At 32.2% G+C, this 60,948-nt stretch overlaps 8 protein-coding genes across 17 annotated transcripts; 6 read left to right on the plus strand and 2 right to left on the minus strand.

The window, feature by feature from the left end:
* The first annotated feature begins 3,270 nt into the window (after positions 1-3,270).
* Positions 3,271-3,759, plus strand: LOC123896603 (F-box/LRR-repeat protein 2-like). The gene has a single exon (XM_045946974.1). It carries the CDS (start codon positions 3,271-3,273, stop codon positions 3,757-3,759), a length of 489 nt encoding a protein of 162 aa, XP_045802930.1.
* An 8,251-nt stretch (positions 3,760-12,010) lies between these two features.
* On the plus strand, positions 12,011-15,104 carry LOC123897981 (ARM REPEAT PROTEIN INTERACTING WITH ABF2-like). 9 transcript variants are annotated; one of them, XR_006805164.1, is made up of 7 exons: positions 12,386-12,570; positions 12,765-12,945; positions 13,017-13,089; positions 13,467-13,523; positions 13,720-13,814; positions 14,038-14,113; positions 14,620-14,685. XR_006805164.1 is itself a non-coding variant. In XM_045948820.1 (5 exons), the coding sequence occupies exons 2-5, from the start codon at positions 13,038-13,040 to the stop codon at positions 14,647-14,649; spliced, it is 258 nt and encodes an 85-aa protein (XP_045804776.1). In that variant the 5' UTR covers positions 12,011-12,570; positions 13,017-13,037; the 3' UTR covers positions 14,650-15,104. The 9 variants fall into 9 exon arrangements, 3 of the variants coding, with proteins under 3 accessions (XP_045804776.1, XP_045804778.1, XP_045804777.1); XR_006805166.1 differs by lacking the exon at positions 12,765-12,945 and having other exon boundaries at positions 12,013-12,570; positions 13,017-13,094; positions 14,620-15,104; XR_006805165.1 differs by lacking the exon at positions 12,765-12,945 and having other exon boundaries at positions 12,017-12,570; positions 14,620-15,104.
* Positions 15,105-25,428: 10,324 nt separating this feature from the next.
* LOC123895393 (transcription factor GTE4-like) lies at positions 25,429-30,660 on the plus strand. 2 transcript variants are annotated; one of them, XM_045945671.1, is made up of 6 exons: positions 25,429-25,694; positions 25,840-27,662; positions 27,750-27,798; positions 27,889-28,002; positions 28,114-28,186; positions 30,324-30,660. In XM_045945671.1, exons 2-5 carry the CDS (start codon positions 25,914-25,916, stop codon positions 28,164-28,166), a joined length of 1,965 nt encoding a protein of 654 aa, XP_045801627.1. In that variant the 5' UTR covers positions 25,429-25,694; positions 25,840-25,913; the 3' UTR covers positions 28,167-28,186; positions 30,324-30,660. The 2 variants fall into 2 exon arrangements, with proteins under 2 accessions (XP_045801627.1, XP_045801628.1); XM_045945672.1 differs by having other exon boundaries at positions 25,514-25,694; positions 25,853-27,662.
* Positions 30,661-32,133: 1,473 nt separating this feature from the next.
* LOC123899626 (uncharacterized protein HI_0077) lies at positions 32,134-35,861 on the plus strand. The gene is made up of 7 exons (XM_045950798.1): positions 32,134-32,550; positions 33,453-33,694; positions 33,792-33,888; positions 34,469-34,652; positions 34,747-34,828; positions 34,972-35,038; positions 35,324-35,861. Exons 1-7 carry the CDS (start codon positions 32,149-32,151, stop codon positions 35,393-35,395), a joined length of 1,146 nt encoding a protein of 381 aa, XP_045806754.1. The 5' UTR covers positions 32,134-32,148; the 3' UTR covers positions 35,396-35,861.
* Positions 35,862-36,513: 652 nt separating this feature from the next.
* On the plus strand, positions 36,514-37,352 carry LOC123898084 (signaling peptide TAXIMIN 1-like). Its single transcript, XM_045948946.1, has 2 exons — positions 36,514-36,761; positions 36,938-37,352. The coding sequence occupies exons 1-2, from the start codon at positions 36,652-36,654 to the stop codon at positions 37,059-37,061; spliced, it is 234 nt and encodes a 77-aa protein (XP_045804902.1). The 5' UTR covers positions 36,514-36,651; the 3' UTR covers positions 37,062-37,352.
* Positions 37,353-44,475: 7,123 nt separating this feature from the next.
* LOC123898979 (adenylate-forming reductase 06235) lies at positions 44,476-46,111 on the plus strand. The gene is given in 2 exon segments (XM_045950033.1): positions 44,476-44,970; positions 44,973-46,111. Coding segments are annotated over 2 exon segments (1,617 nt in total). The 5' UTR covers positions 44,476-44,492.
* A 1,006-nt stretch (positions 46,112-47,117) lies between these two features.
* Positions 47,118-49,786, minus strand: LOC123896605 (seed biotin-containing protein SBP65). Its single transcript, XM_045946975.1, has 3 exons — positions 48,485-49,786; positions 48,020-48,451; positions 47,118-47,762 (listed from the first exon to the last, which is right to left on the minus strand). The coding sequence occupies exons 1-3, from the start codon at positions 49,784-49,786 to the stop codon at positions 47,118-47,120; spliced, it is 2,379 nt and encodes a 792-aa protein (XP_045802931.1).
* Positions 49,787-54,073: 4,287 nt separating this feature from the next.
* Positions 54,074-59,390, minus strand: LOC123897627 (protein trichome birefringence-like 39). Its single transcript, XM_045948342.1, has 5 exons — positions 58,966-59,390; positions 58,478-58,649; positions 55,613-55,788; positions 55,336-55,494; positions 54,074-54,749 (listed from the first exon to the last, which is right to left on the minus strand). The coding sequence occupies exons 1-5, from the start codon at positions 59,268-59,270 to the stop codon at positions 54,461-54,463; spliced, it is 1,101 nt and encodes a 366-aa protein (XP_045804298.1). The 5' UTR covers positions 59,271-59,390; the 3' UTR covers positions 54,074-54,460.
* Between the last annotated feature and the right edge of the window lie 1,558 nt (positions 59,391-60,948).

Consider the following 60,948-nt stretch of genomic DNA (forward strand, 5'->3'; position numbering starts at 1 on the left):
CTTATCTTTATTGCTCTTTGATTAAGGTTTAGTCAACCGCTGGTAAGTTCCCCCCTTGTTTTTATAGTATCTCTACCCTTAAGTTTAACGTTTAACATGTTATGTTTTTATAGTATCTCTACCATCGAGTTCAACGTTTAACAAGTTGTCACGTGTTCACTTACCTTGATTGATTAATCCTAATCATGCAGAATTTAACTATGTGTTATTCTTAATCACAAACCTACTTCAGATACTGAATTTAATGGTTTCGTATTAGTTGATTATATTATCTCTTTGATTTGGAGTCTTAGATGTGTCACGAGATCTACTTCGACTTTAATTACTATCAAAATATGTGTACATTCATATATGAAAGTGTATAAATAAACAGAAACAATAACAGATAATAACTGAATAACAATTGTAAATAGTCTTGTTCGAACCAAATTACATGATCTCAAACATTCCTAAGGGAGTTTATCTACTTGACCTAACCCAAAGGGTAATATTTTAACTTTGTCTAAATAAAAAAGATGATATTAAATTGATGGTATTATACATTATTTATCGTATCAACAATTTTGATACCCTCTATACTACATAGTACAAATTATTTGCCTATAAAACTCTATTTAATACCTTTTTTTTTGTCCATTGAAGATCCAAAGGCAAAAAAAACCCCACCAGTCCCGGTCTCCAATTTTATGTTGCGCCTATACTGTACAGTACTTCTACTTGTTTACCAACAAAAACAAAATCTCAAAATTTTCAAACATTTTCCCATACCCGCCCCAACGTTTCCCAGTTTCCCACCTTAATTAAACACAAAATCTTTCTCACGCGGAAAACCTTTAAACCCGCCAACTTTTTCATTCTTTTATTTCCTTCCATCCAAATTTTCAATATTTTCCATTTCTTCAAAACTCTCTCTCAATTCAATTTTATTCACTCCCTCCTTCTTTTTCATTCTTCCCTCTCAACACACATTTCACATCAACAAACAACAATGTTTAAATACCCAATTTCACAACACCCTCTTCCATCTCAAATTCATCGATCTCTTCTTTCTTTCTTTCTCTCAACCAAAACCTTCGTCAATGAAGATCTCAACCATGTCCATTCAGACCAACAAAGAAAATATTCCTCCAGTTAACAAGAATTCAATTCCTCTCATAGCCTCTTCTTTCAAGAAGAATAGTAGTAAGCGAAAAATCAAGAGAATCCCTCTTGCTGATATCACCAATTTGTTTCAGAATTCTTCACCATTTACGATGACACCAGAAGGAAATGGTGTTTCTTCTGTTCTTCCTTCTGCGTCCATTTTACTCCGTTTGAATTCTCGGAGGAGGACATTGGTGGTGGTGGCTCAGGCTACTGTTTCTAAAACATTGAGGATGGGATTTAGATAGTTTTGTAGATAGAATTCATTTTAGATTTTGTTCTGTTACAGTTATACAATTTATATAGCAAATTGAAATAGTTAGAATGAAATTTCAAGATATTGTGATTTATTGTTTCATTGATGGTGGTGCTCTTTTGAATCTTGAATCTTGATGCTGGGTTTCTATTAATTTTGTTGAGTACTTCCAATTATTGATTCTAAGTGATGGTAAAATCACAATAAATTATTATATTTTTTAAAAATATAACAAAATATATGTGTATTCAGTCGGAAACGGATTATCTCCCGTGTGGTTTTCACATGAGGGATTAAAGTGTTCATCTCAGTCGTTCAATGCTTTTTAATAGCATAGTCATTTTGCAACAAAAAAAATTATGTAGCTGAAATTTAATTGGAAGGCACTGTTCGCTGGAGACAACCTGCTCCTGTGTTCGATCACATGTTAGTTTTGTCAAAATCACAAGCAATGAATGAGATTGTCCACCGGAGATTGATGTTAGTTTTGTTGTACACTCGCTTTGTAGAATGCAAACATAGCTCGCGTTCTAGAACGCGAGAGGGATAATGGATAACTGAGCAATTTTAGAGGATGCAAAAAGTAATTCTCACGGTTTTAAACTTGTTGACTACATGTGGTGTGAGTGGGCAGGAATTGAGAAACCAAAGTGATGGGCCAATGGAGTTTTTTGTAATGATAAATGATGGCCCAATAAAAAAAGAGTAAAATTTGAATGAATATTTATTTATCCCGCGTATATCTTTTAATTTTGTTGACTAAATCTTTCTCCTTCCTTAATAATAGGATACAATGGTAGAAAATCAAAATCAAAGATAAATAAATAACTTAATAACAATCTTCCTTCCGCCATCCATCCATCATCAGAAATCAATTACCGGCGGTGGGAATGAAAAGGCAGAGAACCGAATTGGTGTATTTACCAGATGATTGTTGGGAACGTGTGTTCAGATTTGTGAACGAAGACGGAGACGAAGAAGACAACAACTGTAGGCACTACTTGAACTCAATCTCCCTCGTCTCAAAACAGTTTCTCTCTATAAGCAACTGTTGTAAAACGGTTTACTGACTTTTAAAAAAACAGAAAAACGAATTTTCAAAATTGGCAACGAAACAAATTATTGGCTGAGTCGCGTACTAGGTCGCTTTCTTTAAGACGTTTCGCGGAACTACTCGAAAAAGTGCACTGTAGTATATCAACCGCGAAGTCCCCAGGATAAAACAGCCGTTTTCAATGAAAATACCGATAAACTACTGCACTGTAGTATCGGCCAGAATAACACCAAGTATGGTCGAAAATTCCGAACCAACGTGGCAAAAAATCAGGGATTTAAAGGACACGTATTTTGACCGTTAAACTTTAAATTTCAAAAATTTCTTTTTCTTAGTATTAAAAATTAATATATCACCCAAGCCCGGCTCGGCCGGACGGCGGCGCGCGTGTGATATTCGACATTGTGTGTGGTCTCCCTTTCTTACAAAAGTGAGTACCCCAAGGGCACACCCTTGGATTGCCACCTTGTGGTATATAAACACTACCAAGTGGTGTGATTTTTCTAATGTGGGACTCAAAGAGCCTTTTTTCAATTCACACTACACATGGTTCTTGCACTTGTGTTTATTTCAATACCAAGTTCCCTCCAAATTCCTTCATCATGTTCCAACAGCAACCGTCACAAATTGTGTCTCACAGATTCCGCCTTTTTTGCACTCGTTAGGAACTGTCCTTCCCTTACTGAGATCGCAATGGAATCCACGTGTATTGAGGAAAACACCGCCGCACAAAACAACTCTATGGATTCCGTTGTTTACCCTCAATTCAAGTCTCAGTTAGGCTTACAATTATTCGTTGAAAGATGATAAAATCATAATGTTTGCTTCACTTTTCCCCAATTTGCAACTTCTTGATTTGACCCGTTGCTCTGGCATTACTGAACATGGTATCGGCCAAGTTTTAAGGACATGTCGGAAGATTAGACATTTAAACCTATACAACTGTCCAAAACTCACGTCTCTTGGAATCAACTTTGAACTTCCCAACCTTGAGGTCTTGGACTTGACAAATACAAGACTCAGCGATGAAGCACTCTGTGTAATCACAATGAGCTGCCCCGCCCTTTTGCATCTCTCGCTGTTACTTTGTAAGGAGATCACCGACAAGGGAGTCATGGATGTCGTCAACAACTGCACAAAACTCAGAGAGATCAATTTGCAGGGTTGTCTTAAAGTGCATGCCAACGTTGTTGCATCAATGGTGTTATTATGCCCATCCTTGAGAAAGATAGTTGCTCTGCCCGATTTTCCTTTGAACTACAGAACTAGGAAATTCTTCTCGCCTTATGGATGCCTTCTTGAATGAAGATTGAACATTTAACCTTGAAATGTAAGATTTTTTTTTCCTAAAATTAATTGGCCACTGTATTCTGCAGATATTTGTGGATATGGTCATCGTCATTGGTTAGAATTGGAAGTATAACAATTTAGCAGTCAAACTTGATTTCTATTTGTCTGATAGTCTCTTGAATCTATTTACTAACTCCTGTTTCTTTTCTGCTTTTAATTTTGTCCAATTACAAGATAAAATTAAATGATGAGATCTATTAGCAACTTAAAGTAGTATTGATTGGAATTAGTTTAAGGGAGCCCCCATTTATGGTCCCCAAATTAAAGGTCTCATATAAACTCCGGTACCTACTAAACTCCGGCATCAATATTACATTTAACTCGCCCATTGGTAGGCTTCTTCCATATGCAGTCATTTCCCACATGTTGCTCCATCGCATCAACGCTCACCATATGAACAACTCGCCAATCATTTAGCATAGCAATATCACGAGAAACTACAAAATTCTGCGCATCTGCAACGTTGTTCCATATACAATTGTTCCTTTGCTTCCAAATGCTCCAAATGACACAAGACAAGCACTGCATCCTCGACGAAGAGCTGCTATAATACTGCAAAAATCAAATTTGAAGTATCATTTTTATTATGCAGGCTTGCTGTAACAATATGACAGAAACTACGCATACTCTGGATATTCTTACCGCTGGGCAGTCAAAGAAAATAAGACGGCTATCTTCTTCATGATCATTGCATGATGCGCACAAATCTTTACAATTAACCCTTCTACTAGGAAGGTTAACTCGAGTTGAAATACACCGACGACAAATCCGCCATAACATATTTTTAACTCACAGAGGGTCTTTAACTTCAAAATCAAATGCCAAGCACCGTACCATTCATCTTTAAATGAGATGTGTCCAACAAATTCTGAGTGCACAGTCAATAGATGCTTTTAACCTATGTTGCATGGATACTCCATTTTGGACAGAGTATCGGTATTGGGTACGTACCGGGTACCGGTACGCGTATGGTACTCCCCCGGTACGCACCGACGCCGTACCTAGTTTATAACAAAATAAAAATAAAAATTACATTACCACTAAATAGACTAGATATCTTTTTTCTTATTAACCTTTGTTTTTTCACATATATAGCTGTCTTAAATACACGAAAATGGATCCATTAGTTGACTTTTTATAGATTAATTTAAAATCATAATGCTGCTCAGATTGCAATGTAAGTCTCACATTTCTAATGAAGGAAAAAAGATCAAGAAAATTATATTTGTTGAAGTCTCACATAGCTTAGAGAAGTGAAGCAAGGGGAAGTTCAATGTTATATATAGAGACCTCAAGTTCCTTATTTAAATGCACCAAGCAGTAGCATTTATAAACACTTTAAGTTTATATTTGTGTCTTTTTCTTTTCTCCTATGCTTTTGTTTAAGAGTATTGGAGATGTAGTTCAAATATTTACTTTGGAGAGTGTGAGTGTACTAGGGTCATGAGGTGGTTGAGAGTGAAGTCTATATGAGTTGTAACAATTTTCGCATAGTGTTTATTATCTGGTTGTCGTTTTTGACAACGGCCGTAATTTTTTCTCCGATTTGGAGTTTCCACGTTATATTCTTGTGTTGTGATTACATTCTTTTATTTTCTTTATGCCTGATTTTCCCAACGGCAAAGATAATTTATTCATAAAAACGATTTGGATGCTTGTGGCGATGTCATGTGTGGACACTTAATATTTTCCACTTTAAGATAATGATTTGTACAGATGCATTGACTTCATGATGAATCTTTCTCAAAATATTGTAAGCTAATTAGTTATAAGTGCGTCAGATACATAAAGATTAATTCCATAGCCAAAAGATTTAATTGTTGATAGGTGTTGTGGATAAAGTTGTAGTAAGCTTAACATCAGATTGCATTTTACTTGATGCTTACGGCAATAATAAATAGTTAACCAAGATTATATTTTTCTTTTGATAGTTGAATGGATTTCATTAAAAAACTAAGTATACACTCAGTATTTTCTCTTGCTATAATATCCTATATAAGAATATCATGCTTTTGGCATTATAAATATAAAAAGATACTTTATCAATTTTTTTTTTATAAAAGCTCAATCACACTACACTATATGTACTATCTTGCATTGTCACATTTGTGTCCATGAGGCATGAGCTATGCATTGGCCAATTTGGGATCTTCTTAATTAATATTGCGTTACCACTTATCAAGCACTATTCACACACCTTTTTTATTATCTCAGCATACTCCAAAGTTTAATTACTTTTTGAACAATTGCGGTTGACATAGATGGTTGAACATTCTACTCGCATTTCTGTTGAATTTAACTAATTCATGTCTTGAATTTTGCAACCGGCAAATTATACGTAAATTTTGTTGTAAATCATCAACAAGGTTAGTGATTCTCTCTAACTTTTCATGTGGTGTGTCTCTCATAATTTATTTTGGAATAATGGACTATCAATTTGTTTTTTAAAATTAAAGTGGATATGGGCTTGCTATACATTAAATATTTCCCTCCAACGTACTCCACAATTAAGGGTCTGTTTGGTAAAAATAAGCTATAAGCTAGCTGATAGCTGATAGCTGAAAAGCTAGCTTATAGCTGATAGCTGAAAAGCTAGCTTATTGAAATTAAAGTGTTTGGTAAAATTAGCTTTTAAAGTGGTTATTAAATATAAAATTACATAATTGATAGTGGGTAGTTTATTTTTTAAAGTGGGTAGTTATTAAATTAAAGGATAAAAATGGAATAAAGTGTAAAAAACTATAAGCTATAAGCTCAAATGCTACTTGAAATAGCATCTGAAAAAAAGCTATAAGCTAGTACAAAAAGCTTGTTACCAAACACCTCTAATTTTTTGAAACAAGCTTATAAGCTCATATAATAAGCTAGAAGCTAGCTTATTTGTGTTACCAAACACACCCTAATCATTTTCGCATCGCCACATCTGTATACATTAATTTATATTGATGTGAACTCAGCCGCATTATATTCAAATTGCATATAATTTATTTTTAAGTGATACATTACTTTAATGTGTATTATTTAAATTAATCAATTAGACATGAAATTGAGGATCCAACATGAAATTTTAATTTGCAAAGTGACATTACTTTGTATAAGTTCCTGTAAAAGAAATTTGAAGAACGCAAACAGTGACAACACCATCCCACAAAAATAAAAATTTGAATGGCCTTTGGGACTCCTCTAAGGAAAAAGTTGAATAGTAATATAGCTTTCAAGACTTTGAAAGGACTCCCAATCAAAGTGGACAGCTCAAACCTAAATTTATATCCAAGTTACATATTATCTAGCACTTTTTTTTTATTTAAAGTAATTGATTATGAAAATGCAAATCATTCTGGAGCATCCGAGTTAGGACGTTAGCACAACATTTTTGCCTAACTTAAGTCAAACAAACTAGACTTCCCGCTGTGCATAAAGGAAATTTTTCCTTTGAATAAAGACGGTGACACAACATTCTTGTCGAACGACACCACGCACATCCAAAATATATTTTATACAATATTAATAATTGAATATATATAATTTTTATGTGTCTAAATAACACAACTCATAAAAAACTTAATATAGAGCTAGAGTACTAAATGACAAATTTGAATCTATTTGACTTCACTAAGCATCTACTTCCTCCGTCCCAAAATATAAGAAAAAATTGGTTAAAGAAAGTTGATGTATTTGGTTAAAATTTTGGACTAAATACATTAATTTTAGTTGACCAATTTTCCATTATATTTTGGGACGGAGGGAGTATTTGTTTGGATGGCAAGGGCTAAGAATCTCAGATTGGATCAGGACGTCATTTTATTCCCTTGCTTTTTTCTTGTGCGTGTTTTAGCGTCACATATTATAATATATAATATTGAAAGTTGAAACACATTTAATTATCGACAAAAAAAAATACACATTTAATTAACAATTAAAAGCAATCATATATATAAATAATAAATTGATATTAGTTTTTAGTCGTTGCTAATTCCTACGTATAAAAATAATTCGGATTGTACCAAAAAAAAAATCGGTTAAAAGTGGAGAAGATTAGACGTTATTGGTAGCAATAATCTAAACTTTGTACTTATTTAAGTTTTTACATGTTATCGCAGATATTTGAAGATTGTAGGGAATAATTAATAAAAACAATTTATAAATTATGACATATTCACAAGTTGTTTCAATAGCTAAAAAAAAAACACATCCAAGATAAACATTCTATTTTTCCTTTTTAGAATGTACTAGTTACAAGAATGAAGTGATATAAAAAATTAATAAATTTAGTAAATGTCAATTTTAGAAGTATTTTTTTTTTTATTTAGTAAATCAAATGTAGAAAATCACTAATCGTTAATTGATTCAGTGGTGATTGACGATGAACTTGGTAAGAAGTATCATAGTTCGATCCTCCACAATTATAATTAGGACGGGGCTGAAACCACTTAATGGCAGAATTGATCCCCGAACCATATTAGGCGGTCCAGTGACTCGGATACTGGTGGTAAAAATCAATAAAAAAAAAAATATTAAATGTAGAAAACCCTTTTGTCACAAAAATGAAAATGTAGTAATCAAAATGCCATGGATATCTTTTTTGTTGACATAAGCAAGAAAATGAATAGTATATATGAGCTTTGATTTAAATATAAAAAGAGGCATGAAGAGAATATACTATATATAAGCACGTCTGAAAATTCATTTGTAATCACTAAACTCTGATTCCTTTATAAGAGAATGGCCAAGTATTTAAAGAAAGTAGCATTCCTAATAATTATGTTGATGTTATTATTTACCAAATTGGAAAGTCGTTCACTTAATGCATTCATGAAGAATAGTAATATGAAGATCTCATCATCCAACGGTTGTTGCCAACAACTTATTCAAAAATCACATTTCTTGAAAGCAAGTTTTGCAAAAGCTGGTTTTAAATTTCGAAATCTCTATGGCTCCAAACGACTTAGTCCTCAAGGGCCTGACCCTAGACACCACTGATTTCTCTTATTAACTATGTCTATTTTCACACTAATTTATGATGAGTTATACAACAATGTTATATTGGTTTTCTTTTTATGAAGTTTTTATACAACAATGTTATATATAGTATCACTAATCTTATAATAATGATATGTTATTTATTTGATGATTTTCAATGAAGAAGTACAACTTATTGTAAACTTTCCGTTTACAATATTATCGTGACTCGTGAGTCAATCAGATTTATAGTTTTATATGATATTGCATGGAGGTAGCACCTCCCATAATATATTTTTTTTTCCATAGAAAAGTACAACTTATAAAACAATGTGTGAAAAATAAGTAAAGATTGAATGGCCAGTGTTAATCTCAATCTTTCATTTTATTTTTATGATTGTATTGTCACACAAAAAACTGAATGGCCAAAATTTCCTTTCTCTTTCTTTTTTTCCTTCGCGGGAGACGATACTCCTGTAAAAAATAGTTCTAAGATGTGGGAAACATTGAGGGAAGAGAAAGCCAACATTTGGAGACAAGATGATTTCTCTCCCGATCCCGTGATTCTTTTATATCCCTAAATTTGCCCTTGTAAAAAAATTCGGTTCGTAGAAACCGATTTTTTTCTAGTGCAAATTCAGAGTAAATTTTGATTTTTAGAAACCGAAACTTGTTTCAAGGCAAAAAAAAACTTCAATTTCTACAAACCGAAATTTTTTCTAGAGTAAAATTGGAAATTCAGGAAGTATAAAAGACACGCGGGGGGTCGGGAGAGAAAACACCTGGAGACAATGAGGGCAGACCCGACTGCCATGACCTAGGGCCCATCATTTATAGGGGCTCATTTTTTTTATACTTACCTACTATTATTAAAAAAAAAGTCAATTATATTTAAGGAAAGAAAACATACTATTATAAAAAAAAATGCCTAGAAAATAGGTGTTATTCAAAATGTGATTGAGGTTCAATTTTTTTTTTATACCTAGTAAATAATTAGGTATAATGGTAGGATTAAAATATGACCCTGCATAAGAACAACAAAAAGACGGCACCACTTGTCTTTGTTGAGTTGTTCCTAATTTCGGCCGATTGAGTTTTTTTTTTCTCTTTAATTTTTGCATTCTTGTAAGGTATGTATGAATGTTATAGTTTTTTTTTTTGTTTAGGTTTTAGCGCTGTGTTATTTTTTGTGTTCCTAATTTTATTAACAAATTATTTTATTTATTTTCTACAAATTATTAATACTTAACATGTTATTTAAATTTATTTTTTTGATATTAAACTATTATTATCTATTAATGCTAATTTTTTTACGGTATGTATTATTAATGCTTGTCTTGTTGTCCTTTTATTTTCCCTTTCATAAAAAAAATGAAAGAATATATATATTTTTTGGCGTAAGGTCCATAAAATGTCAGGAACGGCACTGAGTGAGTGATGTTGTTTTTGTTTTTTTTATTATGTGTTTATTTTAATTGGGCCTAGTAATTATTCTTCTATCCAAAGTGGGCTCCAACTACCCATTCAAGAAGCCTTATTGAACAAGTTGGGCCCAAAGTTTCTAAAAAATGGTCTGTTATTGCGGAAACAGTCATGACAACTCAATATAAAATAGTACCAACAGAGTGAACAAAAGTCACATAAACAATCATGATAAAATATAGTCGCGTGACTCGCGTCACAACAAAACTCTATTACTATCACAAAAAATGGGAGGAACAAATTTATTTATCACATTCAATTTTTTTTATTCTTTTGTCTCATCTAAAAACATTAAAACCTATCAAAGCTCCACTTACAGTGAGAATCACCGGAAAAAATTATCCAAAAATAAAGAATCTCAAAGCTCAAAGCTAAAAAAGTATCGAGAGATGACATTGATGAGAAGTGACAATCTAAAGATCAAGATCTCCAAAATTCAAATACTCCACATAATTGTAGAGTTTCCAATAACCATTACATTGACGATATTTTGAAGAGACATCTCAAAAAGAGCATGCATTGGATCAAAAGAAAGAAATATATATGTCATTTTTTAATTTGTTTCTCAAATTTAAACAAAAATCCTAATTAAATCAAGCTATTATTCATGAATGAACATGGTTAATGGCAATGTATGAGGAACTAAATCAATTTGAGAAAAAAAAAATGGAATATCATATTATATTATATATGCATTGATCAATGATAGAACTATTGGTATTACACTTATTTATCTTAGATTCTTTGACAAAAAAAAGATATTTTAAATTTTTTTATAAGAAAATTTCTTAATGTTAAATTTGGATCAACACATAATTATGTGGATTTAACACAGTTACTGCATGACGTAATAACTGTTTATGACCGTCCGATTAAAATGGATGGTTGTGATTAAGGTAGATTAGATCTGACTATTTATATAGAAGCCGTTTGATCGGAAATTTGTGGCCTAGATCTTTTACTGCGTGTAACTGCGTGAAGCAGTTACAGCAATGAATCCAAGTCGTAATTATGAAGCAGTTAGTGCTTTGTGCATATTCAAGCGGAAGTGTATAGGGTTTGTTTTTTGGCATGAATCTGGTGTACATCTATGATCCATTTCAAGTCAATAAAAATGGTTAAGATCTATATATAAACATTAATTTTAATAATAATAATTTTATAAAATATAAAATTGACACTATGAGTGGTTAGTGGAACTAGTCCTCTTGAAATAAATGCCAAAAAAAAAAACATAGATGTAGGGAGGATTTTTTTTTGTAAGGAAGCTAAAAAAAGAAAAGAAAAAAAAAAAGAGAGGAACTATTCACGAAGAAAAAATGTTCCCATTGCGTCGTTTCTAAGAAGATCACGAACGCCTTCTGGAGAAGAAGCATGAGTCAAGTAGTCGGCATATGAGAAAGCTCCAAGTTTAGCGAAGAAATCAGAACATTGATTCCCTTCTCTAAGCATGTGATAGAGAGAAACATTGGTTTATGAGAGTAGCTCTTTTATATCTTGGATCAATACAACATGAATATGATACTTTGCATGACGACCTTTGATGAGGTTGACACTGTGTAAAGAATCTGAGTAGCAGACAAGTTCATCGATATTCATGTCTTTGGCCAGCAAGAGATCTTGTAGATAGCATACAATTCAGCGAGCAAGATGACCCTTGAATGAAGGCTGAGAAGCCAACAAGATACACTACTAGAAAAACACATTTTAGTGACGGAAATTTGTGAGGGAAATATATCCCTCACGATTTGTAACGGAAATAGTGACGGAATCTTATATTTTTTAATAAATTAAAGTAATTAAGGTTTAGCGACAGAATTGGTGACGAAATAAATCCCTCACTAACAATCCGTCATAAAATTCCCTCACAAAACCTAACAAGTAATTGTTAGTGAGGGATTTGGAGAACAAAATTCTCTTTAAATATTCCGTCACAAATTGCTCTATTAATTTTCAAGTATTTCAAAGTTGTTTCTTAATCTTAAATCTTAATATAAAAAACGCACCACTCATCGGTGACGAAACCACTCGTAACGGTAGCGCTTCTCTCTGCTCGCCGAGTTTACCTCAACAACAATAATTATTCCTTCAACTCAATCGAGATTTTCGCTTCCTTCATTTCACAATCAACGCTGGATAATCTCTGATTAGGCTTTTTCCGTTCTTGTAATTTTCCCCAATTTGGTTTGAATTTTTAGTATTCACGTGTTTCGTGTTCCGATTCATGCGCTTTTGGATACAAATTCATTGTTATATAGCTTGATTCGCGCTTCATTCAATTTAATCGGATTTTTCTTCATTGCAACAATCAATCATCATTACTCAGGTTCTTTTCTCATTTCATTTTTCATCTTGTATTTTGTTTGCTTCTAATTTTGAATATCTAATTTTGTGATGTTTTTTCGATGATGATGATGATTATTATTATGATGATGATGATGATTATTATTATGATTATGATTATGATTATGATTATGATGATGGTTATGGTTATGGTTATCATGATGTTGATTGCGTTAGGCTGTGGAATTGTTGAATTGATATGGAACGGATCTGGTTGGAGAAGGAAGGGGTTCAAATTCGGAGTGTTTAGCTAGTTTTGAATGTTTTCTAAACATTGTGAGAGCACTAGGAATGTCAATTTCTTCTTTATTCATGTTCTTGATTTGATTATGTTGTTTTAGGGTTGGATAGCAACAAGGTAATCTATTTTAGTTATTTATTATGATTTGAAGCGTTGAACATGTTTTTATGAAATTGTTGTTATGATAGGTTGAAGAAGTTGTGAAGAAGATGGAAATTGAGTTTGGAAGTGGATGGATAGCTCATCAGCACTGTAAGGACGGTAAGGTGGATAATTTTCTAGCTCTGCTTCACCTTAAAAAACTTGCATGGAATTTTGATTGTGGTGTTGAATTGATTTTAGTGCAATAAAAGTGTATGTTTCAATTAGTTTTTAAGTTATATAAGTGTATGTTTGCAAATGTTCAATAATGAACTGTTTAAATTTATGTAGAAATTGTATTCATTTCAAATATGAATTCATTGTTATTTTATTTCTCTGAATTCTCTAAGTTCATATTTCATATGTGAACATGCACCATAACATAAACTGATAGACTATCTTATGTAAATATTTATGTTCACTTTTGGAAGTTATGATTTGTTAGTTTTAGCAAACTTAAGAGACATTCACAGTATGGTTTGATCCATGACTTTCAGGCTCCAGATTGATATCAATTCATCCCTATATTTCTCTGAGAACTATTGGATGTACATGTGAGTTAAATGCTCTATATAGATGTTTAACAAATAAATATATCACACTTTTATTTTACATGTATATAATGCTATTCATTATGAAGCGGTATTACTAGTGTAACCTTAATTATCGATTCTTAATTTGCAATACTGTTGTGTTTGGTCTTTACACTTCTCTTATTGTGCACATTCATTGAATTTTATTTTATTACAGGTTGGTGTGATCAGAAATCTGGTCCACTCCTCCCCCAATATAAAGAAAGAAGTTATTCTTGCTGGAGCCTTGCAACCTGTTATTGGATTACTTAGGTATATTCTCTATTTGAACCCATGAAAAATACAATGATCCCTTTAATCCTGTACCTCTTCTGCAACCCTACCTTCAACTTATATTGATATTATGATATCATAAAATTAATTATAGTATCTCCAAAGCTCCCTTTTCGCGGCAATAATCTTCCAAGACCAAAATATATTGCCGAGAAGTATATCTTCTTATTTATCTATGCTAATGGTGTTGTATATGTAACAGCTCCTGTTACTCAAAAAGTCAGAGAGAAGCAGCATTGTTACTTGGACGGTTTGCAGTGACCGATTCAGACTGCAAGGTAAACACAGACTTTAGTTTTCTAACTATCAACAATATACACCAAATTGTTTTAGAACAATTTCAAATGTTGAATTCTGTGTTAATCTTTCTGGATAGGTATGTGTTAACTGCTCTATGATGCTGTTAAGTTAGTTAGTTATTAAGTTGATGAGTTTGTTAGGGGTTGTTAAGCGCGCTATTTTGGTTATTCTTCAAAAGTCTTTAAATAGTCCTCAGTTGGTAGAGGAGAAAATAGCTTTTAGAATAATTGAGTTTTTGGACTGGTTATTTCAATATGAAAGGACAGGTGCTCCTTTGTAAACCTTTTGTATCTTCTTTTTCGATCTCTCTAGAGAAATAAGAAATCCTTCATTTGTTTGCAATCTTTATTCAGTTGAATATGTTTTTACACCATTATTCTAGGAATTCTTTATTGCTCAAAGAAAGGATCCTAACAGATGCTTAATGTGTTATGTCTCTCCAAAATTTAATTCTTATCTTCTGTTGAACTTGGTTTTTGTATAGGTTCACATTGTACAAAGAGGTGTTGTATGACCTTTGATAGATATGCTTCAGTCTCCCGATGTTCAAGTATGCCTTTGACTTTTATATTATTCTTTACTTTCAACATGCATATCAGCTAATGAAAATTAATGAAGGGAAGCTAATATGTTGGGGTTCGATAATGGATTAAGAGCCTAAAAGATGGAGGTTTCTAGGAATAAATTGAGACAAAGCTCAAGGAACCAGCATTGTAAAAAGTTCAATTTTTATGGTTTGAGTTGAATGTGTAAGGTTGTGGGAGCATTCCTTGTATAGTTGTTGTAAGAGTTCAAGTTTTATTATCCTTCAAGTCTTCAACTATTGTATGTTCACTATTTAGATTTGTGAGATATTTTTGTTTTGAGAATTTGGATGTAAATGTTTCAAGAACATAGTATATGTACTAAAACCACTTATGGTGTATATGAATCAAATTTGTGTATTTTGTTGATTATCAAAAAAAAAAATTTATAAGCTGTATTTTTGTTTATTAATATGAGATGCTTTTGGATACAACTAAATTTATTTAATTTTTTTTTTTAAAAAAATCCACATTAGTGAGGGAAACAATTCCTCACAAAAAATAGATTCTTTGAAATTAGTGACGGAAACATTTCCTCACAATTATATCCGTCATAAAATCCCTCACAATTAGTGACGGAAATTGGCTCTGAAATTAAATTTTGGTCTACCATTAGTGACGGATATTCTGCTTGTGACAGACAAAAACCGTCGCAAACTGTGACGGGTATAAAATTCCCTCACAAATATTTTGCGACGCTCGTTTTCTTTACGGATTTTGGGGACTCGCTAAATCCGTCGCTAAACTGATTTGTGACGGATTTTGTTGATTTTGTGACGGATTTGCTTCCTCTCTAATTTTGATTTTTCTAGTAGTGATAGTGGCCGAATGTGTTTCTAATAATACAGCCAAAATGGAGGATTTTGTGCCTATTTTATATTTTAAGTATTTTTTTCATAATTTTTTTATATCTTTAAGTTCAGCAAAAGGCAAAAATACTTGTAAAGTAAAAAAGGGCAAAAATATAATGCAGCTCTTTACATTAAATATTATACAGGAAAGTGAAGTTTTTACGTGGCAATCCGTTTGATAAAAAAGTATACTACTATAACATAATAATAATCACAAAAAAAGGTAATAGACAGACATAACATAAGTGGAACTACTAGTTATTATATACTCGCTAATTGCTATTTATTATTATTATTATTATTATTATTATTATTATTATTATTATTATTATTATTTTGTGAACATCATATTGTGTTGATGCATATTCATATATGATTAATTTTATCAAAATAAAAATAAAAATTTATACGACAACTTATATCAAAATAGATACTACAACACAAAGATTTTTTTTTAAGAGGCCATTCATCTTAATTATTTTCTTTTCCAAATACATTATACTGCGGAGCTCTGATGAAATTCAATGCATTAAATATCACAAGCTTGAAATATTGTGCGGCTGAATTGGACCTCTCTACAACTAGGGATGATGACGAGGTTCAAAAAATTTCTACTTATAATAAGTTAGTTAAAGACATCAAATATTACAGGGCCTCTCACCTAGCATATGGTTGAAAAGGAATAAAAATTACGTATTTTTTAATAAATTGATATATCAATTTTTGTTGATTCAATTGTGTGGAGCCACGCCCTTCTATTTTTTATTTTTTATTAATTATTATTCATTTTTATACAATGTTGATTAATTAGGTTAAATATCAAAAGTTGATCCGTATTCCATCTGAATCTAGCAAATGTAGCTCCCCACAAACCTGCTTTATAGAATTGAATTGAATATTTTAATGAGGATTTATTCTTCATTTCTGTGGAGCGACTGTGACCCTTAAGCCTTGGAAGGGATAGTTAAGCACTTAAGCTTCCAAACGAGGCCAAAGAGTTCCTATCTTTAGTAGGTTCTTTTTTTTTAAGAGATTTCTTTTGAGTATAGTTATTATTATCATTACAAAGGGCATTGGTTAATGGTTATCACTTATCATGTCAAAAATATATATTTTTTACAACTTAAAGATAAGTTGTGATCTTCATTATTTAATAGACATTAGAGAAATATACTCATTTCAAATGGCTAGAAACCATTCGATTACCCCAACGATAAATAAGTCTAAAAAGATTTAGATCCGTAATCTCATAAGTTATGGGTTTAAATTATGGTGTATTTTTATATTATTGGGTAACTAGTTACATCTAGACAAAATCTATCTTATATCCGTTTCTTATATATTTAATATTTTGCTCATTCATAATTGATGTGGATTAACCACTTAGAGTTGAATCCAACAATCTCTTCTTCAAGTTTGAGTCTTCTGCATCCTATACTTGCACTGCAATTATACCAATGAAATATGCGTCATGACTACATCGCCAAGAAGACTTACGACACTTATCCAATATCAGGATCCCACCCTCACTCCCCACCAATCTGAACCAGGGCTTTCATAACACTTGTTGGGGACTAGGGAGTATTTGTTAGATTTTTTATCCTATATTAATTTTATTTGAAAGTTATTATATTATTTTATATACAATTACATATATTAATTATTATACTAATTAAATTCCTTGACCATGGTGCACGTTTTCATTCATTCATATTGTAACGTTTTATATCATCATCATCATCCTCATCATCATAATAATAATAACTAGTTCTTTATGGATGTAACGTTAATATGTTTTCAAGAATATCCAATTTCTTATGCTTATAAGAAAGGTACCAAGAAGAAGTAGAGATATATGATGGAGAAAGAAAATAAAGAGAGAAAAGGATAGAATATTATGAGTGAAGTATAATACTAAGTTCCCATGAGTATCCAAAAATAGTTCGTTGAGACCTTGCTAATTCGCGTGCAGTGCTAGTAAGAGTTGACTTTTGTATCCTGGAGAATATTAGATATGAGACCAATTGCATCGGGTAACTTACCTGTGGTGGCAAAATACTCTTAAGCTCAATGCATTTGCACGCCTCAGTCAAAATCGATAAGCTTTTATTCTTCTCTATTTTATTTTATTATGTTATCAATTTTATTTTATGATGTATCATTTAATTGTACCAATGTTTATTTGATTTATTGTATTGAAATAATTCTATGTCTAATATTTTTTCCAACAATATTTTCATGAAGGAACAATGAGTCGATGCTTTAGGACTACAAGAAAGGAAGACATCATATCTCCACCAAAACCTTGATACATCGGGTATATGGGTCATTTTTCTTATATAGTGTTCAACATCAACTTTTTCATTTAATGTGAGACTTTTACTCACACTTGAAATATCATCAATATCTCTCTCAAGTATGAGGCTATCAATTCATTTTGATATTGCTCCTTTTCAAGCAAAAGCTTTTTCATCTATATCTACTTGCACCGTCATTGTGCTCCATCAACGGAGCATTTCACTTGAACACCTTAACCCATTTGATACAAGGAGTAGGTTAAACCACCGACTTTGATACAACTGTTGGTTCACCAGGGGGGGTCTAGGGGTCATCACAGTTTTTATCAATATAATTTGACACCACATCTTAACTCAAAATCGTATTAAGAAATTGGATATATGAGTCACCTCACTTATATAATGCTCAACGTGAAATTTTTTATTCAATATAAAATATTTACTCACACTTGAAATACCAAAATAACTCCTCAAGCGAAAGCTTTTTCATACATATCTAATTGCACCACCATCAACGACACTCGTCATCTAATCACCTTAGTCAGAAAGATTTTCAATACAAAAGTAGTCAATCAAATCATAGACTCTCATACCACTATTGAGTTATGAGGGTGTTCGGGATCATCAAATTGAGCTTTGAATAATCAGATAAGTGGAATTGAATCACCGCATCTTAACCCAAAATCTCGAGACATTTTGTATATAAGTCCTCTCATTTATATAATGTTTAACATCAACTTTTTTATCTAATATGTGAATTTTTTTTTCATCCATATCTACTTACACCTCCATTGTACTCCATCAAGAGGACATACGCTTGAACACCTTAGTCATGAAGGCTTTTAATATAAAGCGTAATCAAATCATCAACTCTGATATAGTTGTTGGATAATGAAAAAGTATAGAACTTAACGATCATTTAAGTATAATTGAACACCACTTAATTTATGTAAAAATATACTATTTAAATTAAAAGATGAAGAAAAAAATGCAAAGGACCCAAAATTACTCTCATTCATGAGATAGACTCAATTTATAATTTTGTACTATTATAATTAATTAATTAAGTAGTCACGTGTTTCATCACATGATTAAAAACGAGAAATGTAAGTATTTTATATTTCAAGTCCAAGGCAATTTAATTAAATTGGAGAATGGAGAGTATAGATTATTTGACTTTCATGCTCATCATTATGTAGATTTTTAGATGTGATAGATCCCACTTATAGTTATCTAAAGCTTTTCTGTTTCATATGGTTAGTTAAGATGATTTTTTATGGTCACACTTATAAATTAAATTGAAATTATTTAGGTAGACATATACATACATATCATTGCTATGGTTTTGTTCCATGATATAAATAGCTTCCAAACCACATTAAAATCTTCATACAACTCACTATCCAAGCTCAAGCTTAGTAGTTCCAACTTTACAGCACATAATCAACTAATTCCAAGATTATACACATTCACATGGCAAAAATACCAATAGCAATATTTGTGTTAATCATCTTCTCCACCTTCTTCATGACATTGCAAGCTCGTACTCTCCAAGGCCACCCCTTCACTAGAGGAAACAACAATGTTAATATTAGACTATGAATTATAAAAGAGTTAAAATCATCAATAATAGACTATGAATTAATATTTTCACTAAAAGTTACACTAATATATGTATCGAGAGACTTACAATGATTGATAATAAACTCTAAACTAATATTTACACTAATATTTGTACAAATATTTATATAGAATGTCTAAAAATTATTTATAAAATATATTTTTTTTTTTTAAAAAAAACATTTGGAATGGGCTGGTGTGGCTATAGCCACACAAAGCCTTACACAGGTCCGCCCCTGTCACCAGGGGGACCAGATCCTCATCATAATGCAGGACCACATAACTAGTAGCTATAAAATTCCTTTTGTTATTCTATATTTGATCATTTTTATAAGAGACGACTAGATCAACAAAAATCGATGTATTTTGTTTATAATATGGAGGCGGTCAATTCAACCGGTGCATAGTTGAGTTGTGATCAAGATTGCATTGCAAACAATCATATATTTTGGAGATTGTATGGTGTCCATGGTCTAGATTTAAAGCAAATTTTATTATATTTATTTTATCTAAAATTTGATTTAAAATCTGGACAGCCAGGTCTTAATTGGACAACCATAAATCTCATAATTAATGACAATTTTGACCGGATGCGACTCGGGTGACATTTTTTTCTCCAATTATGTCCAAACACATATACTTTGATAATCTTGAGAATGTGAAACTCCGATCCAATTTTAATATTCAACCTCACGTCTATCGAGGTCCTCCATTCAATTCTCACATTATCATATTTAATATGATTTTGGGAACCTTATTTCAAGCGCATAGTTTATAAACTCATTTAACGTTCATTGTCATCTTATAGGGTCCCCGTTACAAAGGTTCCGAACTAACTTTTGTGAGTAAGATTTAAACTCATTTTACAATTAATATCTTACTAGTTCAGTTAAGAAAGAGGAGTAAGCCAATATGGGCATCAATTTATCTATCTTACTTACTTAGCCTTTTTTTATTTAATATTTTTATTTAATTACTTTTTATCGTCGGTTGTCCATATTGTTTGAACAAAGTAGCTAGATGAGAGATTTATAAAGATAGTAGCGTCTCTTGCGACTCCTCAATTAGTAAAATATGCAAAGGTTTTGAGACTGTTTTGCTTAGCTATTTCAGATTGTTCCGCCCACAAATCCTTGTAAATAATGTACTAAAGTTGCTTCCTTAGAGAAGTTGAAAGGACAATTACAAGGCACATAGCATATAGGCTATAAAGGAAATGAAGAACAATTGTTGTGAAGTTGTTTTGCTACTTAGTAGGAATATAAGTTTATACTTCTTTTTGGAGGATTTTTGTGCCCATTCCTACTCTTTGCTTACTTTATAGAATATATACCTAATAGCTGCATTTGTGACCTTTGCTCTTTGGTTTGCTTCAAGGATATAAAATCTCTCATAGAATAATAAAATCTCAATTTATTTTTATTTTTCTCAGATCCTTTCATTGGAAGTAATAATATTTGAAACATATTCGATAAATATAACCACCTCACTTATAATATCTATAAGAAATATCCAACAAAATTAAAGAAGATATATTATTATTAATATAAGGTACCATTTTTTTATACCGATCGAGTAAATTGTTAAATGTGTATGAGACTGACCTATGAGCTTATCTCATAAGTTGATAGGGACACCGTATTATATATGTATATATTGTAATTTGAATTTCAAATACTTCACTTGTTTATTTTAAGAGAAAATTTTAGTTGCAAAACTACTTGACAAAAAATAAGAATGAAATATCAGTCACTAAATTGTTTGAAAAAAAAATACATCCGAGAGAGTTGCATAGTATGAGACTGCTTATTAGTGGTTTACGTACTCAAATTAAAATAGGTTCTCAAAAAATGGACATATCATAAACACTAATCTATAGAATGCTAATGTTAGCTAGTATCACACCATATGTTAATTATATACATATATTGGATATAAGAACCTGGTCTCCCTTAAACTCTTAAATCGATGAGTTTGATAATAAAAAATCAATTAGTTGTATATGTAAATATAGTTCAGTTAATAAAAATAGTGTTGTATACAGGAATGAGATTCGTATTCCAGAAATTTTACTTATTACTTGAATGTGAAATTCTAGTCATTAGCTTGTTTAACAACAAAAAAAATCAACTTGTTAATTAGTTACTGGAGATAAACATTAGGTACAATATTAACTGGATTTCACTCATCACGTAATTCTTCGTTTTTATGTCAAACGTTTGATCAACAATAATTCTTCGCCTCAAAATACAAATGTATTTTTCACGATACAATTTTATACGAAAATACAAAATATAAATAAAAAAAATGATCAAGATTGTAGAAATTTGGATTAATGGCGACAATTCATCGAAATTTATATTTATCAAATATAATTCGATAAAAACAATATATATAAACCATCTGATTTTAATTCAACACAGATGACGTGTACATCGACTACAACGAGAGGACATATATAGTATTTCAAACAAAAAAGCTATACTTGTGTGGATCAACTATGGAACTTATTATGCTTACCATTTGGTCCACTTGGTGAGATCCGATCTTCTCCCAAAGATCTTTGAGTACGTCTATGCTTGATTTGACCAAAACATAATAACTCATGAAGAAGCTGTTTGCTGTCTATATGTTTTTCTAGACTCTTACGAGCCTGCAACAAACTCATGAACAAGGTGGACATCATCAACATAACTAGGATGATTTTGAATAATCCTACTAATGTTGTTGAATTTGCCATGTAGTGGCAATGTAGTTAGTGTGCCTGCTAAATTATTAATGGTTTGAGAGTGGTAGTCAAGCTCATTTTAAGTACTATATATATATATAAAGATACACGAGGAGTGGGATTTTTTAATTTATTTTTCAACTCACAATGGAGACGGTAAATAAAATTTAAAGTATTAAGATTAGTAAGTCACATTAACGGTCACATGAACATAACTTAGCTAAAAGTGTTCTGAATTCGTTAATAAAATCACATCAATACGAAATTTGATGTGTGGAGCAATTGAATCAAGCAATCAATATATAAAGTAGATAGAGATGATGATAATAAATAATCCAAAGACAAGTAAACAAATAAAAGAGAAGAGGCACAAATCTTTGTTTACCCAGTTCGGTCAAAATAACATAGTCTGGGGGAGAGAGCAGCCCCTCCGTTCCACTATAATCAAATAGTCACCTTACAAGAAGAAATCTCAAATTAGGTTACAAGGATTAATCCTAGTTCTACCCAAAAACCCGAATCTTTCTATGGCTAAGAGACTCAATTTGACCTAGTCTACCCAAGGTGAAGAACAAACAATAAACCTTTGCCCTAGAATTATACCAAAAGAAAACCCTTTTGTTCTCTCTCTAAAACTCTAGCCTTTGTTGTTGGCGAATCCTTATTGTTCCTTTCACTCTTATTTTTCTATGAATAAAGTAATCCCTATTTATAGAATAATATATGCCAAAAACCTAGTAACAAATCTATTTTAAAATAAAACAAATCTAAGTCAGAGTGCCCTCCAAGAAAAGATTTTTTTTCACAAAAAATCAACAAATTCGCGTATTTCCGCCTGGGGCGCAGGAAATTCCGCATGGGGCGGCAAAACAGAAACTTTTGCTTTTCCTGCACATAAATTCCGCCTGGGGCGGAAAACTTTCCGCTTGAGGCGCAAAAAACAGCAACTTGAAAACTTTGACTTCTTGTTACCGAGATTTCAAGGCATATCCAACAAGTAGGAACATTGCATTATATATGAATGGTTGGGGTTTAAATTCAGGGTTTTCCATTTGTTGTGAATTCGGACCGAAAACCACACCAATAAAACCTTTGATGTGTGAGACAAATGAATTGAAGCAACCAAATCAAAAATGAATGAGAATAAGCAATAAATCAACAAAAGCTAGAACTACCAAAAGCGATAAAAGACACGAATAAATTGTTTACCCAGTTCAGTTATAACAACCTACTCTATGGGAGAGAGTCACTCTCCGTTCCACTATCATTGAAAAAGCTTGATTACAAAGATTCAATACAAAAGTTGCAAGAATTTAGAGTTTTCCTAAATTCTACCCTTTTCTCGAATCTCTCCCCGTGACCAAGAGATTCAATCAATAAGTGTTTACAAGGTGATGAATCAATCCCCAACCCTAGAGTATGCCCAAGAGAAGTTCTCTAATAAACTCAGTCTTTTGTTGGCTTTAGAAACCCTAAAATCACCTTACAAATAACATAAAATGTGGCACATATATATAACTGCGCGTTTTTTCCGCCCGAGGCGCCAACATTTCCGCCTGGGGAGCAAACTTTTCCGCCTGAGGCGCAAAAACATAAAGTCATATCCGTTTTGACAACAACTTGCGCTTGGGGCGAAAATCCTTCCGCTTGAGGTGCCAAAATAGAAACTTTTGTGTCTTCCTCGTTTTCAAGGCAATTTCCAACACCATTTACTTACTTCAAGAGGTGAATTTCTAATTATTAGATTACTTAAAAAAAAAATCATGTAAGTAAAAATCAAATGATAAAAAATTATGGGAACATTTGACACATTGGATCCACAATTCTCCACTTCTCATTACTCTAGTGAATGGATATATGAAACCCTCCTTAATTTTTGAGTTTTGCCATTAAAATATTTATATAGAAAACACACTAGTGACAAATTAGATTCTCTCCTTCAATTATTCTCCACATCCCTCTCCTAACTCTCTATTTCTCTCTTAATTTTACTATCTCTCCTATCTCTTTCTTGATTGTTTTATTAAATTTTAATGAAAAAAGAGAATGAGTTTAAGAGAGAGAGATAGAGAGTTAGTGAAGAAGATTATTCAAATGCCACTAGTAAAGGGTTGAAACCCTCCTTTGGCTAGTAGACATTGTTGCGCCTCACGTGACGTCCACACTACCATTTTTTCGCATTAGAATTTTCAACTATGGGGTGAATAAACAACTAATTAGCAAATACACATTTAAAATCTTTAAAATGATACATTAGTCAAACTAGTTCATCCATTAGGAGATACATGCTTTCTATATTGTGACATTAATATGGAACTATAAAATCATAAATGTTCATTTAAAATGCCACATCATCTAGATGTAAATTGAGTATTTCTATGGACAAGTACAAATATAATTTAAACTCTTGTACTCCCTTCGGTCTCATATGTAAGTAAAAGTAGTTTTTTTAGATTCATTGAAAAAAATGATTTATTTGGTCTATATTTTAGACTAAATATGTCCATTGAGGTTGGTCAAGTGGTGTTGGCTTGGGCCCTTGGAGTATGCTCCTCTCAAGGTCTCAGGTTCGATTCTAACTGGTGCCAATTTCGGTGGGCTAAGTCCATACAGAGCAAAAAAACTCTGGCTTTAAATGGGGCCCCGCAAGTGGGCGGTGAGATTAGTCCCATTGGATTAGTCGGTCCAAAGGCCGGATACCAAGTTTTTTTTAAAAAAAAAGTCCATTTTTCAATGAATCTAAAAAAGTCACTTTTGCTTACATATGAGGCCGGAGGGAGTATAATGTTAACATTACTGCATTCATAAAACTTATTTGAACCCATGGAGAGACTATTTTAATTAACACATATTATTTCATAGATTAATTAAACTATTTTTTTGTCAAAAAAAATTAATAATTTGTCCAATAACACAAACACATCTACACAAGCAGGCTTTTATGAACCGATAATCCATACAAGACCCATCGATAAGGCCCAAAAAAAGCAAAAAAAAGAAAAGTCACTAATTAAGCGATATGCTCCAACCGCCTCACCGGCGCGTGCATATCCTTTCCATAAACCGAACTTCTCCACTCTAGGCCTCTTCGGCAAGTAGTAACCACGCTCTAAAAATCCGCCTATGAAACAATTTCAAATTTTCACAATCGAAATTCCGCGCCACAAAACCCTCTCTCACATTAACTGCCGCGTCACCAACAACACCCAAACAAAACGACTCCTTATTCGTACGTTTTTCACACGCTCCATTAAATAGCGTCATTCCCCGTACCCAAAATTTAGTGCTATTATACTTCTCGTGTTTGATTTTATTGTGCACCCTCACACGCGTTCTGTTTCACCCTCTCCGGTGCCGACACGATAAGAGGTTACACCGTTTTCAGAGAGAGAAACACTGCGAATTCTAGAGAGAGAAAGCGCGTTGCGACTCTCGAGAAGATAGAGAAAGAGTGTGTTTCAGATCTGAATCGAGTTAAGGTAAAGTGTTCTTCGGTTTTTTTTTTCTTTCGGTTTTTTTTTTTTTTTTTTTTTTTTTTTGAAATTGATCGGTGAAAACCCTAGAATTTTAAGATTCTTCTTCACCGGTACTGATTTGTTCAATTTTGGGTGAATTAAACCCCAGATTTGTATTCTAGGGTTTGGAATTGGTGGAATTGGTTTTCGGTTAGGGTAATCAAGAATTAGGGTTTTGAATGAATGGCTTCGGGGGCGATAGTTGTTGAAGATAAGGGAGCTAGAGAGATACAGAGATATACGGAGAAAAACGTTTATACGAGAAAAGCCTTTAGAGGTTCAAAGAATAAAGGTAATTCCTTGAACGTTGTTTCTCATAATTCGTCTGCGGCTACCACCACAACTGTCACCGCCACTGTCACCGCCACTGTCACTGCTGATGGGACGAAGGATAACGGTAATAGTGTTTCGGTTCAACAGCCAGCTAGGGTTTTGGCTTTGGAGGATGGGAATTCAGTTAGGCCGGTAGTTAATTCTAGGTTGGATGTGGTTTCTGAAGACTTATCCAACCGGAACCTTGGGCAGGATGAGCATTTCAGCCTTGATATTGAGCTGGTAGATGCTCCTGGATCGCTAGAACCATCTTTGAGGACCTGTGTTACAAAGCAGGGGCAGGAGAATGGTGTTAAGAATGGTCTGGATTCACGGTCGAAGCAAGAGACACGGGAGCGTAGGAGGAAGCTTGAGAGAGAACTTGAAACGGTGAGGTCTTTGGTGAATAGGATTGAAGAGAAGCAAGGGATGGTTCGTATGTGTGGGGGTAATTTGAATATGTCGGTGGATCGTGATATGGTTGATAATGGTTTTGGAGCTAAGCGCACTCACTCTGATGTAGCCTCTGCAGGTGTTCCGAGAGAGCCTACTAGGCCTTTACGCCAGTTAAGTGTAATGGTGTTTGAGAACAGTCAAGGAATTGGTGAAAGTGTTGAGAAGGAGAAGAGAACACCTAAGGCAAACCAATTCTATTGCAATTCAGAATTCTTGCTTGCGAAAGATAAGTTTCCGCCCGCAGAGAGTAACAAGAAGTCAAAATTGAATGGAAAGAAGCATGGCAGGGGAGATATGGGACATGGACATGGGATAGTATCTAAGTATTTGAAGAGTTGTAGCTCATTGCTTGAAAAGTTGATGAAACACAAGCATGGTTGGGTGTTTAATACTCCGGTTGATGTTGAAGCTCTTGGTTTGCATGATTATTTTATCATCATCTCACATCCAATGGATTTGGGTACTGTCAAGACGAGGCTGAACAAGAATTGGTACAAGTCACCCAAGGAGTTTGCGGAAGATGTGAGACTTACTTTTCGTAATGCCATGACTTATAATCCTAAAGGGCAAGACGTTCATGTAATGGCAGAGGAGCTATCAGCATTGTTTGAGGAAAGATGGGTTATTATAGAGTCAAATTACAATCATGAGATGAGGTATGCCATGGATTATGGGCCAGCTATTTCTGCACCTTCACCTCTGTCTAGAAAGACTCCTGCTTTCCGACCACCACCTCTTGACATGAGAAGGATTCTGGATAGGTCAGAATCAATGACCAATTCTTCAAAATCCATGAACGTTCCTCGTTTAACTCGAACCCCCGCTCCGAAAAAGCCTAAGGCAAATGATCCTCATAAAAGAGACATGACATTCGAGGAGAAGCAAAAACTCAGCACACAACTTCAGAGTCTACCTTCTGATAAACTAGATGCTATTGTACAGATCATTAAGAAACGAAATTCAGCACTTTCCCAACATGATGATGAAATTGAAGTGGACATTGATAGTGTGGATGCAGAGACTCTTTGGGAGCTTGATAGATTTGTTACCAACTTTAAGAAAAGTTTGAGCAAATACAAGAGGAGGGCTGCTGAACTTGCTAAGAGGAAGGCTGAACTTGCTATGCAACCTAGAGCAGAAGCTGAGCTAAATGCACAGCAGAAGGTAAAATTAACGATTTCAACTTTTAATATCCAATGTCTTCTTTGCAAACAATTTTTACTAATTGAATTTATTTAATGCTTCCTGTAGAGCCAAGCACCACCAGTTATAGTTGAGGTCCCGAGAGAAAGACAAGCAGGTATGGCAGCTTGTGGACTTTTGTTAATCTCTTATCATCATTTCTTCAATTAAATTAATTGAAATATTTTGTCTGCTTGTGTTGGAGCAGATGAAAGAAATGCTCCCCCATCCTTGCCTGTGCAAGGGGAAATTCGAGTGGATAATGGGAGTAAGACAAGTAGTTCAAGCAGCTCAAGCAGTGATTCTGGCTCTTCATCAAGTGGTATATTAATTTATTATTTAATAGATATCTGTCCATATTCATGGATATGCAGGTCACCCCGGCTTATACTTTTATTCAAATGTAATGTCTGATATTAACATGTTTTTGCAGATTCTGATAGTGATAGCTCCTCAGCGTCTGGGTCTGATGCAGGGTCACAGTGAACCTGAATACTTCCCGCGAGGTAAAACCACAAATTCTAAATTTCTACCTCAGTCTATCTTCTGATGTGTGTGATCTTTCAAGATGATTTCTTTTAATTTCAATTCATGAACTTATTCATAATTGAGTAAGTACTAGTTAACCATGACATGTAAGATAGTTAACTTAAGTTAACTGACCAATTTGCATCCTCATATTGGAAACTTAAGATAGTCATGTATTAAAGGTTTAATAATTAGGATTGACATTTCTGCTTTTATGGCTTGTAATCGGTGTTGTTGTTTATACTTTTTTTTTTACTCTGCATGTTGTGCAGTTTTATCGGAATTCGGAAGTATTTGATGTTAGTATCTATTAAATTTGATGCTTGTTCACTTTGACTTTCTTTTGCTTGTGTTAGTTAGTTTGTATAACGGTGTTCATATTCACTAAGACTACATAGTACATAGCATATGGGACTTACGCACACCATAATATCCAATTCCTTATCATAGCACCACCCCCAAGAGCTGATGTCCTCTACCAGTTTCACTGTACGACGCTTTACTTGACCTTTCCTGCCAACCCTTCCATACCCTTTTCTGAAACACCAGCAACCAACTTTGATACTAATTGATTAATATCCAAGCACTTGTAAAAATTCTCCGTTGAAAGCTAGCATAATTTAAGTTAGCATAAAATTCTCGCTTCATATCAAGGGAGAACCATCCAACTTAAATAAACTACGGAGCATCCGAAATTCCTAATCTATGTTCTTAATCCCGGAAAGCGGCGCCGCGTGGTCAACCCAAAAATTGCCATGGCGCGGACACTATTTTAGCGACAAGGACAATAAAAAATAAAGATTTTATTAATTAAGGACTGAGAAAGTATGGAAAAAATATATTTGATATTAATAGAAATGAAAAATTAAAGACGATCAATTGTTTTTTAATTGTAGAAAAAAGATAATTAACTGATTATTAGTAATAATATAAATGTACTATTTAGTATTAATATAAATAAAAAATATATTTAGTATTAATATCATTGTGTATTTATTTGTTTAAATTAACTGATTGTTTAAATATTTAGTATCGATAAGTTAACTCTTTTGGGTTTGTTGGCTAGTTCAATGTGGGCCTAGCCCACTACCCAATTATGAAAGAAATACGTAACCCTAGTTCTCATTCTCATCAGCCGCCAGCTACCTTTTTCTCATCAGCCGCAACGCAAGCTACTTCCATGGTCTTCCATTATCTTCATCTTCATCGTTTTTCTTCGTTCTTCATTTCGTTTCTTTGCAGTTTGCGATGGAGGCAGATCTGAGAAACGACGAAAAGTAACCGTCGTTTTGCCAAATATGTGAAACTCGGCCATTTTGACCCGCATCTCACCTGCTCCCCGCAATAGTTCCCGCTCCTGCCGCTTTACCCATACGCGTCGGCCGCTTTTAACAACATAGATCCCAATTACATAATTTAAGGTTTGCTGCTGGAAGTGAAACTGACTATTTGTGTAGGAATTGTTAGGGATGCATAATTTAAGGTTACTTGTGGGATAGGAGTACTTTGTCTTGTTCATTTTATTTTAGGTTATTTCACTACCCTTATTAGCAGTTCTGTTAACTACTGTCATAATTAGAGTTTATATTGTTGAGTTTGTCATTGATTTTGAAATGCTGGTTTATTTTATTTGTTATTAAATTATTATGCATACTTAATGGTAAGTTTTTTGTGTTGCCTATTTAATTGTGTATAACTTGCATTTTTCATGTGTTCCAATTTGAACTAGCTGAACATTAATGCATTAGGATGTCGTCCAAATAATTCTGACATTCTGTACCATGACTAAATTGATTGATATTTAATGACATCCGTATCTAACTATTTTCTGAGCCTCCAAAAGGAATTACAAATCTTGGGATTTTTCCTTGTAAATGTTGCTCAGTATTATACGTTCAGATTTGTATACAATGCTTCAATTTTCATGGATGCTACTAGTAGTTTGTTTTTATTGCTGGCCTAATCTTCCTTGTTGAAATTGTTAATACTTATGAGATAATTGTCTGGACTTCTTATATTATAACAATGTAACTTTGTGCATTTAAAACTGCAAATTGAACAAATCAATATATCATGTTGCTACTCCTAACTTTTTTTATTCATTTCTTATGGCAGGTGTCAGATATAGATTAGATAGTGTTGGGATGTTTGTGTAGTTGATTTTTTTGAAGCTTCCAGATTATGGATCTGAATTTAGCATTTTGGTTGGAAGAGAAGCTTCTGAAGGCCACCTGTGATCTCGTACTGTGCAGTATTGAATCTTTTTCTCTCATTCGATGAAACACACTCGTGTATAATATTTGGTAGAATGTGAAAATAACTAGATAGTTTTCTTCTGTAGGAGTGTACATCGCTAACTACTGTTATTACTCACGAAGTTCCATTGATGAATCATTATTTTGTGCTGTCAAGTTCAAGATTCTTGGTGTGTTATACCAAGTTCTTCAGGTCATTATTGGTTCACATGAAATCTCATTCCGTACAGCAGGATGATTTTTGCATGAATTTGGTCGATATAGGGAGCGCATTTTGTGTGTGTGTGTGTGTGTGTGTGTGTGTGTGGTGGGGGTGTAGTTTTGATATATTTCAAGGAATATCACTTCAACCTATGGTTTTGGGAGATATCTTGAACAATTAATCCGCAGATCTATCATCTCAAGTGGTTTAATACCCTTGTACAACCAAGGACATGTTATGCCTTAGATTTTGGTTTATTATCTCAATTAAAAGGGTCTCTTTCGTCGGTTTGATTAACTATAACCGTGATATGGCTGTTGACTCTTCTTTTTTGAACTGAAAACAACAAGTATTGAAGAGAACGGAGCAATGGGCATGACACTTGTTTTTTTTCTTTTCTTTTTTTTTTTACAAAAAAATAGATTTATGAAATACTCAACCAAAACAGAGATCACACTATTGATGTCTACTTTTTATGTTAAAACATCATTTACCTTTCATATAATAGTCAATCAAAAGTTCATAATTGGAGTCATACCGTATCAATTTCCATTTTTACATTCCTAGTTAACATAAATTCTTTAGATACATAGTATTATACTATTATCGCAAAATCATCTTATAAAAAATGACCATAAAACCCTTCGCAAAACCATCGGTAGCTAGCTCTTCTGTTAGATTCAAGTTTTATATGTGCATCGTGAGATTGCTACTAATAATCTAATATGTTTGGAATCTGTCTCTAAACTTTTATCATTAAGTTGTGGTAGTGGCTCAAATTCAAGGATATATGTATTGTCATTTTTTTTTCTTCTCATTGTCTTACACGGGCACACATTCTAAGAAGAGGTAATACGTGCTCCTACGGATCAAACTATCAAAGTTTGGAAGAATTTTTTCCAGATATTTCCCAAGTTTTTTTTCTCACCTCCATTATCCGGCTTACTCTGAACCGTCTAATCTGATTCAGAGTCAGTTCTGATATCAAGTGATTCTAGCTCCCTTATGATTGCAATGGTAGGGAATCGAACCGTAGTTTTTCTTATCAAGTCTACCGTCAATCACTACTAGAACAACTAACTATCGATTATATTTTCCAAATTTTGATGAAAAGTGTCATTCGTTCAAAGAAATTAACTTCTTTCTTTTTCCCCTCACCATCATAAAAAATATATTAATTAATTAATAATTAAAAAAGGGTGAAACATTAAAACAAAAACTAATAAACACCGAACTTTTTGTGAAGTGAAAATCGAGCAAAATCCCAAAAAAGTATCACAAAATCAAATCCTCAACGAGTGTGAGGCTCTGGTAGTATGTAATGCTGCAAATGTTTTTTGCCTTAAAAAAATTTGGTTTTTATTAACCGAATTTTTACTGAATTTGAACTAAATTTTTTTTTGATTTTTGCAGATCGAAAATTGAAATATTTGAGTATAAAAGATACATGGGAGTCCGGAGAGAAAACATCAATGGTGCATCTATGCAGCGTCTCAAACTCACAACGTTGCTGCTGCTCTCACCGTCACCACCACCACCCTTGCATTGCTCTCACAGTTCCCTGAAGTGCTTCTCTTCCATTTCTTCTTCTTCAAGTGTCTCGCCTTGGTCTGGTCTCCATTCATGGAGAAACAGTCCTCTCAATGAGAATCGCAAGTGGGGTCCACTTGGTCCTCAACATCAACTCGAACCTGACCTCAATCACTCTCCATTCGGTGAAGCTTCTTCTTTGGCAGAGTTTGGTTCTATTGTTCTTTCCACCACTGACCCTCTACAAAAATCGCATCTTTCCCACGTCGCATACTCTCTCTGGCGCAGCCGTAACCTCCCCCTTGGTCAGTCAGACCCTCCCTCTCGACCCGCCCGACCGGAAAGACCTCAACTGGTTTGTTGTCGTTTTGGCCCACCAACTGTTTGTTTCAATTCGTGAATTGCTTATTTGATGATTCATTTTCATAAACACAAACCCCATTATGCAAAGTTTCATTTTTAAGAGGATATCCAAAGTGGGTTAGTTTTAATTCATGTGTGAGGCTCTTGAATATATATAAAAACATATTGCATTGAAAATTGAAAGAAGTCATTTTTCATTCTCTTTGGTGTTTGTTGATTGGTAGTATTACATTGTAAACCCACTTGGGTTGGTCTAGTGATATTGACTTAGACCTCGGAGTGTGCTCCTCCTTAAGGTTTTAGGTTTGATTCTCTCTAGTGCCAATTTGAGTGGGTTAATTTAACTTCTTCAAAAAAAAGTATTACATTGTAAACTTGTTTCCTTTTCAAACAGAACATTGTAACTTGTGATGTGCTTCTTCATAGCTTTTCTTTATTTTAGTTGTGTGTGGCAATGCATGGTTATTAAATCGAGTTTTTAAATTTGAGTGGGTTAATCCAAAGACATATTTTTAAAATGTTGATTCTGTCAATTTTTGTTATGAGTATGAAACTATGAATGAGTGTTAAGATATGATTAAGTAAAATCTGCTTTTTAAGTAAAAACATGTGGCATACCACAAAAGCATAAGCTGATATGTTATATACAAAGATCAAAATAAATCAAAGTGTCTGACAAAGCAGAGTTGACGAAAAAGTGTCGGGCTATACAAAGTTTACTGACAAGTTGTGATTCATTAGAACGAATCGGGCTTCATCATATGGAGTTGAGAATAAACAGTGTGATTCATATTAATTGGATTCTGTTTTGTTTCAGATCGAGGTCCGGCTTGAATATGTTGTAAGATATTGATAAGCATAGTAAAATGCATGATGGAGTTTTTTTAATTTCAGGTTTCCACAAAGGAAATTCCTGCTCCTAAAAACTCGGGTTTGCCTCTGAATGCTTATTTGCTTCATAATCTAGCGCATGTGGAGCTCAATGCAATTGATTTGGCTTGGGATACTGTCGTTCGGTTTTCTCCATATAGTGATATTCTTGGGGAGGGTTTCTTTGCTGATTTTGCTCATGTTGCTGATGATGAGAGTCGCCACTTCTCTTGGTGTTCGCAGAGGCTTGCCGAACTGGGTTTCAAGTAAGGGTAGCTTAGTTGTTAATTTTTTTGCCAAAACTAGTTGATTGTGCTGGGTTTTTTGTTGTTATTATTACCTTTGCTTCTATTTTCCAACTAGATATGGAGATATGCCGGCTCACAATTTGCTATGGAGGGAATGTGAGAGATCGTCGGACAATGTTGCTGCACGTTTGGCAGTGATCCCATTAGTCCAGGTAACTCCCTCCCAAGCATGACTGCAATCTTCTATTGAGGTCTCAATTAGAAGTTTATCAGCACATTTTGGTTGGCACCATTTGGAGAAAAAAGCCTAATAACTAATATGTATGATGCGGCTAATTTCAGGAGTCTGTAATTCATTTTTGTTCGAGTGTATTTGTTATCAAATACAGTATGTAATGAGTGGAAATACTCATACTGATTGAATAATGAACAATACTTTATGCTTTTTATGCTGCCGATACATTTAGACATCATTGTCGATTTGGATAGTATTTTTCAGTCATTTGTGGTTTGAAATTGATGGACTAATACTGAAGGTTTCTAGAGGACTCTTATATACAACCTGTTATATAGGTCTCATTTATCAATTTCTTGTATGAAGTTATGATGATTGGCATATCCACAACCATCTTTGCATCAATGTTTTTTGTTGACTTTGTATGAAGGTTTTTAGTAAAATAATAAAATGAGTAAAACTGCTCTCCCTCAGTATTGGTTACTTACCAGAGTTAGATATGCTTTGAATTATAAGATCCTGATATTCTAATTGTACATATTTATTTCTATTTTTAGGAGGCTAGAGGACTTGATGCCGGGCCACGGTTGGTGCAAAAATTAGTTGGCTTTGGAGATAATAGGACTTCTAAAATTGTGGCTAAAATTGCTGAAGAGGAAGTTGCACATGTAGCAGTTGGGCTCTACTGGTTTCTTTCTGTCTGTCAAAAAATGGGTCGGGCACCGGACTCCACTTTTAAAGGTTGGGAAGCCTTTTTAACAGCAGATTATCTGCTCACATACCATCATACTGAAGGTTATCAAACTCAACATGAAATTGTTCTATAACCGTGCAGACTTGCTAACTGAATACAATGTGGAACTAAAGGGTCCCTTCAATTATGCCGCTCGAGAGGAAGCTGGCATTCCCCGTGATTGGTAAGAAACTCTATCGTTGAGGTTGGTTTTCTTGCCTGTATATCTGAGTTTCAGGCCCTTGTAATATGACAATCGAAAATTTCCATCCTATTGCTTCCATATTAATTTTACACTTTTTTAATTGTCTTGTTTCTTTTGTCTAGGTATGATGCACCGTCAAGTAATCAAGACAAGAAGGTCAAAGATGACAATAAAAAACAGCTCTCTGAAGTAAGTAACAATCATCTTGGCCGGTCGTGTAATCAGGGACTAAGCTGCACCGTTCAACTGTAGAAAATTTGTGTTTAAAACAAAGACAGTCACAAATATTGTCTCAAACAGAAGCGTTCTCGTTTCTTTTACAAACATTATATGCATCATCAATCATCATCAATAACTATTAACTACAACATTTTCCACAACATCGTTGTCCTTTCTTTTACAATTTTTAATCCTGAAACGTTCTAACTTTTTGGTTTAATATTGATATTGATGCTTGTGGATGTGGTGTTTCAGGTTTATGAGAGGGTAGCTACCATCATTGCTATGGAAAGAGAGAATTCAAGTTTGACAAGGCCACCTGAATGATCTTGGCATGATATTTCTGTTTTCAACAGAAAAGATATTGTCTAATATTGGACCTGTATGATATACTTTGTAGTGATGAGTTTGGTGAAGAAATTATTTCATTAGCAACATTGTCAACTTTGACCGCAAGTGCTGTTGCAATTTCCGAAATCCATTCGTCCTTGCATCCACCATCGATGATAAGCTTGACCAAGAGGGAGTGGCAAAATTGTTTACTTTGCAACGATATAAAATTATACCAAGTGTTGCCTGTTAATATAGACATTGATGTACATATACACAAAATGTATGAATGCCTAAGATCATTAGAGGCTAATAATAGCAATACATCAAATGATCATTGATTCTTTTCTAAGGATCATAGCTTAGTTTATTTTATTAGAGTGCCTTGTATGACTCACACATAACCACATGCCTTCAAATCCTCGTTATATTATTTAAATGTCAAATGCACTTTACACCCTAATTTCTAAGAAACCACACACAATGTTGATTTGGCACCATACTTACATAATTGATAAGTAATAGAACATGCTAGGCTGTTAATTTGAACAAATAGTGAAGCATATTATAAATTTGAACAAAACATTATTGACGAATAGAATCTTTAAAAGCTTGAAAAGAAAAATATTCAAAGTATGTGTCATAGGGGACTCTTTTGTAGCAATGAGAATTAAAACATAATTCAAACTCATCTTTAAAAGCTCGAAAAGAAAAAACTCCATATATTTTGTAGTAATGAGAATTGTCAATTATTTAGAATAAAAAGTTCATCCCTCCCATTCATAAGGAAAAAAGTCTTTAGTAATATGAAATTAAGTCGGAAGAGAAGAAAAATATATCAAATATTTTTTTCAAATTAAATATCAAAATTATATACTTGTAATCGATAATTTAATTGTTTCACCAATTGTCTCTTTTAAAGAAAAATTATTTTTCCATAAATGGAAAGTTTTTAATATTTAAAATTGTGTTATTTTTCTACTAAAAAAATAAAATTTCTTATTTTATTAACATAACTTTCCTTTCCTGGAAAAACTTACTGGTTGCTAGCTGTGTTTATCTGTTATCTTATCTCAGTGAATAGTTGCTTTAGCTTTAAGTTATAAATTAAATCATATTTCACAAAACTTGTCACTCTTCCCTTTCCTAAAGGCCAACAATAACAAAAGAATCAGAACAAGAATAGTCAAGTTTCTCTTACTCCTTCTTTCTTCTCAAAAAACAGAGAAAAACAGAGAGAATTCATAGAAAATATGTGCAATTCTAATGGTGATTGCAGGCCCTTAGGTTTTCTCTTGGGTCTTCCCTTTGCATTTCTCTGCCTCCTTATCTCAATCATTGGTCTTATTGTATGGATCGTTGGGTAAAATACTTAATGACTTTTTCTCTATGATGAATTTTCTGTAAAATTGCCATTTGATTTCAATTTCTGATTCTAGTTGTGGGTTTTGTGTGATTTTCAATTCTGTGATATGGGTTTTGTTCTGATTGAATTAAAATGTCAAAAAGATTGAATCTTTGCTTTGATAACTTATGCAGGTTGACTCTTACATGCATATGCCCCTGCTGTTTGTGCTTGACAGTAATTGTGGAACTTGCTTTGGAATTGGTAAAGGCTCCACTTCATGTCATGGAATGGTTCACTTCTAAGATCCCTTGTTGATTTTCAGCTTATTTTACTTTACCAATTATTGTATCATAGAGTTCTTTAGATTTGTGTTTATTTCAATTCATTTTCATCTTTTGTTTTTTATCATTAGGCCGGTTTGAATCGATTTATTTGGGTTTATATACTGACATAGATACTCGTCGTGAGATTGTTTGCCGGAACTTATGGAAATTGTTTATGATATGTCTATAGATTATTTTTAGCTTATTTCTATAAGTTTAGTTGGAACTTATAGAAAGCACTTATAATATTGGTTATTAGAACTTATGAAAATAGTTTATGATATGTTGTTTTCAACTTATTTCTATAAGTTTTTGTTGTTACTCTCTGTGACATCTAAATAGGGGCAAATTTTTCTTAAGAGTATTAACATTGTTGTTTGCCCAAACTCAAATTTGAACACAAGACCTTAATTAAACTAGAGACGTGTGTCATTTCATCTGAATGCCACAATTGAAAACCTAATATTGTTTTACGTGACGCCACAATTGAATTGTGTCTTGAACATGAGGAATTATTGTGTTAGGTTATCATATTCAACTTTAAAACAATCATTTAGAATATATCTGCCCCAGTTGTATAAACTAAACATAATATATTCATGTTTTACAGCTTGTGTTTATGCTCTTTGATAGTATAGATTCAAGATGCTTTGTACCTGATGATTGATCAAGAATATTGAATTTTCCCATTAGGATACACCTTATTTTTACAATGTGTCTTAAGAAAAAGATGAACACGACGTAGAACACGGGAATAATCAGGGTAATGTTATGGTGAATCAACGTAGTTTATAGTCGTGAAACTCCTTCTCAAGTATTTTCAACACCAAAACCATAACTTTTGAAATTTAACGGTTGAAAGACTCAACCGTATGATGGATGTTATTGGCCGCTGTTCCAAATATGACGGGGTTCGTTAAAATTTACTTATATTTGAATTATAAGAAAAATTATTTACTTTTGTTTGAATGTATATAGAATTGTTAAGTATGCAAGGAAACTCTTCATATCTTTTTCGTTAGAGTAATTCAATACTCAAAAGCGTTCAAGTGGGGATAACACGAGTCTTTTCTATTTTATTGATGTCTTGAGATTGAATATGTAACAACGTATATCTGGTTTCCAACAAAAAAATGGGCCACTAAGTATATTTTTCACGGATACTTTAATTGAAAATTTGAAATTATGGTTATGAAAGGGAAAATTTATATTTAAATTATGGTTTTCGTACCAAACAACAATTTAAAAAATAAATAAACGCTAAAATAAAATCTAAATGCAGCGGTTTTGTAAACAATATATGTAAGGGGTTGGGATATTGCATTATATATGTAGGGGTCCGAAGTACGAACCCCGATCATTCCACTTATTCTCTAGCTACTAGACTACTTGACAAAAAGAAAAACTAAAAGAAGCAACAAAAAAAATCCGTTTGATTGCACATGGAAAAATTGCAGGTATATAAGGGGAGAAGATGTTGGTGGTCGACTCCATTACTTTGTATGGGTTTTCATTGATTGTATTTCTTTAATACTCTTGTAAACTATTGTGGTCTCTATTGGCACACCTTGTGCTAAGAATATCACTGGCTTGATTCTCTTTTCATTTATATATATATATATATATATATATATATATATATATATATATATATATATATATATATATATATATATATATATATATATATATATATATATATATATATATATATATATATATTCCAAGCAATTGTGAAACTTAGGGGCTAAAGATGAAACTTGGAGGGCTAAAATCAAGCAATTGTGAAACTTAGGGGGTTAAAATCAAGCAATTAAAATGTGGGGGGCCAAAATCAAGCAATTGTGAAACTTGAGGGGCCAAAACTGCATTTAAGCCAAAAGTAAATTCCAAGGGGAAAAAAGAACCATGGGGGCTAAAGATAAAACATCAGGGGAGAAAGGAGAGAGGGTCTAAGTTGGCTGCCACTAAAATAAAATATTGGGCCTTCATATCTTAAAATTGGGCCTATGAGATTGCAGCTAAGATTCTACTGAATTAGAATTTCTGCAATTACGACAGTATATAATGTAATTGTTTTTAGTCATTCAGTTATAAACCAACGACCAAAATTATTTTACTTGAGAAGACATTGTTTCAATTTAAACTGTTAGATTTCATATTTCATATAACAGATAAAAAAAAAATGTGAAACTGCATATATTTATTACAACAACAAATATCAGTCCTAGGTTGAGTTAGCAAGATCAATCTATTTAACGCGCTAAAAAGAGGTAGTGATAAAGCGTGATAAGTTTGAAATAGAAGTGAATGTCATGAAAATATGAGTTTAATTGTGACCATTTTAAAAAAATTATTTTCAGCAATGATATTATCCTCTCAAGTTATCAACAGAAAAATAAGTGATTAGTTTAATAATTATTCCCTTTGTTATCTTCAAAACATCAAAAAGAGATTTTGACTCAACAGTTTGGCTGACAGGTCAATTTTGTTTTTCAATTATATATGTTTATGGACTCGATGCGTTTTTCTTTTTGCAACCATTAGCCTATTTTTGATTTACAAACCAATAAACTTATAATTGTATTGTTTTTGTAGTGATTGTTTGATCATTCTGAATTTTAGTGAATTAATCTGAATTTTAGTCAATTTAAAAAAAAAAATTATAGGTCAACCGCCAATCTATCAATCGATTGAGGGTGCGGGAGTTTCAACCCACCTATGTAGATTGTTTTCATATTTATGAAATAATAAATCTGAAAACAATCTTACAATAACCGAGTCATTCTAAAAATAGCTTCTCCTCTAAGTTGCATGAGCTATTGCATCTCAATTTTCTTCTAAAGCTCTAAAAAATATGAAAATAATCTTAGAATAAATGAGTTATTTTAAGAATAGCTACTCATCTATGTAATAGAGTTGTCAAATTAATTTTACTCTGATTTGGATCACCTAGAGTTTTATAAGGGAGATTAATCTAGTTTTTTCACAAACAAAAAAAAAAACTAATATACACCACTAGTAAAAACGTTGTATGCACATGTACATCCAATCATATCTCAACATCATTTTATTATAGGCAAATGCTAACCTATGCCCTAAGGGCATATTTTAAGATGCAATTAATGAAATAGTATCCCACTTAATGTGTTTCAAAAATAGTAATAATCAAGTTTATTAATTAAAAAATATGGTCCACAATATTTATTAATTATTTAAATCAATTACAAAGGCAAATTGTGATACTTGCCAACCATCATCATATGATTACACGCACAACTAAATTATTTTGGTACAAAAGCAGTGTTTTTTTTGTCAAATCTTTTTTTTTTAACTTGAAAACAAAAAATAATTTTTTTTTACTTAAAAAAAATTAAATTATTAGTATTATAAAATTCCAAAACATATTATCAATTCAAAATCCAAAATAGCAGTAACAATCGTTACCATCACAACATAATACTATAATACTCAGTCTTATTCACCGAAACAAAAAAAAAAATACTTAAATGATTAATTAAATAAAAAAACACTTAAATGATTAATTTTTGGTCATATATGTTGGATGCATAAAGATATGCTGATTTTTTTTTTTTTTTGACAATAGGATATCCTGATTGTTAATAAAACAAAAATAATTAGATTATTAAGGATGCATATAATGTCAGGCGTGTGTAATCATGATAATGGTTGACAAAAAATTAGATCACAATTTGCCTTTGTAATTGATTTGAATAATTAATAAATATTGTGAACGATATCTTTTAATTAATAAACTTGATTATTACTAATTTTGAAACACATTAAGTGGGATACTAGTTCATTAATTGCATCTTAAAATGTGCCCTTAGGGCACATGTTAGCGGAACCCTTTATTATATTACTTTTGAAAATATTCTTTGTAAATATTTATGGTGTGATATGAATGGATCTTAATCATTTTTTTTACACAATGGATCTTAATCATTTAAATGTTGTGATATTGGTTAATTAATGTTTGTTGCTTAGAGGATAAGTAACTACTTTAGAGGTTGTTATGTGTTAATTAGCTAAAGAGTTAGTTAGTTAGTTAGTTTGTTTGTTGTGATCTAGCTAATTCCTTGTAACTAATTCTTTGTATGGCAAACAACTCAATTGTGTTGTAATCATTCATTAAGTGATTAAAGATTTCTTTTCCCTCTGTCTCATTTTTTTTTTGACTAAGAGTTCACTAATCTTTTAAATTCTCCTTTCTCCCAAAGTTTTCTTCATTGCATATAAGCCTTTGAAATTCACATCCATGTTCTCTCCACCTCCATTTTTAATATAATTAATTATTATTTTCCTTACCTTCAACTTAAACTTAAATTATGGACTCTATAGTCTTTTACCAACATTTTCATCTAATTAATTAGGATACATCCAATTCAGGCCAAGTGGTCCTCACTTACTATGTCTATTATAATTTTTTCAAAGGTTTATCCATAATTTAATTCAAAATTATTCTTTTTTGACTGAATTTAATTCATTTATAATCACGCGACACATTTAACAAAGTTGTGCTAAAAATAATATTTATTTAAGGTTGCGAGTAAAGAATTAGCCACATACAGAGTAGGAATATCATGTAAAGAAAAAAATTAGAAGAAAGAATCATTGTTGACTAATCTGGGGATAATGTGGTTGAGAATTAATACTATATAAAAATAATAATAGTAATAAAAGAGGACGATTCAAAAGAAAAGAAAAATGAAGAAAAACTTTTCGTTTTCATACTTTTTTTGACAGATGATATGTTCATACTTGACATCGATTAGTTGGTTAATTAATTAAGATCATAAAACAAATAAGTATATGATTTGTTATGAATTTACACTTTATATTAACCAATAAATCTTTTTGTCTAATAATTTATAATCACACATTTTAAATATAAAGAGTAAGGGTGCTAAAAGTGCGACAGATCTCTGGCCTAACAGACCTGGTAGATTCCAGGCTACCCAAGTAGCGCAGATTCCGTCCATCTTGTTCATAGATGTAGTTGCGTGTAGTTCACTTTTTTCTTCGAGATTGGCTACTTTTTTCTTCGAGATTGGTTTGGTGTAAGTGTACCGGTCGAAGAGCCTTCTTGTGTGACCTTCCACGGCAAGCTTTAGAGAATATGGGCGAGGTCTCCATACTACATAAGGCCATAAGCAGTGGCTCGACGGAGATGGTTCGAATCAATCTAAACCAAAGGCATTCGTTGGCACATGAGAAATGTGGAATCGCAGGTTCAATTTTTTGTCACTGCATGTCACCTTGTTAATTAACAAATAACTATTAACTATTTCATAAAGATTGATGTAGATTTTATAAAGTTCATAATAGTATAGTGAACTCTAAACCTAATGTCTTAAGATTTTGGCTGAAGATGTGATATCAAAGTCACTTGCAGTTGCGATCTTAACGCAATGTGTTGATTTAACCCGGTAAAACCCTCTCATGGCCTAACAATCCTACTTTTTTTTTTTAGCAACAATCCTACTATTAGTTCCAATAACATTTCTCAAATTTAAATTTACGTATGATCACAACTGATTCCAATTTGAATTAAGCTTATTTGTCTCAATTGAGAGAAAAAGGTAAGACAAATTTTAGTGTGACTACAATTGTTAATTTACACTTGGTGACAAAGATGAACAATAATGTAATTATCCTCCTTGGTCATACTTCACCACCACCAGCAATATCACAAAGATTTTTGTGCTATATATATAGTCTTTGGTAGATAGATATATAATAGAGTTGAGTATTTTGGCTAAGCACATTCGAACGTGCCATTGTTTATTCTACCAAAATATACTTTATTTATATCCTAGCACGTATATTATAAGTAATGCAAATTGAACTATAGGATAATTATGCTAACATTATATAACCAAATCTGAATGCAAAAATATGATCAAAATGCTATCATAGTTAGTTGAACATTGTCCCTCTTACGTATACGTTATTTTAATGCTTGCCCATACATGATATACGCGCTTATTTCTTAAGCAAAAACAACCCATAGCTCATAACGTATTAACTATAAACTCATTAATAATTAACAAGTTTAATGATATAGGGATATACTCGTTTCGGTTCTTATTATAAGAAAATTTTATTTTTTTAATTCACATAAATGTTTGATGTATCTAGTGTAATATGAACCAATACATTTAATATTTTATGAATCTAAAAAGTAAATATTTTATTATAATAAATATCAGAGGGAATAGTACATACGGATTAAGATCCTCTCAAGTCGAAAAAAGAGAATGAACGAATAATGTGTGATCTAGTAAACCATTAAAATATAAATAGGAAATAATATTGGAATTTAGAAAATATAGAGCAAAGTTAGTTAAGACTGAAGATGTGATGAAACTTGCAAAAACTTGAGAGATTTTGTTTTTGGAGAATTCATTTGCTGTACATACACTTCTTAATGCTTAAATGACAGACCATTAAATACCATACCATGAAAAATACTTAAATGATCACAAGTATTTGGTCACACTAACCATAAATCCTAAACTACGGGTGGACAAAGGCTACACCATTGGACTTCGGAAGATCTAAACCTAACTTGTTAAAAAATTTATGGCCTAAATTTGGAGCATGTCATAGACTCGATCAAATAGTTCTAAAAAGTTTTTTTATATGATATGTGGCGTGATCTTTTTAGTGAAATAGAGTTTTGAAAAAAATCTTAGTTTTTATTTGAATAATGTCCGGCCTAACTTCAACTTGACGTGAGCCAGTTTGTGAATAAGTATTCTCTACACACAGCAGTAAAAATTAATCTCTGAAATAAGTATAATCACAAAAAATAGTCCTTTAAAGTCTTCATGATAAGGATATATAATGAGTAATAGTCATTTGAAGTCTTATGGTTAAAACTTAAAAGTAAGAAATTCATTGTACCAAACCCTCACAGTAACTAATAAACTATGAATATTATTTAACTTGTGTAACAAGTTATGTAATTTTCTATTTCTGAAAGACTTACCATAAATAAAGACAGTTTCAAGTCATGAACTATATAAAGTATATTCTCCTTAACATAGTATGAGTATAACCGATACATTGACTTCTTCATAATATTCTTCTCATTTTAGTATGAATTAAATAATCAATGGTAAAAAACACCACCATAATTAAATAATTTTCCATTTCGCATTTAATTTTTGTTAGAGCTAATATAGGAAAAACGTATGTTATCTTCTATATATACAAGATGTTTTCACATATACTCTCCTTAATTATTCCTTAACATGTAACCTACAAAATTGATTTCTACTATATATCACCCCCAAACAATATTGTATTATGAAATTATTCTCTACCAAACATTATAACATTGAAACTCAATTAAAAGTATACTATCAAAAAATTCAAAATGGAAGAAGGCAAAGAAATGAAGTTAGCAAGATTTTCGAGTTGCCGCGGTGTCTCATTCGAGATCAATGATAACAGAAGTAGCCCTTTTGCAATTGAATCACCAACAAAGCCAGAGAGGTCAATAGGAACATGGCTTTGGATTCCATGGACAAGAAACAATTCTTTCAAAATTCTTCATCAACCTCATGCTGTTAGTCCAACTCGAAGTCGAGCAAGTAGTCACTTTTGTGACATCAACATTGACGCCGATGATGTCGAGCTAGAGTTTCTGTCTGAAGTTCAAGACATAGAAAAAAACCAAGAAAAAGTGAAGGTATTGCCAAAAACAGAACCAAAAACAAAAAATACTAGGTTGTCTATTATTCTGTTAGATCAAGGTTTCACAGTTTACAAAGGACTATTCATGGTTTGCATAACCTTGAATATGTTAGCACTTGGCCTTTCAATTTCAGGGCATTTTCCATATGCTAAATCAAGAGCTACACTTTTCTCCATAGGAACATTCTAGCTCTAACACTATGTCGAAGCGAGGCGTTTTTAAGAATCCTTTTCTGGTTTGTTGTGAAAACCATAGGGAAGCCTTATGTTTATCTTAGAATCAAAACAGCCACAACTTCATTCCTTCAAAGTGTTGGAGGAATTCATAGTGGCTGCGGCGTTTCCTCAATAGCATGGCTAGTTTATTCTCTCATTCTCACAATCAAAAACGACGACAAAACCACTTCTTCGCCCGTCATTCTTGGTGTCGCATTCACCATCCTCTCGCTCATTACGCTCTCTTCACTCGCTGCTTTTCCTCTTCTCCGTCATCTCCATCATAATGTCTTCGAGCGAATCCACCGGTTTTCCGGTTGGTTAGCTCTTATCCTTCTATGGCTATTCATTCTTCTTACTATAAGCTATGAGCCTAGTTCAAAAACCTATCACTTAACCATCTTGAAAATGGTTAAGACACAAGAATGTTGGTTCACTTTAGCTATCACAATTCTCATTATAATTCCATGGTTGAGTATTAAAAAAGTTCAAGTTAGTGTCACAGCACCATCAAATCATGCTTCAATAATCAAATTTCATGGTGGTGTTAAACCAGGTTTACTAGGTAGAATTAGTCCATCACCATTATCTGAATGGCATGCATTTGGAATCATATCAGATGGAAAAAATGATCACATGATGTTAGCTGGTGCAGTTGGTGATTTCACTAAATCATTAGTTTCTTCACCTCCAAGTCATCTTTGGATTCGTTCGGTTCATTTTGCTGGATTACCTTATCTAGTAAATTTGTATCAAAAAGTGTTGTTAGTAGCAACAGGTTCTGGAATTTGTGTATTCTTATCATTTCTTTTGCAGAAAAATGAAGCTGATGTGTATTTGATTTGGGTGGCTAAAGATATTGAAATGAACTTTGGAAATGAGATTAAGGAATTGGTTGGATTATATTCAAAGGAGAAAGTGATTGTTCATGATACTGCTGTTTCTGGTCGTCCTAATGTCGCGGAGATTAGTGTTAATGCTGCTATTAATTGGAATGTTGAAGTTGTTATTGTTACTAGTAATCCTGAAGGTAGTAGAGATGTTGTTAGAGCTTGTAACAAAGCTAAGATTCCTGCATTTGGTCCTATTTGGGACTCTTGATTTGGCTCAAAATTACAAAAGCTTGTAATGCAAGTAATTTAATAAGCTAGTAATAAGTTACTTTTGTAGTAAACTAGTATTAGTAATTAAGTAATAAGTTACTTTTGTTTACTTTTGTAGTAAACTAGTATTAGTGATTAACTAGTATTGTAACACTGGTTCATAGAGTTCCAAGTGTTAATTAAATATTTAAGAGTAATATATAGATTAGTCCTCTTATTGTCTTTTTCTCTTTATTCATTGTCTTTATAATGGTAACCATGAAAATTCCTTTATAAAATATTAGTTGCAAATCAATTTTAATGATATGCCACTAACTTATAATCATAAGATCTCATTGACTTTTAATATTCAAAAGTATTTTGAAGTGATTAAAAAGTATAACTATCATTACTGCAGAATTTTTGGTAGGTAAACATCTAATGGAGGAAAAAAATCCAATTTTAAATGGGTCGATGGATGGACTAATCTATGCAGAGCAAAAAACTCTGACTTTAAATGAACCTCTAAGGTGAAATTGATCTCAGATTAGTTGATCCTCATCCGGCTACAGAATTTAAAAAAAAAAAAAAAAAGAATGATTAAAGACTATTAATATTTTCCATAAAACTTCAAAAAAAATCATGCTAGCAAACTACTAATATATGATTAAATAATTTGATTAATTTTACTAATGTTAAATTAAAGGAGATATCAAGCTTAAAAAACATTAGCAGTAACACAATAGTACTAATTAATATAAAGTATATTACACTCAAACAAAATACATCAAATTGCAAGATTATTAAACTCCACTTGCAATGTTTACAACATTAACATACAAAAAAACATAACATAAGACATATTTACTATTTTATACAACCTCTCAACATGGAGATTGCAATTTATTCACAACAACTCCATAAAACAAAACTCAAACATTGAACATTCACTTACAGCTATAATTATGCTTTAACACATTACTAAACATATCCATCAAACAAAACACACTGTCTTCACTTAGGAATTAAAAAACATTCTTTGGTGCTTGATTTCCTTCATGCTTAGCACGATCAATTGAGTGAGTCTCTAACACAATATTCTTCTTCCTAATCTCTTCTACATCTTCTTCATCCACACCAACAACCATGGCTTTAGTTGTATGTGCAATTTCAGCTATAGTTTCACCAATAGCATCCAAAACTCCACCACTTTGTGCTTCTTGAGTAACAGTATCCTTAACTTTATTAGCAGTATTTTCTGTTGTTTTAATTATGTTACTTCCAATGTCACTCACAGTTTCAGTCACAGCTCCCAATACATCACTTCCTCCTAATGCTTTATTATTATTCTTCATCATCATTTCTTCATTTCCTTGTACTTGTCCTGAACTAGTCATGTTTTCAAATGGTTTCTTCATTTTGTCACCAACATTTACCATAGTTTCACCAATGCTAGACATCACATTGCTTCCTCTACCTTGTGCTTGAGTTCTTTCTCCACTTGGCATCACATTTTGTGTTGTATAGTTGCTCACATTTTGGCCTGATGTTGGCATGATTTCTTCACTTCCTCTACCTTGTGCTTGAGTTCTTTCTCCACTTGGCATCACATTTTGTGTTGTATAGTTGCTCACATTTTGGCCTGATGTTGGCATGATTTCTTCACCTTCCTAAAATCAAACCTCAATTTTCAGCATAAAGTTAACAATACATATAAGTCATGAAACACTGATGCAAACACAGTATCTGTGCTTCATGGCTTATATATACTATAGTCTATAATATAGAACATTATATATCAATTATATCCTAAAAGAGCTCAAATGATAATTAAATGCAACAAGTTCACAATTTGATTAAGAAAACATGAACATGTGATAAGAAAGAAAGAGTGCAATAAAAGTGATGAATGTAAAGAGAATGGGACCTGAAGTTGACCAGAAACCCTTTTAGCTTCATATTGACGCCATGATTCATCTTTCTTCTTAGCAGTAAACTCCTTAGCAGTCTCACCAGTAGATGAAGCCAAACCTTTAACAACATCCACCGACTTCGACGCAAGCTCAGCTGCCTTAGGAACAACATATCCAGCAGCTCCTTCAACAGCATTTGCAGCAGCTTTAGTTCCATCCACAGCAAACTTTGTTGAATAATGAGCCGCTGTCCACCCAGCCACAGTAGCCTTATCCTTCAAATCAACCGCCACTTTTCCTGCAACTCCAGCCGCAGCCTTGGCTTTCTCCGCCGCACTCATCCCTGTTTCAACAGTAACATCTTTTGCCTGAAGGGCCGCATTCTTGGCTTTCTCCGCTGCAGTCATCCCTGTTTCCTTTGCCTGAGCAGCAGCACACTTTGCTTTCTCCACCGCTGTCATGCCTGTTTCCACAGTAACATCTTTTGCCTGCACAGCAGCAGACTTTGCTTTCTCCGCCGCAGGATAAGCATAATCAGTGGCAGTTTTTGCAGCATTTGAAACTGTGTCTTTTGTCACATCTTTTGCTTGTGCTGCTCTCTCTTGTGCAGCTGAAATCGCTTCCATTGCACTTTGTTGAGCTTGGTTTCTATACTTTGTTATCTCTTCCAATGTAGACCTTTTCTCTTCTTCTTCTTCTCTTGCTTTCTCTCTTTGTTCAGCAGCATTTTTTCCCAACATTGCAACTTCATCTTCAGCACCAATTTTTCTTCCTCTTGTTTCTCCTAATTTCATTCTTCCTTTCTCTTCTTCAATTTCTCTTTCAGCATTCTTTCCCCACATTGCACCTTGATTTTCAGCAGCACCAAGTACTCTTCCCCCTGTTTTTGTTCCTTTCTCAGCCATAACTTGTCCTGTTCCCATTCCTCTGTTTGTTTCTTTCATCTTTGGTGTTCCAGTCACCACTCTGGTTCGTGCATCAAGTTTTTCTCTATCATCTGCTAAACCTTTTTTCCCACCAATGGATTCCATTTGAAACTTTCCCACATCACGAACAGCACCAAAATCTTCCTTTGCTCCTACTCTGTTTTCTGCTCTGTTTCCTGCAACATTTGCATTCACAGGAACACGTGCACGATCAAGGTAACTTTGATTCTCGTTCCGATCAGGGAGAGACTGAAAGTTTGATCCAAGTTCATGAGCCTCTCTTGATTTTCCTATTCCACCAATATCTCCAATGGCTTTTCCACTTTCTTTTTCTCCTACTCTGTTTTCTGCTCTGTTTCCTGATAAATTTGCATTCCCAGGACCACGTGCACGATCAAGGTAACTTTGATTTTCGCTCCGATCAGGAAGAGACTGAAAGTTTGAACCAAGTTCATGAGTCTCTCTTGCTTTTCCGATTCCACCAATGTCTCCACTGGCTTTTCCTCCTACTCTGTTTTCTGCTCTGTTTCCTGCTAAATTTGCATTCACAGGAACATATGCATGATCACGGTAACTTTCATTCTTGTTGCGATCAGAGAGAGACTGAAAATTTGATCCAAGTTCATGAGTCTCTCTTGCTTTTCCTATTCCACCAATGTCTCCAATGGCTTTTCCTGCATGATCTTTGTTGATTTCACCACCTTGTAATGCATCAATGCTACCTTGTGGTAGTTTTTGTTCTGTAACAGAAAGATGTTCAAAGTGAGTTGTCATCTTAGGAACTCTGTCTTTCTCAACATGAACATCTCTCTCATTTGTTTTGTTTTCTCTGCGAAACAATTGTTCAGATGCCATTGATGAAAATGAAAGTGTGATTTTTTCTCTGTTTTTGTTTTACTCTGTTTTTTTGGTTTTCAAAAAGAACAAGTAGGGTTTTTCTTTTGATGTTTTTTTGTGTAGTTTATGATGATGTTTGAACACTTTGATGATGTTTTTTTGAATATGCATGGGAATGGTGTTTGATTTAAAAGGAGAATGGGATTGGCGGTTTGAAGAGGTTGATGGTGGAAGGGTTTTGCATGGGGAGGACATGTGGTAAAAGAAATAGTGAATTGCCACGTGTGAATGTTTTGAGAGGGGATATTGTGTGACTCAGCTTTGAATGAAGATGAAAATTTAGATTAGGATGATTGGATAATGAAGTATGAAAGAATAAGAAGAGGTTGAATGAGGTTGGTCTTCCATATTTAGGACACTTGGGAAGTTAAGGTAGTGTCACGTATAAGTTACAATATAGTTCAATGGAGGACACCTCGTCCCAAGGAGTATAATTTTATTGCATGATGATTCTTGAATATTCAATTCAATGCTACCGTAAAATAAGAAATTGGATTTGACATAGTAACAGCTGAATCAACCAGTTATTGTTATGAATCGTCCGATCTAAATTAATGGTTTAGATTGTCGGATTGTGTTATAATTGATGTGTAATCTGAATTGTCTGATCTCAAATCAACAGTTGTGATTGATAACAACGTGATACTGTGTGTAATTTGGACCGTTTGATTGAAAGATATTTTAATATAGATCATATATATAAAATATAACATTAATTGAAAATCATTTGATACGTAAATGAGATACATTAAAATTAACATATTAGGAACATTCAAAAAATTACACCTTGGTGTCATATAAAAAGTTGGACAATTTGGTGTCATTTGATCTTAACTTATTCTATATATATAATATGATATTCAATTAATTTGAAAAGATTCGTATAAAAAAAATGAAAATCAAATCTTTACTTACATCTAAAATTGAAAGGAGTATTTGCAAGATTTAGATTGTATGTAGTCAAAACTGTATGTCGTCATGAAGTGGACATATCTTATCGTTTGATTAAGATCGGACAATCCAGATTTAAAGCAGTCATATAATCTGATTAAATTTTCTCTTAATTCAGATTGTTCAATTATAATCGGACAACCATATCTATCTTTAATGCATGACTGCATACAGTTTTGATTGTATGCAATCCGGATCCGTATGTGCGCAATTGATTGAGACTTGAAACCTACTTTTTTTTTTCTCTCCTAAGTTCTAACCCTACCCGTCACTCCTCCCAATTGTTTTTTCTTTCTCATTATATTAAACTAGGGGTAAACCCGTGCGTTGCACGGGTTCGAATAAATATATAATTAAAATATTTTTATAAATGAAAAATAATAATAATTATAAATATAATAATATCATATAGTTAAACGATAGATATTAAAATAGCTTATTTAACTTCTCTTCAATGTATTATTGGTAAAAAAAAAAATACGAAAATATGAGACATAAGAGCAATTTAAAGTTCGCTTGTAGAGATGTCGTAAAATAAATTATAACCTTTAACTTCTAAACTTTTGCATATAGGTCATATACATTCAAATTATTTCTAATGTAGTTGAGACATACATTTTTTTTTTACAAAACATACCAAATCCATGGTTTAAATAGAAGGAAAACTTCCGATCAAATTGACGTGCTCCACAATCATCACACTGCAATGACCACATTTATTCCATAAAGCAATCTTTAAACCTGAGTCCTTAAAAATGTGAAAAATAGATATTGAAAATAGAATATATATATATATATAAAGATATATAGTGGCTGACTTACTTGTTGAGAATATATATAGACATAATTTGCTAAAATATCTATACATAGAAAACATACAAAATAATTTAAATACAAAAAATGAGAGAGCATGACTAAACAAAAAGTATGTTATACAGGTGAATAGATATTAGTTATATAAGGACCATGGTTACATTGAGAAACATTCCAACAGTCATAAGATTTAATTGTAATGATTGTTTAGTTATCATTGCATTATATTTTTATAAATTAACTATGCAAAGGTTAATTTATAGCATAAGAAATTAGAACTCTTTATGCAAAAACCACAATAACACATGGAGTTTTATTCTTTTCATTTTAGTGTGCCGTTTCTTTTGCATATAATCAAAAGTCACACTATTAATTGGTATTTTCAATTATTTGCAATTAAGCATAAAATAAATCTCATAACCGATTTCAATTATTTTTTCTTCTATGGACTAATAATAGACATGTTATTGTTCTCGTATTTATCAATTCTCTTTTCTAAAAAGTCCGATATCAAATATAAAATTATATTCATAGTTATACAATAACTTTAGTAAAATTACATATTATTAATTTTTTTTTCTAAGGAAGATTTTTTTTTTGTTTATCAAAATTTTTTTTTAGTAAAGTTAGACGCAAAAATGTCAATATGGCACAATTCAATTTTATCTCAATTATATTATATACTATCATTTATCATTATAAGTCCAAATTTAGTAGAAAGCTGAGACAAATAATATAAGAATACATAATTGTTTGTTGATATATCTTCTTGTGAGAATTTCATTTTAGAATTTCAACAATCATGAGAATTTGATAGTCATAGTATCAGTTATGTCTCTCTCTAAACCATAACCGAGATATAAGTTTGTAGGTCTTACAATATTAGTTGGTCACTTTTAATTAAATTTTTCATTTTTCATTATTGATATATTCTTTTGTAAGAAATTCTCTTAAATGTGTCATATCATCACAAAGAAGGCCTAAGAGCAATTCAAGCTTCCTTTTAATAGTAAAAGATGTTATATCAATTTTCAAGATATAATTTAGCCGATCAATATAATAGATATCCAACCATAAAAATTATGGATTAACATATATGAAGAATATGAAATACAAAATGGATAAATAATAAAATGGTGAAACTGAATATACAATAGATGATAAGATATTCTTATATGAGTGACCATTTGTTTTACAAATTTCTCGTAAGGATGCATGAAAATCAATAGATACTTTAGTCAATATTCAGCCATAGAAATCAATAAATTAGTGAAGGCATACATGAAAAGTAAGAAAAGAACATAAGATATTATTAAAAGTTGAAGAATACATACCCAAGAGTTATTTTGGAGAAAGTAAATGATGACTTAAACAAAAAATCTATAAATTAGTAAATACATTTTTCTTCCTCTGGTTCTATCACATGGATCTGGAGTAAGTAGACTAAAATAATATAACGGTTCTATGTTCTCGATAACAAATGAACAACCAATATCAATAAATAAATGAGAAAAATAAGATTGTTTACCTACAATCATTGTTATGATAAAAAAATATTTTAAAGATAACTTTTAAATGAACAATATAATTTGATAAGAGTAATTGAGAATACCGGTCTTTTCATCCATTAACATTCTATTTGTAGTGAAAAATTATTTCTTTCAACCTACAAATGAAGAACAAAAACTAAACATTGGTACAAATGAATATTGAGTGAAAATGTCAAATATTAAGATTTAGAAATGAGTAGAAAAAGAATGTGGGGTGGTGGTTATAAAGAGTGAGAGTGAACCTATTAGTCACTAAACTTTCTCATTTTATAAGTTATATTTGGAGGAATGTAAAAGGATGCATACAATTATGATGATCTTTTTAGTAACTCATACAATTATGATGATACAATTAATTTTTTAGATTTAATTTAATAAATTAAAAGAAATAAGTAAAAGATTTTAATAGAGATTAGAAACATTTTTTTAGAGTGACACATCATCAAAATGCTTGCCTATGAGCAACTCAACCTTCCTTTTACTAAGTATGATTTTCACATATTTATTTGTTTTGATTTTCCGTCTTCATATGGTGTATTTTGTTGTTCCGTCTTTGTGTATGTGCTAAGTTCTAATTACTTTACTTTTTTATTTTGAAAAGACAAAAAATTATCAATCTTTACTTACCTTATAAACGGACTATGGATTACAAGATCTCTTTCTCCCTAAGAATCAAAAGTTTAAAAAACCACAATAAAAATACATCCTTTCTACCGGTGAAAATATGAATCTTTCTAGCAAAAATAGAAAGGTGAACAGAAATTAATGATCATCTAAACAATAGGTTAAGTTTTTAACTAAGCTTGTAATTGAAAAGCAATAGTTGATTCTTAAATTGCACTAGCTTAGTATGCAAAGTGGGATGATATTCTCTACTCTTTGATTCTATTCTATCACTTCTAAAAAAGAAATTCACTGTCACAACGATTCATCAGCAACATTATTCCAGAGGAAACTTCTTTGCATTAAAAAGTACTTTTCAATATTCCAAAGAGTGTATTTGGTACAAATTACAATCAGTGCAGGTTTCTGCTAAAATAATATTATATGAAAATGTACAATAATGTATAGCATCAACCCTTTTATTGTCCAATGCCAATAATAACTCAAAATACTAAATCAAATAATTCCTATGGTAGAAAACAATGGGTTTTCCTTTTCCACTAATAAATTGTACTAATTAAGAAACATAATATAGTTTCCAACATAATCGATATCACAATAGATTTGCCAGAATCACGGTGATGTGCATGATGCACAATGTTTCTGACAAATCCACTATAATACCAAACATGCGCTACTACTGCTTCGATCAATTTCAACCAAAAAGAGCTGCATGAAGAAGCACATTCCAAGTATCAGGAAGTCCTGGAAGACACCAATGACTACAATCTGTTGGCATAACACCACTGTATCCTTCAGGATGTGCATCTTTTCTGTACTGTGATAATGTTGTTACATCTAGAAAATACACTGGCTTCTTTAATCTGCTTAACACCTTTTTCACTATCACCCAAGCCATTGGTGTCCCTGCTGGATACTTCAAACCAAAGAATGGTTGTGTCTCACTCATGCATGATTTTGCTGGTTGATTCCAATCTTTACCCCTAATTTACCAAATATCATACACCAATAATAAATAAATCTTAGTCTTTTATTTTTCAAAATTATGATCATTTTTAGGCTAAATTGTATTTTTAACCCTGATTTTGGTACTCTAACTTTCATAATAGTATTTTTGGCCTCATAACTTTAGCTCATTTTACAAAAGATTGTCACCCCACTGATTTTGACCAAGTCAAAGCACATGTGGACACCAATTCACATGTCACGTCGGCAGGTCAACACACATGTGGAGAGTGACTCACATGACATGCTGACGTAGCATGTGTTCGTTGACATGGTCAAAATTATTGAGGGGTCAGCCTTTTGTATAAAGGGCTAAAATTAGGGGGTAAAATTGCTATTATGAAAGTCAGTGGGCCAAAATCACAAGTTTGTCAAAATTAAGGACCAAAAATGTAATTTTAACCATTGTAAAACCATACACTTGGTGCTTGTTCCGAATTATAATGAGTTTAACAAAATCACAGTGACACTATAGTTTTACATAAACTTCAAAGTGTAGTTATTGTGATTTTGTCAAATTCACCGTAAATTCAAAGATTAACTTAATTGAAGTAAGTAACTTACTCGTAATGCACAGGCGAAATTCCTAGAAAGAAGACCTTAGTTTGAGTTGGATTTACATTGATGTTAACCCATCTAGCCCAAGTTGTCAAACCTTTGTAAAATGCAATGAAACGGTTCATGTCTTTGTATAACTTGCCACCTTCTTGAATATAATCCCATCTGCATTGAAATGTCAACAAAACCACAAATAATTAATCAATATTAATTACTAGTCACTCCTTATAAATAAGAAAAATTGATTATGATCATGATGATGTTGAATATTAGTAGATCCTACGGTTGTGCATTTCCATTGTGGGTCCACCAATGCCACGTGTTGAAAACTAGCACGTCCATTCCTCTCCAAGCATCACCACTCTTAATTGAGTCCAACTTTAGAACACGTCCAACGTTCTCACGGTCAAGATCTACCAAGTATGGTGTGCGGAATAGAAATAATTGGAGACCATAATCCTGAAATTAATCCAATAATAATCATTTCATTAGAAATGTTAGTTTTTATCATAAACATTTTTAGTGTCACACACAATTGATACAAGATTGAATGATACACCAGTGTAATTTATGCAATTTTTATGTATTATTATAAGTTTGTTAGGGTAGTTTATGATAAAATAGCTTTTAAAAATACAATTTTCACTAGTGTGAACTTATAAAATAACATAAAACCTAATTTACATAAACTCAAAAATAAGCTAACTTCGTTAAAGTTTACATCCTAGCCCTTCTAAGTTCTTAGATATTTTAAGCTTTGGCTCAAACCATTTGAAGTACCCAACTCTATTTCCTATTTTAGTGCCTACCTTCAATTGAAGCAGCTACCAAAGTATACAACTTGAGAAATTTCATCACTCAACTCCATTCAAGTGATGTAATGATTTGCCTCTTGGTTCAATGAAAAAATGAAAAGTGCCATATGGAATATCAATTACTAGAAGAAATGAAAAAGGAAAACTCCTTCCTTTATTTATCACAATGATGTGGCCCCAATATTTTGTGACACTTTTGTAGTTTTGTGATTTACTGACTTTATAGTCGTGCAAGCAGAGGATGGCATATGAATTAGGCCACCAGTGTCAAGTGGTCCATAATATGAAGGGATTAATTTTTGTGTACAAAAATTGAATTTGAAGGACAACATTTATAAGGGATTAAGATTAAGGACTAAATTACTAATTGATATTATTTTCAAAAGGGAAAGTTGTCAAGCCTTGAATGAATGAGCTATACTATTTCAACATAAAAAAATTGACCATATATTTAATAATGTACTATATTTCTTTCCTACTTTTTATTTTACATACATTTTAGACACATTTTAAAAATATACACAAAAAATATGTAACGACAAATTTTTATGTTCAAACATCATTTTTTTTATTTACAGTCAGTTGAGAATCGAACTCAGGACCTATAACGTACTTCTCAAACTCTTCACTACTAGAACAACCTTAATGACTTTACGTTCTGCTTACAATAAATATATTGTAAAATAAATGGCTCACTTCAGATTATATTTTTTTTCCTACTTTTTTTTTTTTCCTACTTCAATTTGTTTATATAAATAATAACTTGATTGATGCTTATATCAAGGGCAAACATAATAAAACAAGTATTCAATCAGATATTTCTTGAAGTAAGAAAAATCAAACACAAATCATTACAATTTTAAAAGAGGTTGTGCAAAGAATAATACTCCTAAATTGGTCGAGTATTACATCAAATATGAGATGCACTAAATATAAATTTATAAGTACTATATAGATTATCTTTACTTTATAAATCAATTTTATTAAATCCATTAAATATAACGATGATTTTAAGATGGTATCGAAGTTTCCTTTAATATCGACAAATGTGTTACAATTCGTTGTATTCATAATTTAGTTAGCACTAATGATGATTGTTAGACTGCTAGTAGATGCCCAACACTAATTATTGCTAATTAAGAAATTTGTTAACAAAGTTTCTATAAAGTACTAGTAAAGCAAAAAGGTCTTGGCAATTTGGAGAGCATGAACTATTATTATTAGAGAATTTCTTGTACAAAGAAAAAGGCACTATACACTAGAATATGTAGTTTATTTTTAAACGCATCAATTCCATAATAAATTAAAGATGTTAACTTTTACTTTTATTAAATAATAATAATCAAAACAAAAAAAATAATGCGCACGTTCCAAATAAGAATGAAATACAAAATGTGTTTCTTTTCTGGCAAAAATAAAATAATTTTTTTTTTAAACATTTTATTGTTTTTAAATTCTTTCCATGAGGAATTTTTTTAATGTAAATGAAATATCTTCTACGTGTAATTTTTTTTTTAATGGTAAATTGTTATCTCCGACCTCCAACTCCTTTAACTCTTAGTTCAACTAATTCAACCAGTTAAGTTACTCATTTCACTTCACCTTACCTTTTACGTGTAATTGCGGTGAATAATATTGTATAGTCCTCCTTCAACTAACCAACTCCTTTAACCTTGGACCTCAACTAATTCACTTAGTTGAGCTACTCATCTCACCTCATATTCCCCGTGTAACTATAGTGATTAATATTGTAGTATTGTAGAATTCATATGAATAGTAAACATTCTCTAAAACTTTCAACTCTCCTACATACTCAAGTTTAAATTCATACCCTCAAAATTTTAATTAAGTTAGAAGAGATTTATATCATTTTATCTAAATACTCTTGAATTTATACTAGAAAATATGTAAAGAAAAAAATGAATTGTTGGTTGGTGAGAAAAAAAATGTGAATACTACTAACCATTAACCACAAAATGTCTTATGTCCCCGGGTAAAAGGAAAAGCCTCCACCAAACACGTTTCATACTTTATTGTTCACGCTCCATTGTTTCACACAAAAAATAAAATAATACTACTAATAATTTTGAGCACAAAAAAAATGGATCATAGATTTGAAGAAAATAACAACATGAGTTCACACAAGGCAATTTACCAAAAAAAAAGGTTACCAATTTCCAATTTAGGTGAAAGACATAAAAGTAAGGAAAAAATTAAATAAAAGTCACAATTTGCATGGACACAAATACACACCAAACATTATTTCATTACCATTAAAATCAAAAGTATCAAAATTAGAAATTTAAAATTTAAAATAAAAAAACATAACCAACCTGGAAAGTTATTGTGGAAATAGCACTCTCTTTTGAGAATGAAGTTCTTGTTTTTGGCACCCAAGAATGAATCATACATGCCAATGAATTGAACTGATTCAAGCTCAAAGAATCACCAACAAACATAATCTTCTTCCCTCTATACTTTGCTAGAAAATCCAATGCATTGAACCTAAAAAATAAAATATATATTATATATATATTCACTTTAGCCACCAAACACTAATATCAACTCATCTCCCAAAATACTCGAGACTTGACTCACACTTAACAAAGATAGATATAAAATTTAGTCACACTAGTTAGTCTATATCGGTATAACTAACTAGTATAACTAATTTTCATCTGATGCGAGACTTCTGACTCATAGTTAATATTATTAAATTAGATACGAAAGTTAGTTACACTCGATATTACGACTAACTTTCACATCTAAATATAATTCGAGGAAAAATATGACTAACTTTTATGTCGAAGAAGAAGTCTACCTTGGTAAAGAACACGTGAACGGTTGCCACCGATACTTCTGATACTGAGTATCGGGGCGACCGTACTTTTGACAATTGAATTGTGGATCTATGAAAGGACAAGAAGAAGGATCATAAAGAGGATATGAAGAATCAAAGACCCATTTACCACGAAACCAATTGCATCTTCCAGCAAGTTTTCTCTCATTACTACTATTGAAAATGGTAGTTGATGTTGTTGTGTTAAATTCTTGAGCTTTTGTTTGGTGGGAAGAAAATAGAAGAAACAGAGATAATAAAAACAGAGTTGGAAATAGAAAACCCATTTTCTTGGATTTCGATCCTTCTTCACAGGTCTGTGTTGAAAAGAAAAAGGACCAAAGAGTGCAGAAAAAGTTGTCTGTGACAAAGCCTTTTATAATAAGAGAGAGAGAGAGTGTGAGTGAAGAATGTGAAAACAGAGCTTTTTTATTTTTTTAAGTACTCTTTTTTAATCTTTTTAAAATTTACAGTATGATTTGTATATTTAATGCTGCTGCAGTAAGTCAGAAACAATGGAAGTTTGGAATTTAATTGGATGGATTTGTTTTAACAGTGGGCATGTGGTGTGGTGGGGTTGGATCTGATCTTGATCCTTTGCATTCAAAATTCTAGGGAATTAATTATTAATTTGATTCAATTTAAGTCATGTCACATGGTTGAATTTGAATTTTCTTATAAGGGTCAAAGACATTGAGATAATACTAGTATCAACTAGTCTAATTTAATTTTACAAGCCTTAATTAATTAAATGATCCCTTAAAGATATTTTTGGTTTCAGATTAGTCCCTTAAAGAAAAAAAGGTTTAAATAGGTCCCTTAAAGAAAAAAAAGTCCGAATAGGTTAAAGACATCTCCGTTAATCAGTTTGGTCCCTAAAAAGAGATCTAAATAGGACCAAACTGATTAACGGATATATCTTTAAGGGACCTATTCGGACCTTTTTTTCTTTAAGGGACCTATTTAGACCTTTTTTTCTTTAAGGGATCAATATGAAACCAAAAATATCTTTAAAGGACCATTTTATTAATTAAGCCATTTTACAAAATAAGTTTGTACCGTGAAAGTTGCATCTATAAGAATTAGTGTTTAGAGTTCAGACTATCTCACATTCGTTGTGGGATTACTTAATTGTCTTGATGAATTTTGTCGTGTACATGCTTCTTTATGTTTTTAGATGCATTTAGGGGTGGATTTAAACATTACATATTGTTGCGGCTAAACATAGAAATTAGGCTTAACTACATATTTGGTCTCTTACGTTTATTTTAGGTTTCAATTTGGTCTCTTACATTTAAAACGTATCAATTTGGTCCCTTAATTTTTACCGTTTGCATTCGTTAGTTCTTTCCGTCAATTTTGTCACTTGTGGCAATCAGTTTGCATATGTGGATAGACACGTGGACACTTGGACACACTGACACGTGTATAGTTCAAACAGTGCTAGTGATAAAATTAACATAAGTGACTAAATTGAAACCTAAAGGACCAAATATGTAGTTAAATCTAGAAACTATAAACTAAATTATATTGAAAATAAGAAATAATATGTTTAATGCAATACATTTACAATGAAAATTGTCTACCAAACATTTTTTGAAAATGAGCTAAAATAACATTATTGTTAATTGTTCCAATAACATCTTTTTTTATTTACAAGATGATCATTTAACCACTGATCACTCATTTTATTACATTGTTGACTCTTCACAAACTTCATAACTGAAAAACATGTTACACACTTGCAGTTGCTACCGTCAAAACTAAAATCAACTTCAGAAGCTTAGAAACCATATCAATTGTGTTGCACTTGTTTCACTTTTTTTTAACAAAGATCTTAAAGTCGTTTTAAGTTTTAACTTGATATTGCACCGCCACTTTCGGCACATCTACAGAATTTTGGATCGCATCATATATTTCTAACATAATTCTAAAGTTGATGTGGCACCACCACATCCGGCACAT

The sequence above is a fragment of the Trifolium pratense genome, linkage group LG7, assembly GCF_020283565.1.
Source record: "Trifolium pratense cultivar HEN17-A07 linkage group LG7, ARS_RC_1.1, whole genome shotgun sequence".
Taxonomy (NCBI): domain Eukaryota; kingdom Viridiplantae; phylum Streptophyta; class Magnoliopsida; order Fabales; family Fabaceae; genus Trifolium; species Trifolium pratense.

What these genes read in the sequence shown, in the direction of transcription:
- LOC123896603 (XM_045946974.1), top strand. Translation starts at nt 3,271, where the DNA reads ATGTTTGCTTCACTTTTCCCCAATTTGCAACTTCTTGATTTGACCCGT.
- LOC123897981 (XM_045948820.1), top strand. Translation starts at nt 13,038, where the DNA reads ATGGAAATTGAGTTTGGAAGTGGATGGATAGCTCATCAGCACTGTAAG. An exon ending in AGCACTGTAAGGACGGTAAG is followed by an intron (nt 13,095 to 13,719) that starts GTGGATAATTTT and finishes ATTTTATTACAG; the next exon opens with GTTGGTGTGATCAGAAATCT. An exon ending in CCTGTTATTGGATTACTTAG is followed by an intron (nt 13,815 to 14,037) that starts GTATATTCTCTA and finishes TATATGTAACAG; the next exon opens with CTCCTGTTACTCAAAAAGTC.
- LOC123895393 (XM_045945671.1), top strand. Translation starts at nt 25,914, where the DNA reads ATGGCTTCGGGGGCGATAGTTGTTGAAGATAAGGGAGCTAGAGAGATA. An exon ending in AGCTAAATGCACAGCAGAAG is followed by an intron (nt 27,663 to 27,749) that starts GTAAAATTAACG and finishes TGCTTCCTGTAG; the next exon opens with AGCCAAGCACCACCAGTTAT. An exon ending in CCCGAGAGAAAGACAAGCAG is followed by an intron (nt 27,799 to 27,888) that starts GTATGGCAGCTT and finishes GTGTTGGAGCAG; the next exon opens with ATGAAAGAAATGCTCCCCCA.
- LOC123899626 (XM_045950798.1), top strand. Translation starts at nt 32,149, where the DNA reads ATGCAGCGTCTCAAACTCACAACGTTGCTGCTGCTCTCACCGTCACCA. An exon ending in GACCGGAAAGACCTCAACTG is followed by an intron (nt 32,551 to 33,452) that starts GTTTGTTGTCGT and finishes TTTTAATTTCAG; the next exon opens with GTTTCCACAAAGGAAATTCC. An exon ending in CTTGCCGAACTGGGTTTCAA is followed by an intron (nt 33,695 to 33,791) that starts GTAAGGGTAGCT and finishes TTTTCCAACTAG; the next exon opens with ATATGGAGATATGCCGGCTC.
- LOC123898084 (XM_045948946.1), top strand. Translation starts at nt 36,652, where the DNA reads ATGTGCAATTCTAATGGTGATTGCAGGCCCTTAGGTTTTCTCTTGGGT. An exon ending in CTTATTGTATGGATCGTTGG is followed by an intron (nt 36,762 to 36,937) that starts GTAAAATACTTA and finishes TAACTTATGCAG; the next exon opens with GTTGACTCTTACATGCATAT.
- LOC123896605 (XM_045946975.1), bottom strand. Translation starts at nt 49,786, where the DNA reads ATGGCATCTGAACAATTGTTTCGCAGAGAAAACAAAACAAATGAGAGA. An exon ending in CTGCTGTGCAGGCAAAAGAT is followed by an intron (nt 48,452 to 48,484) that starts GTTACTGTGGAA and finishes ACAGCGGTGGAG; the next exon opens with AAAGCAAAGTGTGCTGCTGC. An exon ending in GGGTTTCTGGTCAACTTCAG is followed by an intron (nt 47,763 to 48,019) that starts GTCCCATTCTCT and finishes GTTTGATTTTAG; the next exon opens with GAAGGTGAAGAAATCATGCC.
- LOC123897627 (XM_045948342.1), bottom strand. Translation starts at nt 59,270, where the DNA reads ATGGGTTTTCTATTTCCAACTCTGTTTTTATTATCTCTGTTTCTTCTA. An exon ending in TTCACGTGTTCTTTACCAAG is followed by an intron (nt 58,650 to 58,965) that starts GTAGACTTCTTC and finishes TTTATTTTTTAG; the next exon opens with GTTCAATGCATTGGATTTTC. An exon ending in TTTCCACAATAACTTTCCAG is followed by an intron (nt 55,789 to 58,477) that starts GTTGGTTATGTT and finishes GATTAATTTCAG; the next exon opens with GATTATGGTCTCCAATTATT.